Source organism: Centroberyx affinis, unplaced genomic scaffold (genome assembly GCF_046629955.1).
Source record: "Centroberyx affinis isolate AG114_WGS23_722 - 3 ecotype Tasmania unplaced genomic scaffold, CSIRO-AGI_Caff_v1 ptg000209l_1, whole genome shotgun sequence".
Classification (NCBI taxonomy): domain Eukaryota; kingdom Metazoa; phylum Chordata; class Actinopteri; order Beryciformes; family Berycidae; genus Centroberyx; species Centroberyx affinis.
The window spans coordinates 311,835-383,923 of record NW_027278901.1 but is presented as its reverse complement, the minus strand read 5'-3'; the positions used below and the strand labels follow the sequence as shown (position 1 = coordinate 383,923).

Genomic DNA, 72,089 nt, shown 5'->3' with positions numbered 1-72,089 from the left:
GTCTCGGGTCTCTTCCTCGACTCCTTGGTCAAAGGTCACGCAGGAAACGAGAAGATGCGAGGAGGCGAGTGCTTGTCAATTGGAACGTCCTCACATGCACCATATTGAACTGACGTGTGAAGCGTTGTGTTGAGGCTCCTCCCGCGCTGGATGACAGCTGTCTAAATTATTCTAAGGCTCATGTTTTATCCACATAAAAATAACGTTTAACAAAGTTCAGATTAATGTTTAATTCATCTAAATTATGCCAGCCTCTAATGAGCCTCGTCTACCTCATGAACACTTAAAAAAAAAAAAATCCTAACACCTAAAAAGCGTCCCATTTCCTGATTTGTTTTTATTCACTTTTTTTTGTTATTCTGATTGCTGTAGGCTACATTTTAATTTTGTGAAGCACTTTGTAGCACTGACAAGAAAGGTGCTATACAAATTGTCCAACTTTTATCCTTTATGCGACTTGGATTAGACAATGATCATGTGGGCTGTTTGACATCTCACTGGCAATGAACCAAAGTGCTTTATTTTTTATTCCTAAATAAATAAATTCCCAAATAACCATAGATCTATCTGTAAGAGCAAAATGTGCGATTTAAAACAATGAAATGCTGTTAATGAGGTTTAGTAAGAATTTATTCTCCCGAAGAGAAATTCCATGGCAACACACAAACACAATTCACAAGCATGATGAATACTGAATGAGAGACACATCAAACAAATGCAGCAAACCAACTGGTGATTCAGAGAAGACAGAAGTGATTCCAGCAAAAGACAAAAACACCGGCCTTTATGATGAAAATATGTCCTGTCATGGCAACGTCATTACGCACCGTGACCAAGGTTATGAATATGGTGAGAATGGAAACAGAGGTAGGCTACGCCTAAAAGGCAGAGAAATTTGCATTTTATTTATATAAAATAAATAAATAAAATTGTCTCTAATATAGTTGAAAATCCGCTGCTCAGCCCGTGCGTCCTCGGTCGCCTCTTCCTGGAGAAACCCCAGCAGCGCTCCCTCTCCTCTTCGCCTCTTGGCTGCCGGGGGACCAGAGGAAGCCGCCGAAGTCACACATGGGAGCGGGCAGCAGCATCTGATGGCCCCGGTTGCTCATCAGGGGGACTGGGATCGGGGCTGGATGGGGAGCGCACAGCGGCTGATTCCGGCTGCTGGTCCTCCACACGAGTCTATTAAAGCGGGAGGGAGCGCTGATGGCCTCCCGCCTCATGCATAGTCTCATGCATGAGGGAGAACCGGGGCCAGGCCACAGCCGTTTGCTTCCCATCCTCAGTCCCAGTGCCCTGCGCTGGTGACTTGAGGTCCTATTAGAAAGAGGCACATGGTAAAAGAGTCACATGTGTGCATTTATAGGCTATTTCTATGTCCTAATGAACAGATTTCATTCAGGCTTATTAGATCATGGAATGCCATTCATATTAATGATAAATCCTATAAAATAACTCCATATAGCCTAACATTCACGTTACTTGACCCCCCACTCACCCCACTATGCGCTGGAGGATCAACTGGCCGTCTCCTCTGTCCCTATAATCACATTCAAGCCTTAAGATCATTCACTGATGCCTATTTGGGAAAAGTTTGACATCCTACAACTACAACAGATCTGTCTGTCAGTATATGAATATTTATACGTATAGGCCTAACCCTTCATTAACAAATGTTCGGTTAACATTTAAAACCTATGCTATTTCTGTTTGAAGAATATATATAATAAGTTGGGGCTACTTACACCTGTGGAGGAGACGAGGTCACGAGGACGGAGGAGACACAAGACAATGCACCCGAGGAGACATGAGGGATGCTTCATGCGTTTTTTGACCAATTGGAACGTCCTTCATGACGGCGGCTCATTTTTGGATGCCGAGTCAGCGGGGAGACGAGGCCGCAAGGACGGAGGAGAGGACGCATTTTGGCCAAATGGAATGCACCCATGGACAACAAATTCAACTTTTAGCCATGACGCTGTCTGAAGTTCACTATAACACTCTGCAGAGCAGCTCACTCATGTGTGACGTGATTACTATGTGCTTGTTGTTACTTTCTAATAGGGTAATCACCTGTCTTCATATGGAAATGAGACAGGTTTTTGGAAGGGAGGAAAAAGGAAAGAAGAGTCAACTATTGTGAGTATTACATGGCAGACAAAAAAAAAAAATCATGCCACCAGGTGCCGGGTCCACGCAAATAGGTACCTGAATGCAGGTAGTCCAAAACTGCGAGGTGCTGGATTCTGTTCCAGCAGGATCCGGCACAAATTAAGCCCTGCTTACGTGTGTGAATTTGCGTTCACACCCGATGCAACTTCACACACACACACTCATACCTGTAGGCGTGAAGACAAGTTTTATTTGGTCTGAACTGTAGTGGAAAAGTTTACTTTGTTGCATTTTTGTGTTTGGTTCGTTCAGGTTTGCACTGCACAAGTGAACCGGGGCTTAAACAGAAGTCACACGACCTCACTAGTTTATTGGACAGAGTTTTGGTAACCTGTCATCCCATGAGGCAAAACAAATTGGATTGAAGTTCCTGAAACTTTAGCTAAGCGTGATGGACTGGTCTGTGCTCTTTGCCATAATTTACCTTCTCTGCTCTGGTGTTCATACTAGTAAATAACACATTGAAATACCAGAATATGAGCATTAGTCATGACTACATGTTTTGGGGTTGGTTTGGATTATGTTCTCACTTCTAATAAACCATTTGTTTGGAGGAGGACTGAGAGCCAAATTTCCATGTGTTTCAGTGAAGTTATTTTGTGTTGCCTAAGTTCAAATGGTGTTGATCTCGCCTGCCCTTGAACTGAGTAAACACTCCAGAGTTTGATTAAGCTGCTCCAAACACTTGGTAGCCTACTGCTAGGAGCACTGGTGTAAACTGGGGGCAAGAATTGGTATGGGACCACCCTATGCCCCCTGTACCCAACCTACCCACATCACAAAATGGACCGAATGCCATTCACTTTGGTGAATAATGAGTACCAATTTTACACTATTACACCTTCCGGTACATTACTACTAAAACAAAACAGATATGGGAGTGGAAACAGAAGTTCTAGCAGGGAGACTCACCTGGCACACGGTTGTCAATCGCCGTTCAGCTGCATCCAATTAGTCCACACAGCTACCATACAGGTCTCCGGCCCTCCGTCGCGAAACGTCCATCCCAGTTCAGTCACGGTCCAGCATCCGTCCCGCCAAATCTCTTGAAATAAATCATTTTACATTCTCATTTTGTGTTTCCAGCCCCTCCTTGATTGAACTACTTGCTACACACACACGCCTTCATAAAATGGCCACCATCCATTCATTCAGATCTCCTCTGTTAAGGAGTCAGTAATGATATGGAGTGAAAGATTTATAGGATGAATTAACTGTAAGAGAGCATGTACGGATGGAAAAAACTCAGCTAGCTAACATTAGTTAGAACTAGACAGCAAATTGGCCAGCATTAGCCCTAACATTACCTTGACTGTAATTCGTTGCTTGGTTGTTGAAACAGTGTCTGTATAACAGCATAAATAATTATTATCTGGCAGGCAAAGTGGCTATAGCTTCTACCTCATGTCAGGCTGAGGGCTGGCAGTCAGTAAAGCATGGAGAACTGATGCTAGCAGCCACAGCTAGCTAGCATCAACTTCAAAATGTCCCTCTGCTGCTCCTCCCCGGCGACGCAACAGGTGGAGCTGACGAGGAGCTCAGGTTTTGGGTTTTTTTGGACACCGCTTTTGTGATGAGGCATCTTAGCTAATATTTTCTGAAGACTTCCAAGCTAACACACAGACGTTACGTTTTTTTTTTCGTGAGTGAGTGAAATTGGCAATCGAATACTATCTGACCTGTTACCTCTGCCTAATTTCCTATCTTTCTTGCTGCTACATCATGGTGACAACAAAGAATTTCAATTCTGGTCAGTGCATTTATGCCATGTAATTTTGCAATAAAAATGAATAATCAAAATTGTCTTTTTCTTTTTTTAATTTCTACTACCAAACAGTACAGACAACAAGCTACAATACAGAAATAAAGGACAACAAAGAATACAAAAGTATACACCCCCCACATACAAGCTTATATACATACAACACTAAATATACACACGTAGCTACATAAAATTAACTTATATGCTGTTTACCTACAGTACAAAGGCAGGATTTTACAAAGATTCATGAACTTTTGACTGCATTATTTCCCAAGTGCTTCACACCAAGCCAAGAAATCTCTGAAGCAGTAGACTAGCTGTCACTTCCCATAAGAGGTGTTGTGTCACCTCAGGATAAAAGGTGTTTTATTACTATGCACCTCTCGTTTTTTCCCCCTCATTTGACTCCCAGCCTTCAGCCTCAATAAACTTTTCCCATTTTTCAAGATGTCCCTGAGTATTATACTTGTTTGCCGTGTAGACATTTTAAAATCAGCTGATATTCAAAGATTCCAGTGAATGATCAAAATTGGATGTTGATAGCTTGAAATTGGCATGTCTAAAGACACTTTCCATTTATCTAGTGCAGACACTTTAACTATGCTCATCAGTAATTCACATCTGAATGCCAGGAAGCCCTTTTTGTATTTAGGGGACCCGTAATGCAGCCCCCCGCCCGAAATGTATGTATATAGTATAAAATGTCTTTTGTATTTACAGTTAGACAAGTGTAAATATACCTTCAAAAAGATGTTGCAGTGTCAACTATGAAGGTGTATTTACAGTTAGACACGTGTAAATATACCTTCAAAAAGATGTGTTGCAGTGTCAACTATGAAGGTGTATTTACAGTTAGAGTGTGACTGCACGTGTCTGAGTTCCACAGTTCCAGAGTGAAAGACATGGATTTGTGTGAGCTTGCTAATAAACACAACTAACAACCAACAGCATGTGCCAGTTACAATTTTGTGTGGCCAAATATGCAGCACTGCCAGGTGAGGGCAACAGTTCAGTGGGAAAGAAATGCCACAGGCCTCTGTCAGTGTTAAACATGAAAAGCTCTAGATCTTACAGTGGCTCAGACGTAATAGCAATGATGTATTCCTCAGGTGGGTGGGCAGGAATGCTGTGATCCGGTCTACAAAATTGTAGTTTTGAAGTGCAGCTGCTGTATGTATCTTTCCTAAGAGAGACACTTACCAGTCTCCACTTACCATTCTCACCAGGGAATGAAAAAGTCCAAATCAGCTTATGCTGTAAATTTTGTGGTAAAAGCACACTAATGGCAGACTACAGCCAAATCTTGTAAATTCATGGTAGATGTGCTACCTGCTGTACACAACAGACTCAAAGCAAGATATGCCCTATGCAAAAAATAAGTTTATAAAAATAGCAGTAGTGTGTGTGTGTGTGTGTGGCAGATTACCCTACCACTGCAACCATTCATGACAAACAGCTAATTTACAGGTAACTTCCTAACACTAGCACACACTAGGTCTGGTCTGGGTTCAGTCTCTTGCGCCATAAAATCAGGTGAAATGCTTATAGATGAAACGGTTTAAAGGTGAAATGTTTAAAGAAAGATGACGACAACTGTTCTGTCCAACTGTTCTTACCACAATACTTCCTGGTCTGGTTGGAGAAAGGACCGGAGTGCAGCCTCAAGCTGCCTTTTGTAGTGCCTGTGAGGGGGTGTGTCTAAGCGGGTGGTAATACCTGCACTGTACCAACTAATTAAGTCTCATTTGTGACTGTTTGTAAATGTATTTTGTATTGATTTAGTTGCTGAAGAAGAGTAGTTGTTGCCAAAAGCATGATGTTGAATTTATTCTGTTAAAAGGGTTTTTATGTACAGTTCTATTGTCAAAAACGCTTGCGTGTAGTTGTGGAGAGGGGCTTAGTTTTATATTGGATGCATCTAGCCCAAAGCGGTGTGTATTATAAGCATTGTTTGTTTTTTTCATACTTTTTTGTCACATTGGAGGAGGTGAAACGCTATTTTGGTTTTGTTGTGGTCGACCAGAGTAAATGTGAACTCACTTAAGAACCATATCTCCACTTGCCATTGTTGTCTTGAGGTTTTTCCCTGTAGTATTTTTTTGTTATCATCATCTTTTTCCACTCCTCCACTTTTGCCTTTCAGCTTACTACCCTCACTCAGTCAGAGTATGACAGTGTGTGTGTGTGTGTGTGTGTGTGTGTGTGTGTGTGTAAGGGCTTGCACTTAAAGTATAGGAGAGCATGTATTACAGTTGTCATTATTTTCTATCATTATTTTAATACATTGGGATGGAATGGATGGGTCCTCTCTAGCATTTTAGCAGCGATCTCTGTGTGGATGCATCATCTATATTCCTTGATAAAATAAAAAAAAATGATATATCCCTATAATGGCCAACCATTGACAAATAGCCACCAAGACATATGTATGTACTATATGAACAGCATTATGCACAGTGTAAATGAAAGAAAGTTTGTTTTTCACAAGATACTTAAAATAATATCAATATAAATAATATAAAATAAGGCTCTTGGGGTCCTGGAAGGGCTTTCCTTGCAACAACACTATAGATCATTATGTCCTGACCTGCCATCCAGCACTGGTGAGAAATGTGCTGTGAGGGACTGAGGCAGTCACAGGCTGGACATTTTTTAGCTTGTGAAAAGATGGAATAACTTAATCCATGTACAGCTATATTCATATACATACATCTCAACTCCACTTTGTGCCATGGTATAATTGGCCGATGCATTCTATAACAAATAGATTCCCCAGTAATATGTCCGCACAACTTCCTCACGGTGTAATCTTGGGTTGGTTCACTTTTTACCTTCCGTATAATCCCCAGGCTCGAGATCAGGAAGCAGCCACCTAATAACTGCTATTGTACCCCCACCTCCAAAAAAAAAGAAAAAGTGCAGGCCATCAAGTTGTCATATTGTTAACAATGCTTTTCCACATTCCTTATACGAGTAGAAAAGCCACTAACAGGTCAATGCTACAATGTGACATGGACTTAAAAAGTAGACTGCCTGGGAGATTCGCCCCAGGTGACAGGGCCGGATTCCTCCCAGCAGCAGGGGGCTGAAATCCATGATGGAGGACTTGTCAGAACTGAAAAGGGGCTTCATAATGATGTCCCTGACAATAGACCGCCTGACAGCCAATGAGCCACCGCCTGTCAGTGGAGCACATCCAAGAGCGATGCCATGCAGGTGTTATGCACACCCTGCGTTCCTACTGTAGGGGGAAGAAATCTGAGGATGTTAAGCATTGTAAGATCAGGGTCCATATGCCCAGAAACCTCTGCCAATACCCAAATTCCAAGAGTTGACTAATTCACTCCTACTAATATAGCAAATTCATCATAATTTTCTACCATTCCTTAAATGGGGAAAAGTAGTCACTGGGTTTTTGCATATGGGCTCAAACTGACTAAAGTAAGTCACTTAATGTCTTTGGCTTTCCCTCACTTTCTTTTGTCACCCCTGAGATGGATAATAACCCCGCACTGCCGTTCCTGTGATAACACACCCCAAGTTCATGGCTCTTCCCTGACATTATTATTGCGCAGTGCCAAATTGGAAGTGTCTCAGGAGGTAGGGATGACATTCAAATATCCTGTCCAGTCGTATTCATTACAGCCAGTCTAAGTGTTCCCACACCTGGCGAGCAACTCTTCTGTCAACTCTCACCTAATCAGGTCCTTGGAGAGATCGGGTCTCTGAAGGGAGGATGCTGTTGTACGGACGACGCTCGGGTTCCGTTTCATTTTCATTTACTAAGGTCGAACCGGTTAAACCGAGTCCAACTAAGTTATTTGTCTAATTGCTACCACAACTCAGCCACAAGTAACAACCAGTCAGTTTTGGACAGAGAGGTATCCTCTGGCCAGTATTTTGCTATGCTCTTTCCGTTATACTTTCTATAGAAATAGGAGCTAGTGACAGCAATTCAATAAATATCCACTTATGTTTTTTTTCAAGTGGTGTGATATTACCCCAAGGTGCCGTGGCAGTTGTGCAAGTTATTGACTGTGTTTTAACAAAAGTGCTTTCTTCCTCTACTTATGTCCCCCAGAACTATATTCTATAACTTGCAAACATGGATGAAATTTCATTTTTGTTGAAAGAGTATACTTTTTATGCCTCTGTATTGTGTCAATCACATAAATGACCTAAGGTTTTGGATCCATTTTTAGGCTTTCAATTGCCTTGATGCAAAATCCCAAGCGGATGCGCTCAGCTCATATTTCCAAATTAGCGTGTCCTTTTTTTAACACAGAAAGGCACACTAAGAAACTAAGCGGAGGTGGTTAGAATGCAGAAGAATCGCCCGTTTCCTACTGAGGAATTATTGGAGCGTATCCCGTGGCTGGCAGTGTAATAAGTGGGCTGGGACACTATGTACTAATCAGTTGACAGTCAGCCTGAAAGAAAAAAGGGACACAGGAAATTTGCAAAGAGGACTACTTCGACCTCTGGAGTCCCCGGGAAAGGGCCGGCATGTGTGAATGAGTCAGACTGTGTGCGTCTTCAGCAGAGAGGGAATGGCTATGGCCATTACTGTATCTCCAGGGGTTTTAACTTATATGTTGAACTTCTCTGTACTGGCCAGATTTCTAAACCTCATTCCCACTCAGTGTGCTGAAAAAAACACAAAGAACTGATGTATAAAGTTTGAGATTTAAAGAAAAAAAAAAACTCAACGTGAGAATGTGGACATCTCTTCTACACAATGTACGCGCCATGTGTTTTGAAGGTGATTTCAGTGTTCAATGAAGGATCTACATATTATGTTTTCACTGCACTGTAGATCTATTCATAATTGGCCTTATTTAGAAGGGTCTTTAGAAATGTGCTCAAATAAAGTTTGACGATGGTGATGTTTAAGGATGGAAATATATGTTGCTGTTAGTATCGTGTGTCTTGATGCAGTAATTTTTTACATTAAAAATAGAAGGTACAAAATTGTCTTAGAGAATGATTCATTACACGCCTGGCCTGTTGCTTCTACTTTCATATACTTTCACTTCATGGGTGTAGTGCTGATTTTTAGGCATCTCATTTGCCAAAACTTGCATTGAGAAGAGTTGAAAATGTAAAAGTTACAACTAACACACAATAAATCAAGCACTAACATATGTGGCAATATTGAAATCACTGCCATTACGGTGTGCTTTGTTAATACAAATGCTGTTAGAAGACTGTTAGAAGACAGTGACAGATTTTGTATTTAGGTATTATTATGATTTGACCTTGATGATGTGCACACTTCCTTTATTACTTCCTTGCCATTTAAAGGATTTCCGATGATTCATAAAGCCAATGCCCAAATAACACACTCTTCTTTCTGGACTCAGAGCAAACTTTACCAACAATGATAAACTTTGCGGAAATTCATCTGGCATTTGAACAACCATTTATTGCCAGTCGTGGGAGTTTTAGAGGGTATATAGCTTGTTCATGTGCTCCCAATACTGCAGTGTTTGTGATTTATAAGGAGAACACTGTCATTGTCATGCAGATGTCACAGCAGGGCAGAAAAAGCCGCGTTCAAGTTCAAAATAAAGGCTTAACTCTTAATGTTTTGGACTTATTGCAGCCAAGAGCAGAGAAATCTGACGTGATCCCTACACAGAGTAAACAGGCGACTCGAGGCATTGTTGTTGAAAAGAGGCAGCCGTGTCTGTCCTCTAAACATAGTTCCTGCGTTGAAATGTGCACCAGCAGCAGATTCACTCTACATTTAATGAAACACACACAAACATTTCATATGGGGTCTCAAGGTGATAACAGAATTTGATAAGTATTGATTTACCCAAGTAATTTTCACCCGTCCTACTGTACATCAAAAGTCTTTGACATCACCGTTATTTGTCTGAGATAAGGTTATCCATCAAGAGACACCCCGAAACTGAAAGCCGAAAAAAGATTTGGCAGAGATTTTTTAAATAAATAAGTGAATCCTATTATTTTCTCCTCCGGCTTGGTTTTGTGACTCATCACGCTTTGATTCCGGCATAATTCCCCGCTTTTTCAGCCTCAGCAGTCGTGCGAGTTTCCCTCCGCGTCGCCATTGTCTCCTTTTTGTGGCGCGTTTCTGCTGAAGTTGAGTTCTGGCTTGAGGGAGCAAAATTAACTCCAAAATTCAGCACGTCTCCAACAATTGTGCCTGCATGCGCCTGCCCTCCTCCTCCCCCGCCTGCCGCCACCCCCCCCCCCCCCCCCCCCTTCCCGCCGCACACCTTTGACACAAACTACAACAACATCATGTAATTCCACAGAGTGCCCCTCCAAAGGGACTACCCTATTTCATATTTATACCTAGTGAGGAGATGGTGTACTTGGCTGCGCTTTTGAGCTCCAGATTTCCCTGGCCTCTCACAAAAAATGCTGCCACCCTTTAAACATTCAAGTCATGGTTCAGTAAGGTGCCTGCTGTCAATTTTATTTATAAACCTCCCTGGCCTAGTCTTTCATTCAGACAGGCGCACCACCACCACCACCACCCCCACCCACATCCGCCTCCCCGTATACAGCCATAAGAGATGCAGACACCACCTACTAGGCATCCTCAAAGGCAAAGGGTAAACATGGCTCACAGCAGCACTTAATGCAATCACTAGGCAAAGAAACACATGGCTCAGCAACATCGCTGGTGCGACACAATGCGGGGTGTTAAGGTGAATAAAAAATGCCTCAGTACATCCCATGGCATAAGAAGTGTATATTTCTTCTGAGAGCCACATCCCAGAAATTACCCTCCGTTTCCTTCTGGCCGTTCCATCGCCACTCGGGCAGCAGACAGTGGGGCTGTGAGGCCGTGATCACTCCCTGGCTGGAAGTCAGGGCGCTCTGACAGTAGGCTGTGATACTCACAAGCCCAAATGATAGTTCCCTGCGTGGGGATGCAAAGAGAGAAAGCCCTGATAAAACAGATGCCCTGGAGAACGCCAGAGGAACACTCAAACTGTGGGATTCCAGTGACATAATGAGGACAGTCGCATGCATTTGCTATTAATTTGCAGATTCGCTTTATGCAAGAAGACGGGAAATTTAGCATGTGCGTCCGTGATGCTCATACCGAAAGCAAGGCATTGTCTGCTGCACAGAGGTAGCATCACAGAGGATGTTGTTCAGGTCTCATTTACATTTATTGGATTTTTTTTTCCACACAAAGTTTCCAGCTGCACGGTTCCCAGTTGTACCTTGTTTTTACCGATACAACCGCAGTTGTTTTGCTCTCATTCCTTGCGTGTCACAAGGCTCACCTCTGCAAAATGTTACACCATGCCCTGGGTGAATACTTAGCTTTGATTGGCTGGCGGCGCTCTATAATTTTTGTCTAACCTTTATGCCGCCGTAATGATTTGAATAAATGGGCTTCCAGTTGCTGTTTAAAAACAACCTTAGCTGTGTGAAGACAGTATTCCTTGGAAATGTTCGGTTGAGATGTTACAGTGGAACCAGTCTGATCGATCGTAATTATGTAAGATGATACATTAACATAACGGTGCAGTCTACAGGAAGAGCTTTCTTAGGTTTTTTAGGTAATCAGGTGTGATGGTAACAGTTCTGGTTCCCTCTGCTAGCAGTGGAATGTGTCATCACAACTAATTTCAAAGCAGTGTATAGGAAATTCTGTCTTATTTAGTTAGGCTCCTCACTAGTTAGCAAACAGGTGAGGTCTCCATGCTGTTTGACTGATTAGCATGGCACTTGGTACATATCTATATCTCCTCAAGGTGAACAACTTTGCCAATAGGACCCATAAGCTCTGCATATATATATATATATATTTTGGAAATAGCTTCGAAAAACGTATTTTCATGAACCATAAGTCAGATTGATAAAAAAAAAAAAGCTTAGCGATCAGTCAAAAAATACCCCAACATTAATTTGTAAACAGTGTGAGAAAGATGCTGTTTGTTTGCAGTCAATCCCTCAGTCTGTCTTTCTGTCCTTTGTTGACTGTTTGAATTTTTGAAAGTTTGAAGGACTTCATTACCCAGAATATAGAAGTCTTTAGAGTCTGGTGGAGAAGAAGTTCAGCCGTTGTTGACGAGTCCTGCTTCCTCTGGTCGGAGCGCTGTTGTTTCTCGCTGTTGTTTAGGAGGCAGCTGTGTATTTTGATTCGTCTTTTCCTGTGCGGCGAGAACTTTTCCCGCCAGTGTCCAGACATCGGAATTTCATTCGGAGCAAACAGGGTGAATCTACAGGGTGTTAATTAGCGGGGATGAGATGCTTTCCTCTGTTGCAGCCCCAGTTTGTGATTTAGACTGATAACTACTACTTCTACATAAACATGCTGCCTGGTGCAGCTTTAACAAGACGAGAACCGGGCGCACCTATGTTTGGATGGAAATGCGCTCCCTCCCATCTGTTAAAAATGCCTAAAAACGCTGATCAGTCCGTGAGGGAGTTTGACATAGCGTCTCCTGAATGCGAAGCCCCTCTGGCGAGTGAGACTAATCCCCGGTTTCCTGCAAATTCAAAAGGAGGCGTAGCAGCAAACTGGGCACAAATTATCATGGCTTATGCGTCAGGACAGACCGCCCTGACTTGAATGAACCGTGTTGCTTACTCGGAGATGGGCACAGTCGGATTCTGAGATTGTGGAACGGGTCTTACTTGGCAAGCCCCTGGATTTGGAGTGTTGAATCACCATAATACGGGGCGTAATTAGAAATGTGCTTCTCTTTGCATGATAAAATCCACAGAAATGCATTTAGTAAAAAAACTGACACTTTTCTGCCACCGGTCTGACACACTCATTTCCTTATATCTGAGGAAACAGCCAGAACCACATACACAGAGCACACTTCAATGTCATTTGTATGCTTTTCACATCTGCTATGTAAAAGTATTGGGGAAAAAAAACATCTGTTATTATTGAATTGTCCGATCGTCAGTCACACACTGAAATGATAACATGTTCCCAGTTTCAGATCTTGTTTGGAAATTTCATTCATTGCTAAAGCAGGAGAATCTTCTTCTGCATCAAGACCCATGCAGAATGAATGCCGACGGCTTCTTGTGTAACGGTTAAAGAGTGCAGTCTGACAGGCTGACAGGCTCGCCCACATTTTGAACGATTACTCACGGAATACACTGAGATGGGACAACAGTAAGGGTCTGCCTCGCTCACGTTTGTTTCAAGTCTTTCTTACAAAAATACACGGGTCTCCGCTTCTATTACGAGAGAATGGAAGTATCACAAATCCAATTTTATCCGACCATTCCTCTGGATTTTCGCTGGAGCATAGACTGTATTTCCTTGAGTAAAATAGCTGTGACTTGGTTGGATGTATTTGCTCAGTGATGCTTCAATAGCATTTACTGCCCTTGCAGATGGCTGCTCTCCCGTAGCCTGGAGGAACACGGGCAAGTCCGAGCCGCTTCTAATTGTAACCCAATAAGTTGGATTCAGTTGTGTTAGTATTACAAATGTCTCGGTGAACGGCCTCGCAATATTCTTTTTTATTTTTATTTTTTTTTTTTTTCAAATTTGAAAGAGGGAGCGCTCTGAAAGCTTGAAAAATCAAAGTCCGCGGCAAAAGAGACAACGCATTCAAGGCACTGCATAATAACGGCCTATTAATGTTCTTCCCCAGTTAATAAGACGTGAAAGATTATTTTCAGCGTTTCCCATCTCAGATCTGTGCTCTCCTGTTTCAAGCCGGGAAGCTCAGTCCTGTAGCTTCTCTCAGCTTCTCCGCGAGCGAGATGATGACACTAATCCAGAACTATTCAATCAAATGAAACTTTTCGGCCGAGCTATTTTTCAGTGTCACATTCCTTTATGTTTGATCCGCGAGGTGAGCTCGTCCCACTGGCATCATCTATCATCATCACGTCACGCTAGCGGGGCTCTCCTGACCACTGAGCGGTCGCTCTCTGGAGGATGGATGCCTCCGAGGAACATCTGTCAATCAAAGCTTTCGCTGCATTTCCATCTTCAATCAACCACAATGAAACTCATGAATCTTCCAAAGTGAAACATGCCAGTCGCGGCACTTGTGCGCACGCATTCGTGGAAGCGCGCTGGTGTTTAAGTGCATACGTGTGAGGCGAACACACACACACATCCCCCGCCCTCACACAGTATGCACTAATGGCTCGAGGCTGTATTGGAACTGCAGGTAGTTTCTTCTTACTCACCCTCTCCTTGTCATTCTAGTTAGCCATAGAACAGATTCCACATGCTAGTCACAGATGTGATGTCTTTGCCAGCTTTGCTAAACTACGGCTCCGAGCCAAGCTTGAAAATTGAGCCCCTTGGAAGAGACTGTCTTAAAGCCAGGAGTGTAAACATTAATTCTACTTAGTGTTGGCACCTGTGTGCATGCCTGTGTGTGTGTGTGTGTGTGTCGGGTGAGAGGCGTGCTATAAAATATAACAGCATTTTCCATAAATCTACATTCAAAAGGTTTGGAAGCTAATGGTTCACAAACCAACACAAAATCAAACTACTTCAGTCTGTTGTAGGTGTGGGACTGGCAGTTCATGCTACGATACAAGAAGCATTTTTGAGTGGCTTTGAAGGATAATCAATCTAAATACAAAGAGCACTCTATTTTAAGCAGTCTAATTAGCAGAAAATATCAAAAAATGTCTGAGCTGCTTACCTGCACAGACTGGCTGAGTCCTTGAAATATCAACACACTGAACAGCTGATTGTGAAGCGCTGGTGGAAAATCACAGAGAGAGAGAGTCCCCTAAAGAAAGGCAGACGAGACACACAACAGATTTCGGGATGTTTGGGGTCACCAAAGGCTGAGCACTTTTCAGACACCGAAGATGACAACGTTAATTGGGGTCCCACCTCTGGGACGTACTCTCCTTTCAACGCAATTTTCTTCAGAAGATGATTTGCCCACAGGATCGGCGGAGAAATTGGAACAAATGAGCCCATTTTTCTTTAGAGAGTTAACAGAGAATTGGGAAAACTGGGATCATTTCATCAAATCAGATCGGTGTTTACACACAGTATCCTCTCTTGCCAACAATAATAAGGACTAGTTGCCAAGTCGCAAAAACCATGTCATTAATCTGTTGTGTGCTACACTCAATTACTCCATTTTCTCCGAGGAGCAAAGAACAGACTGGGGCCTTAAATGTGGTTTCACATCCATAATTAGAAAAACAATTATTCAATTCCACGATAATCATGGTTGCAGCGCTCTATACACATGAATCACACCCTTTGTCGCTGCAATGTCAAACTGCTGTTAGTGCACTCTATCGCACTGTTCCCTCTCACCTTCAAAGTTCACTTGGGGCTAATGAACACAGCTCATATAAGAGCTACATGCTCCCCGAGGTTTAAGAAGATATTTCACTTGTTTATGCTCACCATATGGTTGGTGCATCTTTTCAGCAGGGACCTGTGAATGGGGTTACCTTCACATAAGACCTCTACACACAAACTGCATGTTTAGAGGCGGCCTATCTCTTTGCAAATAGAACAAAGTATTTCAAATGGTATTGTTGAGGCTATCACTGCTCTTTTCACTGATAAAAATGATCCTAAGCAGCCTACTGTAGTTGTGCAATGCATCAAAATTGCCAGAGACCACATAGAGAAGGTAATCACATAAAATGCTCACAAACACTGTAAAAGTGACAATAAATGGTAACATGAATATCGTAAGACAGAGCAGAGCCAAGGCTTAGTGAATTCAAAGCATAAAGAGGAATCTCCACGTCAGTTCATCCTAAACTGTGTCAATCATATTGTTTTCATCAGCTTTCACAATCTGCATGCTTTTAAAGCTCCTTGCACGGTAGATGCAGACTTAAAAAATGCAGGCAATGAATGATGGAATATAAACTCATGTTTCCCTGATCAATAATTTACAATGGAGTGAATGTTCCTGATCGACAAGGCAGCATCCTGACCCCAGGGGATTCTAAGGTTAATGGCATACATGCATTAATGGGCTGAAATGCTAGAGGTCGCTTGACAGGGTATAACAGATAAGAAGGTATTATTGTTCTGTACTAAATGACTGAGAGCACCCAATGCGCCCCAGCATAGTAAATTGATGAAGGTCAACTAAAAAGACAACGTTCAAAGTGCAAAACATGTAACACTATCACTAAAGGGGAGAGCGGGGCTAGTTGTCACATGGGTAAGATGTCTCAGTGGCTTTATTTCTGAAACTAAATATTTTACAGCCAAAAGTCCAATTACACAAATGTTAACTTTCTTGATAAGAGGTTTGTTTGTTCAAGATTGTATATTTTTCATGTTATTATAGTATATAAATATATATACTTAAGAGGAAATTAATTGTACGAACACAGTCTATGACACTTGTCTATGTGACAACATGCCCCGGTCTCCCCTACTATACTTTACTTACATAAACCAACATAAAGTACTTTTTTAAGGTGGATTTGTTGACAAATCCAGCCATGTTACAGCCATGCCGGTACAATGCAAGATTGACACACTAGGCACAGGATAAAATGTATCAGGACCTGATGCTCAGTGCAGTCAAGACATACTGCACTATATGACAGTAGACTAAACATAAATGCACTAGCAGAATACATTTAAAACCTAAGAATTGTATCGCTGTTGCAGCATTGCCATCCTTGGTGGCAGCATTGGCACAGTTACAGATGTGCAAAACAGGCTACATTCACTCCACAGGCCTTCATGCTCAATTCTGAATTGCTGCTGATATCTGATTTTGTGGATGACTGTTCATATCTATTCTAGGATGTCACCCATATCCAATACCAATGTGAACTGACAGCGATGTCAAAAAGACACGTGTGTGCAGAGTAACAAAAGATGTCACACTTCTCCTGCTTGTTTTGAATAGATTCTGGTTTCGGTATGTGCCTTCTAGTTTTGACTGAATTGAGGCGTCTCCGCAAAAAATACCAGTCAAGATGGCAATTTCACTTTCTTTCCGTGAAAAGACATGGCACCAGGATTATGACAATTGTCTCAGGTGAATGATGTAAGATTTGCTTATTGGGTCACACTTTATTTGGACGCTGTAAAGTTTCTGAAAATCTAGAGTTTCAGGTGATAGCACAGTGTGAAAGGTACAGTAGTTGATAGATATTCAATGTGTGGGTTTGGGTTAATCTTAAGGTTGGGGTTAAGAATAGGAATGGGGTCAAGTGATAGTTGAGTATCAACACTGGACTGGCCCAATAAAGTGTTACCACTTATTGTCATGGCAACACTGACAAAATGTGATTTGAGCGTTCAAATACAAGTTGCATGTAGGTCGCATGCCTCAGGATCCGATTTTGTAGCACATATCCCAAGAGGTCGAGATCAGATTTGAAAAAATATTAAATTAATTTCATGCAGCTTTTAGAAAATATCAGATCTGTGTCATGTATGAGGGAAAAAAATATCAGAATTGGCATACTTTCAGCTGCAGTGTGAACATAGCCATGCTTCTGTCAGTGAGAACGAGCAGGCGTGGCACTCTCTCCTTTAAAAAGACTTTTTATTTTGGCAGGACATTAATGCAGCATTGATGCACCGCTGTCTTCAACAGGGCAGGATGTCAAACAGTTGGATCCACAACAATCTTCTCTGTCCTTTTCCTTTCTCTGGCATCATGCAGAGAGATGGAGCCGGGCTGAGTGTGTATCACAGGAGGAGACGTCCCTTTCCAGCTTGTCCTTGTGTTTGGATCCGGTGAGTCTTATTACCTTGTTGAGGTGGCGAGACAGAGCTAGCAACAAAGCAACAAAGCAAAGTCATTTTGAGATACTGTGTAAACTACAATGTTACTAATCTTATTCCTATTATTTATCTGCACCAATGCAGGCAGATAATTCTACTTGTTTCCAAAGCAAATCACTTTTTCCCAGGTATTTCCTTTGTGACATTATCTTGAACTGCCTTATTCCAAGATATTCCGAAAAAAGAAACGAAAAATCAAAAATCTAATGAAAAATATATTATTTACACTTTGTAATGACATTTTTAAATTGTTGTTTACATTCTAGCAAGCCAATACCATTGCAAGAAAGATTTGTGGCTCAGAAATAAACAGAATTCTGCACAGTCAGACTTTGTTGTCATTGAACTTATTATATCGTATCGTGGTTATATCGAATCCTGAACCCCATATCATGATATAAATATATCGGCCAATCCCTAATAATAATGCTGCCTTTGTAACAGTTACAATCTCCTACATCTTTAGAAATTAGCTTTTTTCTCCTTGTATCCATCTGATTTAGGATTTATTCACATTTTATGCGGCACTAATCAACTAGGTGTACATTAAAAAAAACGCTGTCATCCTCAAGACGTTATCGCGTGATTTCTTGATAATTACTTGGAAAAGGTTTTATGAGAGCTGATAACACCCCAGCCGGCGGAGTTGGAAGGCTCCTCCACACACCTCCTTTCAGAGCGGGAGCGGTGGCGGCGCGGCTGTGTCGGTCCACGCCTCCAGCAGTGGTCTTCCACAGTGAACCTGGGAGGAAGAGCTCTGCAGGCTGCCTGTCAGCTGTCCCGTGGTGCTTGGAGAGGGCTCATGGTCTTTTTAATTCCCAGCCAATCTTCTGTCCATCACACCACTTTATCCCTACTTTGGAGCTCAGCTCAGGTCCACACACTGTCACTTTCTGACATATCTCGCAGCCTACACCTCCACAATACCAGAAAATATTGTCAGCCACCCCCCCGCACCACCCTCCCCCGCCCCCTCAACTCAGCTTCAATATGAACAACAAATCATATTTTCAAGCTGAATGTAGGAACATACCCCCCCCCCCTTCCCCCCCTCCATTCCCCTCTATATTTAACTTTGCTCAGCAGCGTGCGTGCGTGCGCAATGTGGATTAAACAATAATGGGTCGAGGAAGAAAAGATCTCCGGGTTTAGTTCATGATAGATCACCATGTGCTTATCAGGTGACCCGAGCAGTTTCTTAGGATGGCGCCGCATGAGGTGTCATGTGATGATAATGAGCCGAGGTGGATTCAGAGCGGCGCGGCGTGCGCGCGCGAGCCCGGCGAAGGTAAAGGAGCCGTTCCTTGAATGATACCGTTCTCAAGAGATTTCCATGAATAAAGGATTAGCTGCAAGCCGTGAGTCAAGCTCTGGTTCTTCCAATTGCTTTACATATTTAAGTCTGAGTTTTGCACTACCAGAACAGCCAGCTTAAAGTCAAAGGAGATTGTGCAGCAGTTTTGCAAAGTGGGAATGACTCTTGCAAGACTTTATTGATGTTCGTTGCTGAAACTCCCAACAGTCATTGGCTTTATCGAGTCCTCATTTGAAATGACATGACAAACAAGGTGGGCTGTGGTATGGATGGCGTGCAAATGTGCTGATATAGTGCAATACATGTATATTTGCAAAACTAACTCATTTCATGAAATTAGAGGCTAGATATAACACCGCAGTGCTATAATTTGCTTTGAAATGTGTCATAAACAATGTTTGCACATCGCCCAATTTAGCATATTTCTTATTACTCCAAAATGTCAACCCAGGGTCTAGATTTGCTTCAACACACCAAGCCAATTCCCCGAGGCTATTAATAGCAAGAATACTTGGAACACATCTTTGAGTTTCTCCTTGTAAATTCATAACCGGCAATGTTTGTTTGCAGTTTTCAAAAGCCTTAGTTGTATATACCGCAGTGTTGAACATATTTACAGTAAGTCAATTTATTTTTGACATAGTGATTATGAGCCAAGATCAGAAAGGTTCCAGTGCACTCTGAGGAAAGTCATATCTCGCCTGATAATATCTCGCAAGACTAATGCTGGGGATAAAGTGCCTAATCCATCATACATTTAATTGGCTCAGCATAGGATCCTCTCTTCTGATATTAACTTTCTGAGAGTATACATAACTTTCATTAAAGGTCCCAACTCTCGAAATGCTGGCTGATATTGTGAGACTGAAAGTCACACTGACAACAGTCTCTTCAAATACCTGCACTGCATTCACCAAGATGATGGTTTACTTATGAATAATAATCCTGTTTACTTGAAAGATTATGCGTCTGACACAGCTCAGTCCGGAGACCGGCTTTATCAGTACAGAACCATGACTATTTATGCAATTTTACAGGCCAAGTAGCTCAAGGTGCTTCTTTGCAGATTAAGAGTGCTCCAACCTCTGTATCTGTAAGGTCTGCCTTAAAAACAAAAAAGAAAAAAATAATAAATAAAAATCACATCTTGAGGTCAGCCAGTCTAACCAGTGGTTGTTCAAGATAGTCTGTACATTTGTGAAGAATCTGGGCCAAATGTTGTCATGCATAAGATCTATAACACAGCCTCAGGAGGGACAGTTTAATCCACTTCATTCTGAAATACCTTATCTTCATCTAAAAGCTATTGAAGTGTTGTGAAAAAATGAAGCCACAGTACACACTGCTTTATTTTACAGTTGGACCATCAGTGTGAGGGCTGTTAATTGCTTTTAACAGTTTTTGTGTGTCTCTCTGTATGTGTGTGTGTGTGTGTGTGTGTGTGGTGGATCTTTAAAGTCACAGTGAAATGAAAAATCACTTTTTCACCTTTTTAGCTCATTCTATCAAACCATATACCCATTTGACAATTTATGCCAAAAAAAATGTCAAAAAGTTTACTTTTTGACATTAGTAAACTGCTTTAGTGGTGACTTCATCGTGTACCAGGAGGCGGACATAAAAATTCCAACCAATAAAAACATCACAGATTTTTAAACAGTCCCTTCCCATCAAACTGCCTTTCTCTCCCTAACTGATATCTCATTGGTTTACACTTTTGACTGATCCTGCTTGCGTTATGTCCCGCCCCAATATCCTGTTTCAACAGGAAATACATCACATTAAGGAAGCAAGATGCTCTGAAAACGCTGGTTCACTGTGACTTTAAATTCTTCACAATTCCATACCAGTCGCAACCAATTGTGATTTACCTGCTAGAGGTAAGATATTTCTTCTCAAAAGGAAAAATCACAAGGCTTTGCTGAATTTAAGGAACATCTGAGATCCTTTATGTTTTGCCATCTGGTGTTTGTTTACTGTTCTGGTGATATTCTTTTGATCCTGGGGGGGAATTCATCTTCTTGGCTGCTCCTCTCCACAGGGGGGTCAGAGGTCAGGGTCAGCCTCAGAACAGGAGCTGGTAGGGATTCAGTGTCTTACTCAAGGACGCTCCAGCAGCCTGGGACCCTTCAGTTAACAGGATGGTCTCTCTAACCACTAGTCCAGTCTGCAGTCCCACATCCTAGTGGATCAGTGAGCTAAGGAGCGCTTGATGTACTTACCAGCTCATATCCTAACCATATTTACTGTCATTCTTCTTCACACACTACTTAGTAAAGCAGAAATGTCATAAAAACAACCTTGAAAAGCAGAAATCTGTTCAAAGCAACACAGCCTTGAGTCAAACAAGCCAAATGTTGCTCGATTGAAGGGTTTCAATGTGAAATTTTATTGAGTCTTATTTTCATCTCACAGAGATATTTTGTATATTAATACAATGGTATTAAGATACTAAAGCAACAAAACAAGTAGTTAAGGAAGGTACATTTATGATAAATAAAAGAGGAAGGACTTTCATTAATACAAATATACATTTTTTTGACAAATTCTAATCACAAAACAGAAAACGAAAGAGTTTGGTGGACATATTTAAGGTGATTAAGGTTTAAGGTGATGGATTAATACAGACAAAACTTCCATGAGCAAGTATTGAGGTTGGATTGAGGTGGGTTCCATGTTAGCTGTAACATTCATAAAATGAATATAGGAACAGAAGAATGTCTCAATCAAAATCATAAAGAACAAATATGAAACAGGCATGAGGAAGAAACAATTCTATATAAAACTTGTAAAAAGGCATCGCTTTATCTTAAATAAGCTCTATGGCAAAGAAATAGGGAACTTAAAATACTAGCACTTCATAACGTGTCCTAACTCTTTACTTTCATGTATCAGACATATCATCAGTATAACTTTTCTTCTATACCTTAAATCCATTGGTACCATTTGTGCTGCATACCAAGTTGACAACAATAACTGCAAACAGAGCAAGAAATATTGCAACTTTCATCGATGCACAATATACGTATTTTGAGAGAAAAACTTCAAATGAGGTACTCTTACTGTATTTACTATTATGTACACGCTTCACAATGTCACACTTGCAAATTCAATTAACTAAACAAAAATCTAGACAAAAAGGATTCAGATTCCTGGCCAGATGCATAGGATCGGTTTGGCTGCTGTGGTCAGTCTGTCTGCATCTTCCCAAAATTTGAAGCCCGTCAGCAAGCTTGAAACGAAGGCTTTCATTTCAAAATGTTATCTATGCAAATTAATCCGCTGGCTTTTATTTTGGCAAATGTTGCTTCTTTGATCAACTCACCGCTGTGTGACAAGATTAGTCGCCGTTTCACTTTTCCGTCTGTGTTTATTTAGCTGGTTATGATGCAGATTTTTTTGGGACGTTTTGTGGATGGTACAAGCCAGTTTAGCATCAGCTCAAAAGCACACTGACTTAACTCACTCGTCAAGAGAAAGGAAGGAAGAATTCTGAGATTAAAATCAGAGTTCTGAGATTAAAGTAATTCTGACTTTATTCTCAGAATAAAGTCAGACTTAACTTCTTCCACATTTAAGAGAGCTGCTTTTCTCACTTATTTTTCAGATTTGGGGGGGGGGGGTGGTGTTATAATTTTTCAGTATGAGCCTCCTTTGCACCCACAAAACACACACACACACACACACACACAGTGACACGCACACATTCCCAACTCCACCTATCCTTGGTTGTTAACATATATTTGCAGAGAATTTTTCACATATAACTACATAAAATACAATTTCACAAATGAAATAAATACAGATGTGTGAATGACATTCTATGTGTGATAAGCCTGCCCTTTTGCAAAACAAATGTGTTTGTTTTACAGACTGGATGACAAATGAATAGAAGAATATGGACTTGGTAAGGCAAAGCAGCTTTGTTTCACACTCTTGAACAGTTCCTCTCAACTGCTTTTGCATCTGTTTCTAATTTGCAAACCATTTAATTAAGCAGCATAATATTATCCAAGTGTTTCTTCACAAAAGTGTTTAAAACGCAGCATAATAAAGTGTTTGTTTTTTTTTGCATAAAATCAACAAGGAAAATGTGTAGGCCTAGGTCAAATCATGCTACATCTGTGGATGATTTGAGGCTGGTGCTGAGTCAAAATGAGGCGGAAAAAGAAAATTGAAGATTAGTGAAAGTGTACTTTCCGATTTCAAGTTCCCAAAGCACCTGATATGAAATGTTGGGGTTCTGAGAGTATTCGACAGTTGGAAGTTTTGGTCTGTAACATTCGTAGAGGTCACAGCAAGTCCAGAAAGAAAATGTAGTCGAGGCAAAACAGGTGAAAAAAGACATGGGAATGGGGACGCTGGGGACATGATCCTGCGCTCAGGTTCATTTCACACAGATGTAAATAAATCAATTTCAAATGAAAGATGAGGAATTCATCTTTCCAAGTACATCAAATGCATGCATCCTGGTGGATTGCAATGGTCCTGAAAATACAGATGTTTTGCAACAGTGCTGGTGGCGATTAGTAACAGTCCAGCCACTGTTTTTGTGGGCATTTGACTGAATATCATTATGGTCCTGTCGCTCATTTTGGGTTGCAAACCAGTGGTTGAGAAACACTGCTCTAAATAGCTGTCTATTCCACAATCTGTGACACATAGAAGCGACTCATAAAATATATTGCTCTAACATCCAGAGCTGAATATAAAGGCATTGTATGCTACAAAATCAACATGGAAAATATAAAAAACATAAAACAGCAAATCTTGCTTGGATCTGGACTGACATATCCTTTTGAGTTAAGACCTGTGGAGGGAAAAAAAAAGTTAATATGAATATGAATTGCACTAATAAATATACCTGAACTAATATGTTTTGTCTCTTTCTTCTAGCTGCATGGTGCAGTGTTATTGTGATTTATGTATTTGGAAGCCCTTGTTAAAGTTGCGGTACGTTAATAAACAATATCAGTCACACAGAGGATTAGTGACACGTACCAATCCTTATGCTTCTCTGATCTAGTCCAGTTGTAATCATTTGCATGGTGTACAGTATTGAAAACTTACTGGACATCTTTGGTATCCGGATGGGGCCGCTGCTGCTGCCGTCGCCCCCGTCGGTCAGAGCTTTGATCTCAATGAGGTAGTCCTCTCCAGAAGGGATTTGCAGCTCCACGCTGGTCTTATTGGTCTCCAGCACGCTGGTCCTGCCGTGCCAGTTCTGACGATACACCACCTGGAGGGGGAGCGGAGACACAGCCAGGATCTGAGAGGGAACATCTCATTCTCCGATCCCGACAGTCATAAATGAACAAAGCTTCAGAAAAATGAACTCCTAGCCGACAGCTGTGACTGCAGAAAACTACCTGAGAGTGGTGTGTGCAACCAAATACAAACAATATCCATCTTAACAAGTCATTTAGTCTATTATTGAGTCCTATGATCGTAATTTTCTTAAAGTAAGTGAAAAAATCTGCCAATGAGCTTAGGTAATGTCACTTGTTCAATGCAAATCAACTTGTTTTAAGAATTTTGTAGAATCAAGTGTCATTTTTCTTGATAGTAGTGCAGTGAAACAAGTGAAACTGCATTGGAAACAAGTGGAGCTATCTCACCTCAAGGCTGAATATGAGACTAAATGACTTGTTAAGATGGACGTTTTTTGCAGTGTACGGTCGGTATACAGTCCCTCTCCAGAGGAGGTTATGAGTTCTAAATGCCATGCCAGGTGCCGGTTTGGTCCCGATGACTCAGCATGCAGATGCAGGCCGGAAAGCACTTCAGCACAGGACTTCAGACATCCTTTTCACACGTTAATTTCAGCTCAATCAAAACACAAGATCAAGGGCTTCTCTTTGATAACAGCTCAAAAGACACATACACAGCAAAAAAGCAGTAAATGTAGTTTTAAAAAGCAGAAAAATATATAAGGACATATTTGTTTAATTCACACTAATACCTTTGCTGAATTTTAAAACCTTTCTCGTCCACATGCACTGCACGCCTCCTTAGAGCGGCGCTTTACAAAAGACTGTTCATTAAACGTGTCCACAAAAAATGAGCGAGCTTACACATCTCCGGAGAATATAAAAAACGCATAATAAGGAAAACAATACGTGAATAGCATGATCAAAAACAGTGTTTTTCTCTTCAGGAGTATGCAAAGTGGTTGAAAATATGATTCATTGTTGTACTGGTTGGTGGTAAGCTAAATTCCCTTTGTGGCACTTTTCATTTTATCACCTCGAACAGATCTTTTAATTTTGAAAGGCCAGACAGGGCCAATCCATAATGTGACACTGGAGTGCTGAGGTCTATCTTTCCACTGCAATGAGAAAGCCATTTATTGAGATGACAGCTGCTGAGGCTCTATTTGTTTCCCTACTTCTAGATTTTCTGCTATTACTCTGACAAACTCACCTTGTATCCTGTCACCTCAGACTCATTTTCCATTGCCTTGACATGTTCCCAATTTAGAAAGATCTTGGAGTTGGTCAAGTTCCACTCAATATTCCCCGGAGGCTGACTTGGAGCTGCAAGACATGTAATTATATAGACCCAAGTTGCACAAATGAACACACAAATGAATGTCATCAGTACTTGAAATTCTATAAGCCGACTCCGCAATCAGTCTTGATTTAATCATCCGGTGTTGTAGGTGAATGCGTTTCATAGCACATGCTCCTCAACCATCAAGAACACACGGTAGAGGTCAACAAAAATGGAAACGGTCTGTAATTTAAATCACCTTTTTCATTTATGTGTGTGTAAATATAGCTAATGAGAATGAAATAAAAAAGTTTGCCCTCAAGCAGATCAAAAGAAGCATATGAAGCAGATATCTGATTTGGTCTCCGTTTTGGAATTGCTTCATATTGGATTTATTGTAAATACAAACTGCCGACTGGGAAAAGCCGTTCACATCAGTGGTAATTACAAGTAGGACATGTGGGCTCCAATATCTCCCACCTGACATCACAAATTGCAGAAATGTGTAGCGGTAAACAGCGGGGAATCCATCGACACCGGCAGTCCAAGGTAATAAAAATCAAAATTATCAAAAAGTGAGCAACATCTGCTGCAGTTTGTTTATAGTTGATTTTAAATTCATAAGTAAAAAGGATTTTGGATGTGGGCGTTCAGTTAAACACATGAATACATTCAAGTTGTAGCAGGGAGACGTATCCCGGTCTTCCGATACGAGTTAAGTGTCTACTCACGTGGTTTCTTGGTGGTGACGTTCAAAGCCGGGCTGGAGGGTCCGAGTCCAGCGCTGTTTTGGGCTCTGACTGAGATCAGATAGACTGTGCTGCCCTTCAGGCCAGAGAGCAGAGCTGCTGTGTCCACAACCTTCACTCTCTCTGCTTCGCTCTCCTGAGAGCCCTCCTCCCAAAAGACGACCTAGACCAAAGGCATGAGGGTTACCGTAGACCTCCAGCCATATCCCCACACATCTCTTGTACTGCTTTTGTTGGTTGAAGTCTGAACCTGCATTTTTACATTAAGTGTTCTGCCTGTGGTGTGGCAGCAACCAAGGTGCAACCAACTAAAAGGAGTCAAAACTCTGACATTGCCTGTGTTTACAGACCACACAGACTGTCCTTTAAAGTATTCATTTGTGGCATTTTCACATAAAACATTTCCATTTTACTACTCTCTATCGCTGATTGTTATAAAACAATAGTGACTCAACCTATATCCAGTTCATCAAAGCTTTTACATTTGCTTTGGAATAAATAGAAGAACTGGTTAGTTAGCAGTGATAGCCTCCAATGGCTGAACAAAGAGTGCCACCTACAGAAACTCAAACTGTATCAACACAAAATCCAAAGGAAAAATTTTGGAAAAAAGTTTGATTGACAGCTGATCTCTGGGAAGAGTAGTGCAGAGACACCACAGCAATGAGCGCTGAGCACCAAAGATGGAGAGAGATTTGAATACATGAGTTTCTTGTACTCCGATATGAATTTTCTGCATGAATGATTTGAGATATGAATTATCTGAAATTTCTTCATAGCTGGCTACCTACATTATAGATGTGTCTCAATTATCCACATAGAATCAGATTGCAGATTTTCTTTCCCTTGCAAAATGCCAACTTTCTCCCGCAGTTGTTTCAAGACTAATCTCACAGACTCTAGGGAAGCTGTGAAGCTGTATGCACTATCTATTTTATTTCAAAACTTGCCTTTGCAAATTTGTATACTGCCTGGATCAGCTGGTCCTGTGCATTTCAGTGCAAGCCAGTATTATTTTTACATTACACTATGTTGCTGTCCTTTAGTTAAATTACATATACCTCCCGGTCCATATACATATTTCCACAAGAGGACAATAGTGTGGTAGCTTGCATTTGAAATTTTGAAAATGTTTAATACAGAGACAACAAATCGTTTCCAACGTGTTACAGCTATGCTTGGCACGCAAAGCAAATATTTTTAAGGTTCTATTCTGGCTGAAGAAACAGTTGCAGCTCCGCTTCCAGCACTCTGTGTTTTCTATACGGCTCATTATGGAAAACTGATCAAAGTGTCACTGACTGAGATAGAAAATGCACTGTCATCTGTAAGGCTTATTCTTTACTCAGGCTCCTGCTTTCTAACACTCCAAACCCTCTGAAATGTTCCACTTCAAACTCCATCCCTACTTCAGATACACTGGCGGTGAAACTGTTTTCAGCATTCCAACATACATGTATAGTATTTTCCACATATGTTTCATGTTTTCTCATTCTCTTTCATCTCCCCACCTACATTTTACGCTATCAACATATTTAATAATGCAACATCATTTCAGCTTGGGATGCATCAGCAGAGTACATACAGAGCACTGACCTGATCCGTTGCTTTAACTAAACCATTAGTTTAGATTAGAAAAAAATGATTGCGATATGATGTATTTTTCTCTATAAGAGTAAGTCCATTTGCTTTGATATCTGACATATTAAACATGGCTCTTGGTATTGGCTTTCAGCATTAATGAAACTCTGAAACCAAATACTGATATTTAATTTAGTCCGGTATCACCTGATATCTAAGGGCAGTATCGGTATCCATCCATCTCAAATAAAAACTAAAATCTTCACACTTGACAGTTAATCTCGGATTTCAATGTCCTCATGGGTTGGGGCCAAGGTTATTTTCTATTTTCCAGCGGTGAATTGCTCCCATCAAATAAAACTGCCTTTCTCTCCCTAACTAATATCCCATTGGTTAACACTTGATCCCTCCCCACATTATGTTCTGCCCCAACATCCTATAAAATGAAATACATTAAAATAAGGAAGCAAGATGCTCTCAAATTTTTTTTTAACTAAATCCCAAATTTTAAAATGGCAAAATGTGGTTATATCACTATAGTCTTCTTATCAAGAATCTCATATTTAAGTGGAAATTACTTTTGTGGTCAATAGATGCTTTAGGCTGTAAAACCAGTGGGTCTAGTGGGTTAGCAAGATTGTTTGGTGTTTCAAAGCACTTAACTGCTTTGCCTGGCTGCAAAACACATGATCATGCTGTTTCAAACCCCTGTGTTGTAGCAGTGTGTGGACCAAATACTGGGAATGGCCTCGATGCTCCTCCGCACAGGTCAAGCCACCAGGGCCTTCCATACCTTGTAAAAAACCATGGCTTCTGTAAAATAATGTTATTTTCCTCTACATTTTCCACATCCAAATCCCAGGAGAGTGTTTGTTGTGGAGGATAGTGAAGTATGATGTTCACACTTCTTTTTTTTTTTTTTTTTGTAGAGCAGCACTCCGGCAGCCCAGGGTATTGGGTTCTCTTGGAGACTGGAACAGCTGTGAACAGACCTCTTCATCCCTTAGATTAGCCTGTGAAAAATCTGCCGCTCTAACACAAGCCGTTTTTTTTTTTTTTTTTTTTTTTTTTTTTTTTAGCATCGAAATATTTCCACATCGTCGCCGGCGGCAGTGATATTCAAACGAACGACGGCTTATTGTACTGTCAATCATTCTGGGATTAATGTCTATTCCATTGTTTGAATTTAGCTTCCAGCGTTATTATTTTATTCTTTTTTTTGAAGTTTCGCTTCTTCGTACCTCATATGCAATGATCCTCCCACCGCTGGACCCGGGGGGAACGGGCTCCCAGTACACCTCGATCTCAGAGGCCGACACAGCGCGGGCCCACACTCTTGACGGAGCCTCGGAGGGCTCTGAACAGCAGATCGTGAATTAGGAATACAGTGTCGCAATTAACGGTGAAACGCATAGATTAGCTTGAATTAACGTTACTGACACACCCACCTTCCTCTGCAGAAAGCACTCTGACCACGCGGCTGAACAGCCCTTCTCCGGCGCCGTTATAGACTCCCACTTTCACTTCGAACTGGGACAGGGGCGCGACGCTGTCATTTCTGTAAACGTATCTGGACGCATCGGGCGACGCCAGCACCGTCTGGATCCAGGTGCCGCTGCCGAGCAGGCGGAAAGCCACAACGTAGCCGAAGTCCTCCCCGTTCTGCTGCTCCTCCGGAATCGGCTGGGAAAGTGACGAGTTTACAGTTGTTAGTGCAAACTTAAGAGATGTAGAAATAGTGTTTTATGCCTAGCAAAATATTGAGTGGGTGCACTGATGCGGCGTCTTTCTGCACATCGAACCGCATCCCCCCCAAAAAAAAAAACGTTGTAAAGTCGTCGCATAACTCTCGATTTATGCGCGGGAAATCTGCACCGGCTCTGTATTATCGTTTTGATTTACACAACAGGGGGGGGGGGGGGGGGAAGAGAAGAGCAGGCAGCAAATCAGGACGGCAACGCGTTTAATTAAAACCCATTTCACAGAAGCCACACCACTGCAGATAATTCTGCCAAAAAGCCCGTTCTCGTCAAAAAAAGAATCGGGAGAGAACGGCCCGTCACAATGAATGCCCGCTTCGAAATACGTCCGCGATCCTCTCACCTCCCATGTGATGACGAGCTCTCCCCGGCTCCCTCCGCCGCCGCTCACGTTGACCGGCGCGACCTCCGGAGCTGCATGGACAAGAGAGGGGAAACGTGAGGAACCGCAGCGTCTGAGGTGCGACGGGTTCTGTTAAGGCAGACGGCTTCGAATAAGGTAACCACAGCCACTCCAGCCAGAGCTACTTATTTACACGGAACAGTTTAATCGCTGAGGAATGGCGTTCGGGCTGGCAGTGGCATGAACCACCCATGTACGCCGCTGATGTTAACAGCTGAGTACATTATGTCACCTCCATGCGCGAGGCACAACAGGGAACTTGTTCTCTCGTGATTCAACCAGCGGGATGGAATCAGTTCTGCTAACCTGCTTAAAAAAAGAGACAGACACTTTCATGCCGTTGCTCGTGGCAAGCACTGATGTTTCACATGTTTTCTGTTGATGCAACCATTAATTAATCATGGCAAAAAGTTCCACAGCGCTGACACGCACATCCTCGGTGTGAATACTTAAATGATTAAAAGTATAATTCCACATGCACTCTGTCAAGTAAAGAGTAGAATGTAAAAAGACCTTGTCATCTCAATAGATGAATAAATTACAGTAGGTCACCTATCTTGTCTCCTGAAATCATTAACATTTGAGACATGAGAAATGCACAATAACTAATAGATTGGCGTGAAAACTGACAACAGATTTCAAATAGCGGGCGGCCTCACAGGACGCACCGGAGGAAAGTGAAATTAATCAGACAGTTTAATTACATTTTCCTAAGTGGGACTGATTGATTTGTCAAGAAGGGAAACAAAGCGTCGGGAGGGTACCTGCTGCTTCGGTTCGAATCTGTTTTGATGGCGTGCTGGGTTCTCCTACGCCAACACTGTTGATTGCCACCACCCTGAATTCATAATCCACCCAGGGGTTCAAATCTTTCACCGTTGCATGCAACATCTGTCCAGGCACAGAATCAGGAACTAGGATTAAAGAATTTAGAATTGAGATGCGTTATGTCTTTTTGAGGTACATTTCAACAACAAAAATAGAAACGTTTCACAAGAGACGAAAACAGTGACATCTGTAAAAATACATAAATGAATAAATAAAATCTTATCTTAACACTATTCCAAATATTTTTCTGGTGCAACAGCAGGAACTCTACAGGACCTCTTTATTCTACTATGTTTATTCCATTAGACCTGCAATTATTGCACAGCAACATCTGCATGTCACCATGCTATTTTGCACATAAATAGAATTAATAAGCTGTCAAACAAGGTTGCTTGAGTTAATGTGATTGACATTATTGGGCTGAACATCTTTCTGTGGCCTGCTTGTCATGTTTTAAATCAACATCCCAAATAAAACTGTCCTCTCAGACAAACCAGGGGTCAGGTCAGAGGGAGGTGCAACTGCTTTAGGCCTACAGGAAAAATAGGCTTTTCACTGAATCGATATTTAAGCAATATTTCTGGTAAATATTTAATAGAATACAAGGTATGGTAATGGAAGGCTGATATCGTGGATATCTTGGCACTACATTACTGTCTCTATAATAAGTGAGTGTCATAATAAGTTAATAAGTACGTGTTTGACGGTGGTGTTGGTGCGCTACCTGTTCTGACAGTCTGCCAGCCTATGGAGAAGGGGGTCCTGGCCTGCAGTGTGTATGTGGTGACGGGGCTGTGGTGGTCGGGTCCAGAGCCCCAGGACAGCTGGACGGTGGTGTCAGTAATCTCACTCACTACCAGGCCCTCCGGGGCACCAGGAGGCCCTGCCACGCCCGCAAACAAGGACAGACACCTTCATCAGCTTTATTGTGCCACAGCAGCCAAAACGAATGCAATCCATCAGAGTTAGCTTCATGCGTGGCAGACTCAAACTACACAAAACATGTTTTGTGCTTCATAACTCAGCTAATGATACCTCAAATGAGGGCTGGTGGAGATATAATGGGTTCTATTGGGAATAAGAGTCAAATTAATGCACTGATTAGTAGAGTTGGGTAGTAATGTGTTGGGTTAGATGATATCAGTTTTCTGATTTATCAGGCTGATATTGGTCTTTTATTAAAAATCAGGTAACGACCATGTGGTTCGCTGCTGATATGATTAAGGTTTTTTTCTGACCACATCTACATAAAAAGAGTCTGTAAAGCCTGCAATGAAATTTAATTTTCTATACATGGTTCATTTAATCAGTTAATTCTTCAGTTATGTGTTGTATAAATTACAACAGTATTAATGTATCCCAGAGTTTCCCCTACCATGGAATAGGTGGGCAGCCTTAAAGAGCTGCTAAATCTAAAACAATTGTTCTGGGGTTTCAGTGGAGACTTTTAGTGACATGGTCTAAATGCTGTTTCAGAGGCTTTTCCACCCTGATAAAGAAAATTCTGGGCGAATCACTGAATACTTGCAATGTTTTAGCATGAAAATGGTCAAATTTAAAGCTTTGAGTATCAGCACAAAAGTGGAAGCTTTACTACAACATTGGCATCAGCCTTTAAAAACCCTTATCCATCGAACCCTAGTAACGTACACTCTACCCCAGTATCAGGTAATGTAACAGAGCACTATTTTAATTTCAGTGATGTTAACAGTTACCAACCAAAACAACAACAAAACGATAACAAAAACTTTTGTTATCGTCCCCTCTAAATATCAGATTGAGTTGAATTATCCAAAACCTACACCCCACCCCCATCCCCTGATTAACTGTCCTCATAATTAGTCATGATTAGTTGCTAATGTGGGAACACAATGAGCTAGACTACAGTAGATGAGAAATGTCAGAAAAGTTGACTTTCTCATGGTGGAAGTATTCCCACTACTTTGATTTTATCAAGCAAAAGGACAAGATCAGTGGATATGAACACTGTTTGGTTACTGATCATTCAGACAGTCAGCATACGGTCAAGTTTGATTAATTTGTCACAATTTTTGAAGCTAAGAGAGGATGCAATAAATTTGGAGGTGTAGCAGAAAAATAATAGAACAACTACTATAATGAATTACTGCTCCCAGGGAGTAATAAGTAATATTACTTTTGAATTCGTGATCAGTCATTTATTACCTTTTTCTGAATAATGAGCCCAACACTGCTGATTAGTAGCTGTCAAACTATAGTGGATGCTGCTAGTCTAAGATGCCATATTGCAAGTAAATCACTTGCGATCCAAGAAACCAGTGATGCTGAGCGCACCAACTTCATGTATGCATATGAAATGACTTAAAAGGCTGAAGTTTCAATATCAAGGATGTCTTCCTCAGTGTCTATGACGTTCAAACGTCAGTTATGTTCAAGTACGTTTTTTTATCCATGCAAGTTGGTGTCTGATGTCTTGAATAGTCTCTGAAGCTTTCAGGGTGACTTACCTGTAACTCCAAAAGTACATTTAATAATCATGGAGCCTTAAAAAATAATTCTATAATTTCAAACGTTCATGGTCGTCAATCTGAAAATACATCAAAGCTGTTTTTCCCAATCCCTGAAAACGGACTTTTTGGAGATACAGTTTTTATCTGACAGCAGTGAGGTGTGTGTGTGTGCGTGTGTCATAATCTTCTGAAACACACCCGGAAAAATAAGCAGAAATGGAAAAGCTCCATAGAGGAGTGCTACAAAATGATAGCAACAGAAAGTAAGGAGTAAGAGCATACCTCTGACGATAAGGTCTGCTGCTGCCGAAACAGTGTCAACTGCAGTGTGCACCATACACACATACTTCCCAGAGTGCTTCAGCTGAATGTTCCTCACCATCAGGTCACCTGCAGATCCCTGATGATAAAGGCACATTTCATCAGCAATTTGCAGTGATTGACCACTTTGAAGCACCGGCACAACATAGCAGGCATCTGACAATATTTATGATTTTCAGCCTGTTAGCAAAACGCCGGGAGAGTAACTGTGATTTCTTTAGTGCCTTTGTGTAAAAAGAATGGTTTTCTCAAGCTTAACAGCTGTTGTGATGATGCTCACTGTGAAAATGTCAGTGTTATACAAGCTACTTCAGTGGGCCTCATGTGTTCAACCACAGGGAGCATAAATCCTGTAATCAGACAGATTTGTGCTCCTTTGTTCAGGTGGCCGTCGATTGAGTTACTCGTACAGTAAGATCACTTCCAGGCTGGGGAAATTTCATCTCGGTTTTCCCCCAAGACACGCAACATGGTAACAAATGATGACATGTTTGCGTGACGCGCACACACGGGCTTAAAGACAAATACCATCCTGAAGCGGAATCCCCATGGTGCTCTTATGATCTACGGCAGTTCAATCCATATTTATGATTATTTACAACTCTCTTCCAGGGAGGAAATATTAGCAATGCCATCAAGAGACCATTTCTGGAGCTGAACTTCAACACCTAAACGAGCTTGTAATTTCATGCTCGTTAAAATGGATTTGAATGAAAAAAAAAGAGTAATATTTTTCAGGGTTAGACTGATATATCAGGCCAATATTGGCCTTATATTAAATATGGGATATCAGCCAGTCAATGTCCACCTCTGATATGATGGAAGTTCCTTTCTGACCACAGCTACATGAAAAAAAGGCTGTAAAGCCTGCAGTGAAATTTGATTTTCTTTGCACATTTATTTCAGTTCAATAATGTTTTTTTTGTAAATTCACTCTCTCTATTTAAAGGCAGTAATTTATCCCAGTGCTTCCTCTACCACTGAATGTGGGGTCATCCTGCCTTAAGGGGTTGCAAATCCTAAAGGAATTCCATTAGTCTGAGTTTCAGTGGAGAGTTTTGTGCTTCAGTGGCTTTGGGGGGGGATTCTGGGGGAAACACTGAATCCTTGTAATTTTCTGCATGAAAATGGTCAAATTTAAAGATATGGAAGTATCCGTATCGGCCTACAAAAACCCATATTGATCAAACCCTAATATTTTCTTCTTCTCATTTTCTTTCTGAAATCTCAAAGCACAAGTGAGTTCACTGTCCTTTTACTATACATACCCCTCCAATCATCTCAAAATGGTCCTGCCTGTGGAAATCAATGGGTTTTCCATTAAAAAACCACTTGAAGATAGGATTCAGGGAGGAATCACTGGACACTTCGCATGGCAGCACAATGCTCTGTCCCACTGTGGCGTCCAAACTCAGTGGTGGAACTACGATCTTAGTTGGCTCTGTTAGATAATGGGGGAAAAAAACAAAACAGACATAATCATTTGTTACTGCATGCAGCACTGTGCCATATAAAAAAAACTAGTTAAATGAAGAAAGTAATAAAGCTTAATTTGCCCAGAATAGTGAGACAGATTCTGCTCTATCAGTGTAATGAATTGACCTTAAATAACTTCATTTGGGAAGCGAATGCCTCCCACAACTCTGTAATGAATAATTAAACATACTGCAATCACAATGTCAACTTAAAAGAAGAAATAAAAAAATGAACTCTCTCGGTATAATCACCAGTTATTTAAACATCCAAATCCAAAAATGCTACAGCAGCTCTTTTTAAATTAAATGTTGGTGACAAAATATTCTTCACCCGCTACTATAGACGCCAGCGGTTTGCCCCACTCTGCTATGTGAACAATAACTCACAGCTGACAAAACCATGGATGACTTATACTTCTGTCAAACCGGCAGGAACATAAAACGGCTATATATTTCATTATCAATTTCATGCTTGAGCTGGTATTTTTTTTTCCCTTTAACAAAGGTTTAAACCCTCTGCTTAAAAGCTAGTAAAAACCTGTGGACAGAAAAAGTACCTTTCACCACCAGCGTCCCCGTGCTGCTCGCTGTCCCAAAAGGGTTTCTGGCCACACAAGTGTATCTGCCTCCATCGGACTTGCTGACATTGGCGATACGCAGAGTCCCGTCCTCCATGATAGTCTGTCTGAGGAGAGGGAGAAAACTGACCCAACCCGTCATGATTTCAAATCTTCGGTTATCTATCAATCGGACATTCTCAATCGGAGAAATGAAGGATCAAATGAACTACTTCCCCCGGATACAGTCTCATTTTTCAAGCCGTTTGAACTTTTTTTTTCCAATTTTTTCATTTCGAACGAAGGCCGCAGAATCTATTCTAAAAGCCCATTTGCACGCCTCAGAAGATAACAATTATCTTAGTTGAAGCAGAACAGATTTGTTGTAGGATCAACATGGTATTGACAGCACAATAGCTGAAATGCACATGTTAATTGGATACACAACAGGCCAGTAGGGCCAGGCAGGACAGCGATAGGCAGGAGGAGAGCGACACTGGAGAGAGGCAATTTGAATGGAATCTTTACCTGCAGCCTTATCACTCTACAACATGTGGAGATTCTATCAACACACTAGAAGCCATTTCTGAAAAGTAATAAACAGCAGATATGCATATAGAACCCGCTCGCTTGGAAAACGGCGGTCTGGTCTCGAGGGAGAAAAAACTGGGAATCTCATGAGAAAGTGCTAAAACACCGAATATGGCGAGGAACACCAACCTCATTGTGGTACCCATGTTACAAATTGTATGACTTTGTAACTTTCATGTATTTCCCTATGTCAAGCGATTCCTCCGGTAGAAATGTGGACAGCTAGATGAGATTTATTGAAGTGATTTCTATTCATAGTGCTCCACATTCGGCAAATGGCGTGCTTACTTTGGCGTGTTGATTCCAAACAGACAAGTTGGAAAGCATGTAAACATATGCATAAATGAGGTAGATAATGCGTTGCTGTTGTGACCTTTAGTTTCAGTAAATCAAACAGGAACGCTGTGAGCAGCCAGCTCAGAAATCAAACAATTTCATTTTGGCTCCTAAGAATAAATATGTATTCACTCGGCCTGAGCTGAGACCCAGAGAGCATGTCTGACACGGGGTGCTTTGCGCTGATTTATTGACAAAAATATCAAACGCTGAGTGATGGAGGCGCGCTGAGAACATGACCTGAGGGGCAATGAGCTGCAAAACAAATAGAAACGTAAAGAACTATCTGCTTTGTAGACAAACTCCGTTCCATGCTGTGAATTTCTATTCTTGTCCCGACGCACAGCCTGGGTAATCACTTTTTTTCTCCTTTTCCCCATGACCAACCCGTGGAAAATATGATAACTAATCAATCCCACCGGTCCCATGTTGAGGCGGGTCCAGTGAGTTACGGAAAGCCTATGGAGATGTGGCAGTACATATTGATTGGAGAAAGAGCCCCAAAACAGGAGACTGGGGAGAAGCAGCGAGGCAGCAGCTATGTGGTCTCAGTTCACACTTCACTTCACACAAAAAATCAGAACTACAAAATTAGAGTCAGCATATGCCAAGGTGTTAAATGAGCATAATAAATCGCGCCCAGGTCAAAGTGAGCAACATGACTCTCTCCCTCTCTTCGTCTCTTCTATTTGTGCTGTTCGTGCTTAATAAAGGGAATTTTGATTAAGGTCAATAATGGCTTGTGGAACTCAAACCACAGATCCTCTCTTATACATGAATATACAAGTGATTTTATTTGCGGGTCATTTTCCGTCAGAAGATGTATCGATAGAATCAATTTCCTGTGTGTATTTCCCCCTGCATGACGTTTTTTTTTTTTTTGTTGTTGTGATCTGAAGCCAGACCTTTAATTGAGAGCAGACAAAAACAAGGCAGACATGCAAAATCAAAAGGGGTCAAAGTTTCACAAAGAGAATGGACAGCTATTATAAAGCTTAGGAGCGTTTTAATGCAGCAAGTTGATCCAAGTATTGTGTCCGAAGGCATGTAAACTCACAAACGATGATTATTACAAGTTTTTGGCTGATATTCATAATATCTGAGCCTGCACCTGCCCTGTTCTGCCCTATTCTACATCAGTGCTGAGGTTAAGGTTAATAAGAAAGCTATTATACAGCATTATTTATACCAGTAGTACTACTTACTTAAGGTTGTGTCCAAAAACTGTTCATTACATATGACCAATTTTGCTGCATACTCTAGCATGTCTATGTGCCTAAACATGTATCAAGTGCCACCTTGTTGTTTTCCATAATTGCTTAATTTCACCATGAGTCATGTCAGACAGCAATATGGATACTAGTGTTAGTATTTCTGAGATGTCTTCCCCAGCCTTTTCCCAGTTTTAAAGCTGTAGTCCAGGGTGGTGAGTGACAGTGGATGGAGTAACCATCCACTCAGAAAAAGCCACAGGTTCAATCCACCAACAGCCAAGTGTTGAAGATGCTGCACCCCTGTTCTCTCACTGTAATGCACTCTTGATAAGAGTTTCAGCTCAATATCATAAACAAATGCCGTCCCTTATTGTGTTGTATGGCTCGAGGCAATGATTATTTTTTAATCACTACAGCTATAATGCAGGCAGTTTTGGACTTTGGACAGTTTTAATAATCAAACTTTGAAATGAATGTATCCAATCTAGGGATGGTGCAGCTAAATAAAACACAGTATGAAACATAACCATTTTAAAATAAAAAAAAAAATATTAGAGCCAACAGTGTTTGAGGGGAAGAAAAATCAATGCAAGATATGCAAATACACTTCGAATTCCAATGTTGTCAAATATTGTCACTCTATTTGTGTATTTAGTGATTAAGCATTCCATTTACATCCATAATTTGATTTTGGCTGAAGTCCAACAGTTTCCATTGATATTATTTTATCAATAAGAGTCAATAAAATACAGCTCTACGTTTGAGGTGCGCTGTCTCTTTTAGAATCACTGCCAAAATATTGGATAGGCTTATTGCAAATTAAAGTGAAGACTGGATAATGAGAATCACTTCAGTTATAATTTGGCATGTAATTACAAAAAAAGTGGGTTATATTAGACAAGTCAGATGCATGTACGTTTAGCCTTAAAATCACATTTTGAAGCTAAAGTTGATCATTGCTTTTCGATGCAGCATGGCACTCACATGAATTTGGAAGTGATAGATGTTTGATAAGAGAAGAAGACAAATGTATGACAAAATCTATGGATTTTCTGAAGACAGAGGCTGGAGGCAGCCCTGTGCTCTTGGACCATTTTAAATAAGCTATTGTGAAACAGCCAACAGGTACAGTACTTCAGTTTTTAGACACACTAGAGAGGTATATGTGAAATAACAGTTATCGGCTATCACTCCCAGTGCAGACTATTGTTCCTGCTGCCCACTTTATTTAATGCTACTTCTCAGGGAAGTCGATGGAAGTTATCAAAGTTACTTCCTTAAGAGAACAAAGAAACTATGTTCTTGCAGAAAATTGATGCTATTAAGTTAATTCAGCTTAAGATTGACAAGGACTTCTATGAGAAGGATAATTGATGGTGTTTTATATAAAAAAGTAGCTTCAATTACATGTCGGAACAGTGGTTTAAGTGAGCAGATGTATAATTTATTTTTGTACTAGTCTTATAGTTCATGGGATTTTATGACAAAGTATGATTAAGTTTAGCTAGAAACATGCCCTGTACCTGTATTTCATTGGTGGATGTCTGTGAATATGTAGCCAGTGAGTGGTCGGTCCAGAAGGAAAGGGGTGACAGAAGAGGAGAGAGTGAGGGCCCGGTACGGAGAAGTTTTGTTTCACATTTTGAGCATTTATATAGGTTTTGTGCACACAAGTTTTTGTAATTTTGTATCTTTGATGGATAAGCTAGATAGCGCTTTGAGCTACCAGGCCTACGCTCAAAGTTCCTCTGGCACTGCTGGATGAAAGAGAGAGACACTGCCGGGAAGCACCATGCTGTATCGTTCGGGGACAGATGCTGATGATCGCAGGTGTGAGTGATTGACAGCCCATGCAACACTGAACTATCAGTTACCACACTTCTTTTCTTTTGTTGCTTTTTTTGCAGCGAACCAGGCCTGCAACGTTTGGGTTTCTGTTAGATTATTTTTTTGCCGGCTGTAAGAAAGTGCATAGTGCATTAGGTTTGTGCGTGGGCCCACAAATAATATGGTAATTGAGTCTTGAGGTATAGACATTGTGTCTGGTAAAACATTTTTTTGTTTGTTTTATGTATGGAGAATATTGTGAAACAGATTTTTGTGAAACTTAAAGGTGAAATAGAACTGAAATATTTTATTTTACAATTAATTTACGTAAGTAATTGAGAATAATTTTTCCTGAGTGTGGTTTCTGTCGATCACTTACATGCTATTTCTATTGTAGGAATTAAGCCTAGTTTAGGTGTATTCATTATTTTGCTAAAGGTAAAACTACATCAGTGGTGGTAAATTATTTTGGTTTGTCTGTCACTGCTTAAGTCTTATGGTTAAAATATACTATGGAGGCCCAAGATAACAAACACTGAGTCTATCAGAGTTAATGAGAATAATATATTAAAAGAACTCACGGCCCTGCCCATACTAAATACCATAGGGCTACACTTTCAGCATGGATGCCCTAATATGCCATGAGGCCAAGGGAGCACCTTCAGCAGCACGGACAGCACTCTTTCTCCCAGCGTAGGCCACTGGGTCATTGGAGAGGGTAACTGGCAGGTTTTACCCCGATGCTCTGCTCTTCCTGCCTCCTAGCCTTCCTCTAGCTCTGTAAGCAGAAGGCACCGGCGGAACAGGTCACATCTGCCTTCAGCTCCATTGTGCAGTAAGTGGCTTCATGCTGGACAGTGAGCATTTTCTTTGATTGTTGACAACTGGCATACTGCTGTGGATTTTCTGGGAACTGTTGGACTCCAGTCTGCTCCGGACATTGGATTTTGTTAACGTTTTTTTTTCTTTTTGAGAGCACCCACCTGGATCCATCTCAGCCCAGATTCACCTCCCCTGTTTTTTTCTGAACCTACACAAATTTTTCTGAACCTACACAAACATACCTTAGTTTCAGTTACCTCCCATACTCTTTCCCTGGACATTTAATGAAAGGAGCTTTCATACTGAGATTGAAGTCTCTTGGTTCTCATCGTATCTATTAGGCTCTCCTAAGGCCGGGAAAACACAACACACTCAAACACGGGTTCTTTGAGTTCATAGCTGCTGCCTCAGACCTTAAATCATGACATGGTGTGGCCCGTCATGTAGCCTGAGGTAGAGTGCTCCACTGAAGGATATAGTCAGATTGTTTTTCTCTGTGGTTTCCACACAGAGAAAGTCCCTGCAGGATCTCTGTGCTACATCCAGCTCTTTGACCCACCTTGAAGAGCTGTGAAGCTTCAAACCACAGTATCTTTATCTTATGCCATACAAGACTGACAGACTTGCGGTCATGGTCTGAACCTTATATCCAGCTATAAAGGCATTAGACCAAACTATGTCAACAGAAAACCTACATTTGCAGCCATGTGAAAAGCAACGTTTCTATCTAAGAAAATCTCTTTAACTTGGACCAAGCGAGGCAGTTTATGCAACAGTGACTTCTAAAGTCCCCTTGAGCGGAGACATAAATAACAATGAGCCCTAGAGATGAACATGACCACAAGAGGAAGACCCTTTAACAGATGCCATCAATGGCTTGAGCAGCGATGCATACAATACCCTACCTCTTGCTGTCCTTCAGGAGTTCGCCCCCTCTCCGCCAGGAGATGGTGGCCCTGGGGGAAGCATGGGGACGACACTCCATGACCACCTCGCCCCCTCTCTGGATAAGTGTGGACTTCTTCACGGGACGCCGGGTGAAGTCAGGTGCGGAGGCTGAGGGAGAGACCCTTGTTAAGCCCATTTGTCTCGCTTGGCGGAGGGGCAACAGCTGCGCATCAGCCGAAATGTCAAGCGCATCACCGGCAATTAGAAAAATTGCATTTCATCACAAAGGCCTGCCTGGCTTATTTTATGAAATAATTATGGAAATGAAAGCAAGGCCAAGGCTCAGTGAGGAGCTAGTTCAGCTTTTTTTTTTTTTTTTTTTTTTTTTTTTTTCGGTTTGTTTGTTATTACTGATGGGAAGTGCTTTCATTCCACTGACAGCACGATGTACATATATCTCAGCCTTGCCTCTGGCTCGATTCTTTGTAAACGGTACAGAGCAAACAAATTGCTTACCCACAACCTTGAGCTCAGCGCTGGCATAGATGGCTCCATGTTCATTCTCCGCCACGCACTGATACATCCCAGAGTCCAGCAGACTAATCCTGGATATGGACAGTCTACCGCCTTCCACATGCACCCTCTCCTGCAAATCAGTCCAGTTTTGATTACTGTTTGATAACATCTTGATTGATTTAATTTGTTTGCAGGAAATTGCTTTGAATACAGGTAAGTGGATTATCTTTTCTTTTATAGTTTGATCATCTATTTAACCAGAGCTTAAGTCAATCAGTATTAGCTAAGCCCCCATAAAGTGAATATTACCGCTGATGGAGTCTGTGTGGAATAGATTTGAATAAAAACTGTAAAATTTGAGCTGGTGTCTTTGGGATGAAAAAGTGGGTTGAGACGGGCACATTGTGGCAAATTACAATGATTGCCTGTAATTTTCAAAATATTCTCAGTGTTATTTGGTGAGTCTTACCTCTGCTGTTAGTGGCTGCCCATTCTTCAGCCATCTGTATGTAGGCTTAGGCTTACCGCTGGCTCTACATTCCCACTGCAGATTAGCCTCAATAGCCATATGAGCATCTTTCAGTGTCTGGACCCAGTGCAGATGTTCAACATCTGGGGGAAAAAAAAATGGCAATGAATATCTGAATATTTATTGACAGAAATGTCAAAACGTGTTGCACTTCATTTAAGGATTCACCAGTTGTTCTGGTGGCCTTCGAGATGAATTATGGATTTGAACAGGTCTCTCCAGAAGTTAAAAACCAGGGAACCAATACTCTGAATCGTGATTTAATACACCCACAAGCTGTTGCACTGACAATGAATGGCTTTGTGGACTCATACAATTTTGTCTGAATTTTCTCATCCAAAAGAGAATCCTGACATAGCAGTGGCATTAGCTCCAAACCAGAAAATATACTGTTATTTCTGTCACTGACATGATATCCATCGTTTTCAGTTCCTTTTCAACAGAGCTGTATATCGGACAGGGTCAGGTAAGCTTCTCACTCCTGTTTCTCACTATGGAAGACAGTTGTGGCTATCCAGTGATAAAGGCAGTGCTTTCCTAGGACACAAAAATAGCTTATTTCAAAGCTGAGTTTGATTGCTTGTTCCTTTGGAGGTGTTGGACCTATCCTATTTTCCAAACGACCTTCTTATTTTCTACTTCACTCCACTGGTTAACAGCACTATTCAAAATGCCAAGGGAGCGCTTAGAAACTTCACGATCACAAAACAGAGAGAGTAATTGGCACAAATTAATGCCAGATTATCCTGGCATAATAAGGCTGTTTCACGCTGTGGGGAGAAGGTTTTTACATTTTAACTTACTGTATAATGATGAGGTTCTGTGTAGCTCAGTGGTTAGAGCCTGGCGCTAACATTGCCAGATTTAGGGCTTGGATTCCCACTGAGGCCACCCATACTAAAAATGTATGCATTTATGGTATTATCAAGCACTTTCCACATTTCCCTCCAAATGCAAATACCAAATGAGCAAAGCTATTATTCTATTCTATTCTGAAAAAAACTACTTTCATATACAGTATATTGTAGAAAGCATTGGATATGGATGGGAACTTGTTAGGCTGAAAAAGAATAGCAGACATCAACATGGGAAAGGCAGCAAAAGAATTCATGGTTCTTACTGTGGAATACGAGTTGACCTCTGGCAACGTTTCTCCCTCTGTTGTTTTCGGCTACACACTCGTACACACCCGTGTCCTCTGGACGGAAATATGGAATTTCCAAAACCCCGTTGGCGTGGTTGATTTTGATCTTGCCAGGGAGTGGATTTCCGTCGGCTCTTCTCCATGAGATGGAAGGCACTGGGCTGCAGAGGTCAGACACAAAAGGTCACCGCGGCCCACATGCTCCCGCTCACGCTGACCAAGTAGTTGGCTGCCATGTGTGTCCGTCTGCTCAGCGTAATAGAAGACGCCTGGCCCCTTTACAAATGTGACCAGTGTGAAGGGAACCACGCCGTACCAAGCTAATGTTGTTGACACTTACTTCCCTAAGGCAAAGCATTCCAGCTTCACTGATGATCCTTTAGAGACGTGAAGGGTGTCAGGAAACTGAACCTCAATCTTTGGCTCGTATTCGCCCATCACCGCTGCGTGCGGGATAAAAGCAAATCACATCATTCAAAACACAAAACATGAACATGCCGCTTCCCCGTAATTCATGTTAGGTGTAAGAGCTGTGGCGCGACTGACACGGGCGGAGAGGGAACCTGCGTGTTGACGCCGTTTACAACAGCATTTGGCTTAGCGGATGGATGAGTTTGGATTACATATCTGCCTCAGCTCAAATCTTAAGTGGTACACATAACCGGTTGTGATGGGGTTTATGTGTGGCAAGCCCCGTGCTGTGTGTGTGTGTGTGTGTGCACGTGTGTACGTGTGTGCGAGTGTGCGAGCGTGTGCGCGTGCATATTTATAAGAGGGGACTGCATTTCTGGATATGCAAATGTGTGTGTTCATGCAGATAGAGAGGGTTTTTCGCATACATAACCCTGTATAGTGCAGAGGCTCTGAATAGTGCAGAACCGTGCTCGTAAGCAAAAGCAAAAAACAAACAGTGTCACGCTCAAGACAAGCGATTTATCTCCTGAGCGTGCCCTCCCTCCTACAGTATGTGTCAGTTCAGTGCCTAGCATAACCGGGAGGCAGCAGAGGGCCAGGGGAGGATGCTTACCGTCCCTCCGCAGCACCACGGGGGTCGGAGAGCTGAACACGGTGGCGTTGGTCATCATGTTTCTCACCGCACATGTGTAGTTCCCCACATCTGAGGCCTCAACTTTGGCTATGTACAAGTTCCCCGTCCTCTGGGAGATGAAGCGACGCGTGTCCTGTTGCAGGAAACTGCGTTGTCCATTGAAAACCCATGAATATTTGATCTCTGCAAAAAAAAAAAAAAAAAAAAAAAAAAAAATCAAAAATAAACAGGATAGGAAACCATGCCCACAGAGTATTGTGGCTATTGAGAAATACAAATAAAAGATGCTGCTGCGTCCAATGACATTCCCAAATCCACTAGCGCGACGAGTCTAGGAATAGATATATGGGAAGAGATACTAATCGAAAGAAAGGACTACATATTCTATTTCTCTGCCAATAAATATACATATAAGGAGACTTCACAGCAGGAGCCAAGTCTGGCATCAGAGTAAAATCAAACAAAGGGGAGGAGATTTGCAACGGACACCATATACAAGGTTGCACATGCGGCTATTAGTCCTTCACTAGCCAACGTTACTGTGGTCAATGTGAGATATAGTTGTATATATATTTTAAAGGAAATATGTATTTAGTTGATCTATGTCCCTGGGCACACAGATTAACAAGGGGGAATAGTGTCAGATGAGAGAGGGAGAGAGAGAGAGAGAGAGAAAGAGAAAGAGAAAGAGAAAGAGAAAGAGAGAGAGAGATGCTTGTTAAGGGAGTGCAGAAGGAACTTGGCTATTAGAGCAACCCTCCCATATCAGACATATGACATCCTGCAGTCAGCCCTTTTGACTGGGCAGACAGTAAAAAGTCCCAACTTGCTTCCTTGAGGGAAAACAGTGAATTAAAATCATTACAGGGAAAGTCAGGGCAGAAACTGACAGACCTTTCATGATTAGGGACTATCAGAGACCGGGTCTGTTTAAGAGCCGCAGTCTCACAGCAACAGAGGACTTGCAGGCACATAATCTTATGTCCTCTGACAGAGTTTAACTCTCAGCACGGCTCCTTTTAGACCACTTACCTATTGATTGCTCAAAGAAGCTTCAGACGATTCCTCTTTTAATGCGGTGCGTCACTGCATTTCTCAAGTGGTGCATCAACAAGCACCAAAGAGGTTTTGACATAATTTAACCTTATGGTGTTAAAAAAAAAAAAAATGGTTTGCTGTTTTTCAATTTTTGAAATACACCTCAAGCCAGCATTATCGTGTACTGAAAAATCCCATCAAATGTGTAGCAATGGTCTGTTTAAGAGGGGGAAAAAATCTCCTGGATTGCAAAATAAAGAGATGGAGGGTTTTGGGGTGGTGGGAGGGGTGGAGGAGTGGGGGAGGGGGGGTGGGGGGGGGCAAATTGCTAAAGTGTGGAATCCCTTGTGGCCGTAGGATTCAGTTGCAAACAGAGAGCGGAGAAAGGCTGGTACACTGGCGTGAAATTGTGCTGGTGGGCACCGAATGGCTGCAGGAGTGCAGACCACTTTGAGGGTCTGCTAATCAGCAGCACACAGACACATGAGCCGACTCACAGCTGTGCCACGGGATAAACGCTCCCCCGGCCGCCGCAGCCACCAGCAGCCTTTATTACCCGCAGATAACCTGCCCACACCGAGAAAAATGACAGTCGGGAAGTGGAAGCACTGGAGACTTTATAGATGACAGCGTGGTCACAGATCATATGGGCGAGAAAAGTGAGCTCAAGGTTAAGAAGCGCCGGGCCGTGAACTATAGACGCGCGGGCATGGGGTTTGGACAGGTTTCAGCTATAAGAGCAGCGGCTGATCATAAAAGTTTCCCCCCTGTCTGACAGATAAGGAGAAGTGAGTGCAAAACAGGCGTATGAGAGTTTGAAACAAGAGCGAGCGAAGAAAAGAAAAAAAAAAAAAAGGGTCGGTATAAAAACAAAAGCGGCACAGCGGTGTTACAGGGAGATAGTGAGCAGCAGAGTGAGGAACAATAAAGATTGCTGAGGCAAGCAGGAGTGTGAAGCTACAGGAGACAATGCGGAAGAGTTAGGGCAGAGCGGCGTACCTCCGTAATGGGGCGGAGGGCCGCAGAGCAGAACCACGGCCTGACCCTCTCTCACCGACACCGTGTTCCTCGGCTTGCTGCTGAAGTTCTGCAGAACTGTTGAATATAACATCAGAAACGACAACTTTCAGGGGTTCGGCAGCTGAAATAACTCGACGCTAAGGTGACATCCTGGGGAGGGCATTTCATTCCGCAGAATATTTCCCCGTCTGTTCGCTCTGCTTGCACCTCAAACCCTAGAGTTCCCTGTTAATATTGCAAGGTGAGCGAGAGATGTGGGAGAAGGTGGACCGAAAATGCCCCCTCTCCAATCTAGCTTGAGAGATTACTTTCCCCTTTCATTAAATGCCGCTGCGTTGCAAGGTGAAAATAAACAGCGCTGAGAAATATCAACCCCAAACGCTTGGAAATACCAACCGAATCCCAAGAGGGATGGAGCAAATATCAGCAGCGATCAAATCAGAATTCAGTTGATTAAAACAATCTTAATCAAGACATAAGTAGAGCTTATCCGTTAGGGCTGGGCGATATGGTTGAAATCAATATCATGATAATCATAAGGATTTTTCTCGATATCAATATATATCACGATATGGTTCATGTATGCAAAATCACGTTAAATAATCAAATTAATGTTCATCTCATTGAACCAAATGGTAATGTTAGATGTGATGTCAAACAAAACTGAAATATTCAAATAATATTCCTACCATACCTCATTTTATGAGAGTTTTTAAGTAAAATTTGCTTGTCATCATCAATTCAGACAGCAGAAATGTGTGTCACGATATTAAAATATCTTCATATCATCACGATATGATTCCACTGAAAGACGATAAACGATAATATTGAATTATCGCCCAGCCCTATTATCCGTTCATGTACTCTAATTGCGCTACAAACTAGTATGAATTGGTAACACTTAACATGAACTCCAGTTTCAGTTTATGACACAGAATAACACCTGAACAAGTTTCATGACAGCTGGATGACACATTGGTGGATACGGATTCAATCCATGTGTCAGTTTTGATAGTATCCATGTAATAGTTATGCCATCTCTGGCATAGCAACGGAACAGTGTAAGTTTAACGAGTGGAAATTTCAAAATAAAAGACCTGGCATTGGAAAAAAAAAAACATGCAGTGAGGTTAGCCGTGACAATCTGTGCTGTGAAGCTGTTTCTCTGGCACTCTGCATGTGTTTGTAAGCATTAAAAGGTGAGAAATAAACAGGTTGTGAAAATAACAAGAAAGAGTGTGATTTTGTCACATTCCAAAATTAAGCTGTAGGCAAAATAATGCTAAAATTCAGACTTATTCATACTTAATTGCTTATAGGGCTGCAGGCTTACTTCCTGACAGAATGACACTAAGCCCACTACTACCTGCTGACATCCGTTTTGTTCTTTTGTTGCTTTTAATTTAAGATGGGTTCTGGGTTCATAACCTGAATTATTTGCTTGTCTTCTAATCGATTGTGCATGAAATCACAGCAAGAGTCTCTACATTCCGTACCCTTTCAAGGACAAACACAAAGATCCATGTCTCCAACAAAGCTCATATTCAAAAATCAGTATAAAAATCCACTCACATGCAAATTGGACTTTGGCCTCCCTGCTGACAATGGTCCCAAATGTGTTGGTGGTGATGCACTGGTAAACTCCTCCATGGTTGATGGCATGCGGGTTATTGATCAACAGGTTCCCTTCTACAAGGCTGTAGTTTAGATCCAACTTTGTACTAATTTCTCTCCCATCCACTTTCCACCTGGAAACAGTTCAGATAACAATAACAATTGTCATCATCATCATCATCATCGTCATCACCACTGTTTCCACCCAGCTCTGTCAATCCAGCTGCTGTAATGGAATCATCAGGGAACAAACATTTGAGAAGGGTGAACTCTTCTTTTTCTTCCGATGAATGACTTAAAATCAAATCCAGCCTATACGTTCCCACAATCAGTTATCATAATCAGCTCAACAGAGCACTTCACAGCACACACACCCTGATGCCACACACACTCCCACCTTATAGACAGTCAGAAGTGAGAACAAATACTTACCTGTAATGCGGAGGCGGGTTTCCCTTCGCTTTGCAATTGATGAACACCTGGTTATCATCGGCGTGCAATGGGAATACACTGTCACTGGGCTCCTGGGTGAAGACAGGACCATGGCCTGGGTTCTCTGTGTGAAAGACCACATTGGTTGTACCGTGGCACCAAGCCAATGCCACAGAATTAACACAAAAACAAATCACTCACTGCTCAGAAAACTGCACCTAAACCCTATACCCATATAATTAGCTGCCAGCAAGCCTCTTTGAGTGGATTCTGGACTTATTAAACCTTGTTGTGCACATGTCACAGAGCAGATAATGCACTGACACAAGAGAGCAATTAACTGATTATAACCCCGTCGCTTTCCTCACAAGTAACTGTGGCGCATTCTATATAATTTACGATAAATACACAAGTCATGAGCTCGTCTTTTATTTTTCCGCCCTTGTTTGCACTTTCATCTACACCCAGGTTGTTTTGGCTTGCGTGACTGACCAGTCAAGCCTGTTGTTTTGGTTAGCTCCAGCCAAAATATCAATACGCGAGAGTAATTAACCAATGTTGCACTAATTACTCTTGTGAAATCGTAACGTTTCTTCAATAGATGCCCCCCCACACACACACACACACGCACACACGCACTTACGCACCCACGCTTCCTTTCCTCGAACATCGTGGGTCTGATGCAAAGCGGAGCACACTGCACACTAGCAGCTCTCGCTCTTATGCTGCTCTTGGAAAACTGGCCATTTTTCTTTTTTTCTTTTTCTTTTTCCACTTTGAGGATGAGATGCTTTTTTACACGTCTCTAACCTTGACTAGGACAAAGAGCGCTCCCTCCCTCCCTCATCATCATCATCATCATCATCCTAATGAGAGTGGGAGAGATCTTCGCCTCAGGTAAGGGCCTTCTTTCCCCAGCCTCGGAGGGAGGTGCTTCATTTTTACCCCGGTTGCTATGTCCTTTAAATTAAACAAATTAATGAACCTTTTATAGCCGGGGATATTCCACCTGGGAAATGCTCGGGCGCTGGGTGTGAGCGTGTGCTTGAGAAGAGTCCTGCCCTGTAAACCTAAACATACCGACTGGACTGCCCGCTAACACACACACACACACACGCACGCACACACGCGCACAAATTACTCTTAATTAGGTTTCATGTGGATGCATACAAATGTGAGCTCAATAATGGGTGTATGTATCTACAGACACTGCCAGAGTGTTTGACATGTGCGCAACCCTTCATTCTCCACTGTTGTGTTTGCAGTTACCGGCTGCATAGATATACCCCCGTGAAACTGCTGACTTGAGATGAGATGCTAAATCAATGGAAATGGAAGCATAAATAACAATACAATAGACCCCCACTCCATATACTGTATAAATTTAAATGCATTTGTCTGATGACTTGTAAACTGTTGGCTTGACTTCAGTATATATCTGTCAACCGGGCCTGTTAAATCTCACTCCATAGGCTAGGCTGCACTGGTAAGAGCACTTTGTGAGATTTCAGCTCCTCGGCTGTAGCTCATACAGATATTTGGGGACCGAAGCCTAATGTTATTCTGGTTAGTCACCAGTGGGGAGGAGCAGCTTGCTGTTCCATGGCTTTACGCTGGTGAGAATAGAGTGGAGAATAAAGCAGTGTTGAAAATAGAGTTGGGTGTGAATTTTTATAGTGGTTGCCACATTTCTTGTAAGTGACGATGGCCGGACATAAAGCAAGAAAATTGCATAATAAAATGAGAAGGCATAAAAAGACCGGAGAGAGTGATTACTCTCCTGTACTGGCACAACTTTATTCTCACTTCAGATGTAAATCTAATAGTGAGACGCTGACATTAAAACTATTCAGATCAAAATGTCACATTTAAGTGTAAGAGGGTGGGTGGGGGGGTAAAGTGGTCACTTTTTATTTAGAATGACAAGATGCAGTTTTACTTCACCCTGTTAAATAACAGAAATTTGTTCAAATATCTGGCTCAATGATGCTGCTTTGCCCTGACATACCCAGCTAAGAAGTCTTTAAAAGGAATGTGACATGTAAATCTACTGTTAGACGCCTTAATAGATTTTCCAGAGATTATGGAAGGTTTTGCCCATGATCTTCAGTTAAGATACTGAAGTCACTAGAATTATGATTCCTTTGGAGACTGGCGTCATTCCTTTTAAGCAGATGAGGAAATGATATCTCACACATGCACGGGGAAGAGGCAAACACTCCCTGAGAGAGATGTATGCAGATCAGGTGTGTCATCAAAGGCGACTTGAGGGACGTCTTACCAGCCAGGCACTCCTTGAGTGACAGAAGGATTAACAGTTCCCATGGCAACAACATCTTCATTTTCCAAGGTCAAAGATTCTCCTTCTTCCCATCCAGTTGCCAGTGGAGTGGAGAATATTTCCTGGGCAAACTCCCCTTCCTTTGGCTCTGGAAGAAAGGGAAGGCAAATGAGCAATGTGGAGATGCTCGGTCTACGCTGAGGCTTTTGGAAAACCGAGCTGGAACTTGAAGGAAAATCGGAGAGCCATTAATAATGCATTTATCCAAATAAGCGGAGCCAAGATCCCATGCCTGAGGGCCAGCTAGCAGCTGATCCTCCGGAGCTGATATTTAGTGTATACATTCTGCTGCTACACTATCTCCCAGGAGCAAGTCGAGGGAAGAGAGGAGCAAAAAAAACAGATTTGAGGCTTACAGCAGCAACAGATGAACACGGCCTCCCGCCAAAGGCAATGTTAAGCTTTCCCTAAAACTGTTGGTTCAACATATTTACTCTGGGAAATGTGTGATGTACTTTACTGCATGTTATTTATCACAGGGAATGCTAATGAATGAAGACAAAATGTGATTTGAAATGGACCTTTTAAAGAGCAGAGGGTATAACAGCATGACAAGACATATTAATTTAACTTGGCCTTTTTTAAATGAAGATGAGAGTGTAATCCATCTGTGGGCAAATCATTCAATCCACTTCAAAACATGCCAGACAGACAGTGAAATCTTTCATGGATAATGAAAGGAGAGAGCTGCTGGATGGATTTAGAAATAAAAACGTAAGCTTTTTAAAAATATTCAAGCAAGGTTATGGGTTAAATAATACATTTTGGTGCTCTATTGGTACTTTAAACAAAGACGTGTCAAGTTCAGCACATCTGTGTGTTGGGAAATGACTTTTCAACCCAACAAATGTTTAATGCATGTTAGCAGCAACACATGTTGACACAGTACATATTGCTGTTAGCTCGTGTGTAGTAAACGGTTGCCTAATATTTCAATTATTGAAATGTACTGAGTCAGAAAGCTCTTGTAAATAGATGAATTTCTGTTGAATTAATTGTACAAACAATCTTGATCATACAGAGTTAATCTGCTATAAGCTTTAATATAAATAGAAAATGCTGACAAATATAAACTTTACATGATCGACATACTTTAAATGTATTTCTTCTTTGTCCTTTGCTGTCTCAATTCCTGAAGCGAATTGTTGAGAACAGATGGATGTAACGAAACAGTGCAAATCACTATTCATGAAGGGAAGATAGGAGACCATCGGATGTGAGTAGGGAGTGAAGTAGATTTATTCTACTCTCTATTATCTACTCTGAGAGGCTGAGAATTGTGAGCGTCCACACTTCATCTTCTCAGTCATCATTATTGATTTGGTTTCCTTTTTTTAAAAACCTTCTGCCTCTTTGTTTGTCATCCTGCCCGAAGTCTTGTCATAAGTCTCAATCAAATATGGAAGGATTGGTCAATAATAGGAGATGTGGTTGATATCCTCCCTTATGAGACTCACTGGGTTGATATATTTGCCTCTTATAGAGAAAACCGATGAAGAAACTATATCCATCTAACAAAAGAAGCAGTTTTCTTTTGACCTACTTGGGGCTCTGAGATATGAATGTTTTCTTCTTTCAATGAACTGCTTTCCTCTCAAGCTTTTCTCAGTCTACAGTCACCAGCAATCATATCTTGGTAACGGTGCTTGATAACTGGTTGCTAAATGAATGATACAAACTTGCATAAGATAATTCGATGCAAAGCCATATTTTGTTGTTCTAAGAAACTTTTAATCGATATTAAATGTTGTCCAGACATTTCATCACAATACCGATCTGTAATCAATACTGTTATAGGCCAGCACCTGTAAGTAATTCCGAATCAATATGTTTTAAAATTCAGACAAGCTTGGCAAGCACCATGCGAGCAAAGGAACTCAGAACAAGTAAAATTAGCCTCAGACGAAACTACTTATTGCAAGTTATGTCTTGCAAATAGTCTCATGATTTTGACTGACAACTAAGCTACCTTTTAAATGTAAATAACTGTAGCTGCAGGCTACAGTAAATATCTCAAAAGGGTGGCATTCTTCATACTAACCGAGCAGATTCGATCTTAATAATCATACCATGTGAGGCCTAAATTCCAGTTTCAATAATTTGCCAGCTTCTAATGAGAACCCATTACTCTTCACAACGGAAAGTGGTATAGAGGTTGATCTAATTGCACTACTTGAAGTATAACTTCTAGGTAGAACTGCAATATCTACATTAATGCCCACACATTTCATTCATGCATTAGTGAACTGAACAGAGAACATTTGCCAATACATGCAAGGATGCTCAATGACGAATGAAAGCTGTGGGTATTTAGTGGATTGTGAGGATATGGGAACCATTACAGTCCATTGCAGAGGTTGTCTAACAAGCCCCTGAAGCCTTGAGTCATTAGCGTCCTCGCTCTGCCCAATGATCGATGCTAATTTATGTTCGCTGTAGTCAGCTGTCCAGCTTCACTTTCAAGCTGATCAACTTTATTTTGTCCGCGCACGCTGGCAAAGAAGTGTCCTTTTCCCCTGGCATTCAAAGTCAAACTCATGGACCCTGATTGCATTCGCCCATAGATAGTGGCTATTATGCATAGTGCGGAAATGCAGAGACCAGAATCCCATAAGGTATAAGTGAGGGAGCTGGCACCGTTCCTCTGTCAGATAGCACAACTCTGTTTTAATGATGCATAGGTCCCCGGCATCCTTGGGGAGGATGTGTTTCTTGGTCACAGTCCAGAAATTTAAAGTAGTTGCTTGTGATCCCCATGATTAATTTATATACCCTAGAAAAAATACAATGGTAATAATTCTTGTGCCCAGCGGATGGTGGTCGCAGGTGTTGGAAATACCAAATGGGATGAAGCCAAGCTAATGGTGCCTGCAAGGGAAACTATCTGTCAGGGATAATCCCTAATAACACCGTGGCATAGATAATGCCCCCCCCCCCCCCCCCCCCCCGCCTCTCTCTCTCTCTCTCACTAGCTCATGATATTGAGATAGTTGTAGAGGAATGATTAAATGAGGTATGGATATTGACACAGCTGAATGTATGGATCAGGACTGAAGTATTGCCTGGTTTGATGTTTGGCAATGATTAGCTTCCCACTGTGGGATCGCCAAACTAAGCTGAGGAGCAGGAGGGGGGGGGGGGGGGGGGGGTTTCTATGAACTCTGGTGAGCCACGTTCCACTTCATTAGGTCCTGAGTAATTGGCTGAACACGTGACTACAGAAATTAACATTAGCCGCCTTGTGATAGGTAATTAAGGCATGTTTTTTTGGAGCGTACCATGGTAAGCAAGACATTCAGCACCGCACAGGCCCTCGAAGGCTATAACTTGTCCTCTATCATGGCACAGAGCATCAACAGCCCGACACCATATATCCTCTAAAGTTTAAATACTAGATGTAACCATGCTGGAAGATTATTGCATCAAACATTTTAGCAATTGTTCAAATTACCAGTCTTATGTAGGCTTCCATTTATGGCTTAATTGCATCATAGCAGGTGCCCGCTCTAAACATTCAGATAAGCCTCCTGATCTCAGATTACTGTCCATCCAAATCCAGTCTGCCACAAGGGAACATGAGCAGTGCTGCAGACTCTGGCGGCAGAATGTCACTCATTGTGCGAGCGCATATTACACATTGATGGAGAGAAGGAGGAGAGTATTGATAGCTAACATCTTGTCATTTCCATTCAAACTCAGCATAGCATGCATAAAAGTGGGAGTCGATGGAGTGGGGAGGACCTCAAATGAGAGATGGATACAGATAAATGCACAAAGAAATGAGATGCAACAAAACTAAGCTGTCCTTTGTAAGGTTTTGCCTTTAATGGGAGTGAATTAGGTCTTCCATTCAGAGCATTTAATTAGGTCTTGCTGATTTGAGTTCATGCAGAATTTGAGATTAGAAAAAAAGATGATTATATGGCAAGATTGAATGGGCCAAAGGGCCCATTTCTGCAGCATGCATAAACACACTATCTATTACAGCTAAGTCCACCGTTTGTAAACTATATTTTCACTATAGGCTTAGTTCATTAAATTATTATGATCAGGTTCTGAGTTCATAATGTTTGATAGAATTGTAAATTGTTATTTTTCAATTTTCAGAAACAAATACATGCTGACAAGCAAGGGCTTATCACAGCAAGCTTTTAGTTGCTGCCCCCCTCACCTGAAACTGCTTCCTATTTAGGGCCCGTTTCTGCACATCGCAGTACTGCAGTACACCTTATCTGTTTGGAGGTGGCCTGAATGTAGATACAGTCCTGATGGTACGGATGCTACTGTTACAGTTACTGTTATCATTTTATGAAAAGGTGGCAAAATATGATCAGTAATAGCATTTTCAAAAATATCCTTATGCACTGATGCAGATCATAAAGGAGGCCAGCCCATACTGTGACCCCCCATAACCAACAATCAACTGTAAAAGCAGTGAATTAATAGTATTTTCGAATTGTGTACACACACACACACACACACACACACACACACACAGATCTGAAGAAATGGGGGATTACTGTATGCTACCACAGCTCTTCTACCTGGAGAAACAGCCATGGTCGCACTCATTTATAGCATGTAATAAATCACGCAGCCCAACAGACAAGCATGTTTCCCACTGATTGAGTACTCACAGAGTAAGTGGAGTCAGCTCGCTCTTTCCTCAGCAGCCAAGACACAATCAGCCCCTTGGCCTGCTCAGAGAGAGGGAGAGAAGATAGAAAGAGAGAGAAAGGGAGAAGAGAAGGTATTGAGAGGCCTTGTAAACCTAATCTGAAAACAGGAAGGGACTGAAATGGTGAGAGTTTAGTTAGCGTGGTGTGTCGCTATCAGTCTGTAGCAGGGAGGATGCAGTTTGCAGCCAAACTGGTTTACGGGCTGCTCCTTCAACCCTTCATACAATTATGGCATGAGGTGGTACTGAATTAACAAACATCGTCCCTAGTAGGTTGGAGTTTTTAGTAATGTAATATTTATGGAGGCAGAAATAATCATCTTTACAGAGTTAAACCTTGATGGGCAGAGCCAAAGAACCATTTTTTGGAACACAAGTTTGCATAGTGGCAAACTCGAATGCCGAAGAAGGAACTCTGGTCAATATAAAAATAAAAACTAGAAGACAGGTAGAGTGAAAACCTCCGCCAATATGAAACAGTTCTCCAACTTACAAAGCTGCAGCCTCTGAAACGGTTTATGTTTGTTTATGGTTTGTCTTCTGGGTTTGACTTTATATAGGCTAGCACATGCTGTTTATCAGTCGTCTTGAAAGCTCCAGATATCATGCTTTCCCACCAGTACATGAGCACAGCATAATAGTTAGGCTAAAAAAACTATTTAATCAAGTGATACCACATCCATTTGTTCCATTTGTTTTTTAAGATATTTTGCTACGTAGACAAACAGCCGGGGAGGAAAAACCTCTGTTTCAACTTAGTTAGTGGAGGCAATGACTTATTTTTTCTTTCACTAATGACCATGGCATTGATGATTTTGAAAAGTCAGCAGGCAAGCTACATAGGCTAGTAAGGCTAGTAAGGTTTGAACTTGAAAGGTCAGCTAGGCTAACTAGCTAACCTACATAACAGTATGGCTAGAGTTTTGTTTTTTTGTTTTTTTCAGTTAGCAGCAAGAGCACTAGGTTTCATAATATTAGCTACCTACTTTCTTACCTTTTGCTTTTTCCACTGGGCTTCATTTTGTCAGTGCCTGTAAATGGTACCATGTCCTCATAGGGCATATGCAATAACGTTTCTTTTTTTAAGCATGAAGCTGCACTTACAAGAGATGACATATTTTAGGACACAAAAGTCAGATATCATAAACACGTACTTGCAGACACACAAAAACCAATCATAATGACCTGAATGTCTGCACTGGCACCACAGAGGCCATTTACTCAGTGTAATTTGGTTTCCAGCAAGACAGACTCCAGCAGAGCTATCAAAAAAAGATTGATTGTTTCTGCAGGTGGATAGAGCCCTGCTTCCACTGGCCTTAATAAAAAGCACTCTGCATAGTTTGCACTGTAAACATCACAGAAAAAAAGAGCCTCTTTCCTTGAGTAAAGCAAATGACAAACATTTTTACAGGATTTTTGAAAAAGTGGCTAACAGCTATAATGCATTATGCTATTACCAGAGAGTTGTTCTTGAGGGGAAAAAAAAGATTGAATAAAAAGAGTATAATATAACCTTGTTTGAAAGACTAAGACTATTCAAAATATGAGGCATGCATGGACACACATTCTGAAATGCTCTATACAAGCTAGTGTGATGTTGAAATGCTGTTAGTTGCATTACGCAATAAAATTCCCAAAATGACACACAATCCACAGACTATATTGTCACATTATGCATGTTTTAGCTTATTACACCCTGGCAGACCAGTTGGTTAAGGTGTGCAAGATTCAACTGAATTGGCTTCTAAGTGGGAGAGAGGGAGGAAGATGTACAGTATGGAGGAGGGGAGTGAATGAAATGAATGTGATTGGTTACAACCTTAGAGTTAAAGTAATAATCATTGACATTTCCATATAAATAAATGTTAATTTTGCTACTTTCTATCGCTCATTGATAGAGCACAATACTGATTCAACTCATATCCAGTTCATGAAAGCTTTTACATTTGCTGTTCTTAACACCCAGTGTCTGGTAGCTCTTTCCATGTAGAGAAAAATCCTCTGACGCACAGGAAGTGATGTATTTTATGTTTCCAGTTTGTAATAAACAGAAGAAGAACTGGATAGTTAGCATGAGCAGTGATAGGCACCACGGCTGAACAGACACAGAAAAGAGCGCCACCTACAGAAACTCAAACTGCATTAACAGACAATCCAAAGCAAAAAGCACCAGATGTTGCCACATAAAAAAAAAAAAAATCAAGGAACTCACAGATTTCCACTTTAATGTCTAAAATGAAAATGCATAATACATATCGGTGTGTGTTTGTGTGTCTGTGGGGAGGGGGTTGCCATTCTTTATTGAATTACTACGATTTAGCACAAATTCAGATCGCTGATCATGATGCATTATTCTGCTTCCACCACCATACATCAATGTCCTACCTAGCCTCCAGCAGGGAATGTATATGTTAAGCTGCACCTAGCAGTACCTGCAAATCTATGATTCCCTGTTCCTGAGCTCCAAGGTAGTGTTGAAGAATGCTGTTTCTCCACAGGCTACTGATATATTACTCATATTTTGGGGAGCAGGACGGCAAACCAGATGATTGTCTTAATGTCGGACAAATTTTTTTTGCAGATATACAGCAGACTTGACAGTGTGTCTGTGGATATTTGCTTTAGAAGTTATTGCCCGCAGCTTAGGCTTCTTTGAACTCGTCCTGGAATTGTATTAGATATGTTGCTCGTCTTCCAGGTCTCTCTCTCTCTCAGCGTACAGTGAACATTTCTGTTTCAAGCCCTTCCTTATATGCTCAGGTATCACATGGCCAGTTGGAAACCCCACTAAGTGCCTACAGCAAGAGAGTCACATTACTGCAGCTGTAGAGATTATGAATGATAGGGAAACTCTTTTCACATTCATTAAAGTGCCACAAATTAATAATTCATGGGATCAAATTACAGGCCTCAAAATATTCAACTGTGTTGTATCAGGCCTTTCCTCTCCAATTGATCACTTCGAATGCAAGTGATGTATTTGCCAGTCAGGGCTCTGTAGCCCATTCACTATACCATGACAGGGAAAAGCTGTGTCCCTCTGAAGGAAAGAAGTCTGAAATGAAGAAAACTATTTTATTTCTAGTCTTCAGATGAATATATCAGATGATAATATAACAAATTAGGTGAAACGCATTCAGGATTTGAAAGATGTGATGTGTATGGCTTTTCCTCATACCAGAGTTAAGTTATTTGTGCTGGCGGTGTTCTAATTATATGTCTACTGTCAAACTTGTACTCACTGGACGGATTGCTTAGAGAAATATACCACCCACATGAAAATATAGTACTTAGTGTCTCACATCTTGAGGCAGCTGTAACACAATAGTATTGTGATCCTCCTGACTATTCACCCTTGGTCTGCGTCTATGTGACATGCAAAATTTTCCTGCATTATCTGAAAAAATAAAAATAATAATAATTCCCCTGTGGACCTGTGTATTGATGTTTTGTTTTTATTTATGATATAAATAAATCATATTCAGATCATATAATCTTATTCAATTTCTCAGTTATGTGAAGTGTAATGAATTAGCATTTCAACTGAAGTAATAATATTCAGTTATGGGCTAAAAATGAGTCACCTCTTCTGCCAAAATATCAGAGTTTATATGATCCAAAAACTGTAATTTGCTCTCCCGGCCTGTTGTACAGACTGTGTTGAATAAACATTGTATGTATCTGCCAAAGAGACGCACTTATACGATTTGGCAGTTTTGAAAGGAAAAATAGCAATTATTATTGCTCAGCAACAGAGTCTTGTAATAAGACAGCCTAGGTGTTTGAAGAGAAGGAGAAAGTGTGGATTTGGTTAAGTTTTTCTGTGCTCGTGTACTACATTTCTACCTACATTTCCTTACCAGATAGTTGCACTTGAGAATGTGTGTCTGCCATTAAAGGAAAATCCCCCCCTCCGATACTCTTACACTGTTTTATATGATCAATCTCTGATGATCAATGCATTTCAGGAGTTGTTTTGTAATGAAGCGTTTTTTGCTGTATCCACTTTCCCTCAACCTGACTCAAATGCTTTCACTTCAGTCAGTGATTTCCTACATTTCCCAGAATGCCTTTCAACAACCCCCAGAGAATGGGTGTGAACCTGTTCCATCCAGATGTCGGTGTTATGTACAGGGAGGAGAGACCAATAATGATAGCAGAGTAAAAGAGCAGTTTGCAGTCGAGAAAAAGTGAGAGTCACGCCCCCTACTCAAAAAATGTCAGCTGTGTTGCATTCTGGTCTACTGAGGTGGAGAAATTGGTATCTCTTCCTTTTCCATGATGGATTTCTCCCTGTATGATTTTTGAATGTCGCAGCAAAATGAAAGAAAGAAGCCCACTCGCTCTTTGATTCTGAGGGACTGACACCAAAACCTGATGTTTACTGTTGATGTTTTAGATCACTGAAACATTTTCTCCTCTCAAACTCTGTATCAGTTAACACGTTAGTATTGTTGATTTAGGCCATTGGTTCCCAAACTTCCTGGGATTCTCTTTTTGGTAAAACACTTTGTCTACCTGATTTAGCCAATCCCCTTACCCAAAAAACAGGATTCCTACAGCAAATCAGACTAAAGAAAGTTTTGAATTCATATGCCAAGTCCAACATAGGTTAACTTAATGTTAGTGTTATGTCATCTTACTTTCATCTGAAGACTTCACTTATAACTATACTATACTATCAAACCAGCTTATTTAGGTAAAAACCTTCCACGTAGCACCTTTTGACGAGCTGATATGGAAATATATCAATACAATAATCCAAGGATGTCTATATTAATATTTCAACTGTTTTGATGACTGAAACTTTGGGAAGTTGAATTACTTTTACTGTTTTGAAATGTCACCCAATCAAAGGAAGAGAGTGATATGAGATTGCAATATCACCAAAACAAATCAACCAATATTTATTTTTTCAGCGAAGCACACTAGAATGCAAAGGGCGGTTTGGCGGCATATTTTAACTGAGGAAAAAAAAAGCAGAGGTAGCCTTGGAAAGAGAAACAGATGACCGAAAATTATAGTTTTCACTGCAATGCAATGACAGCTCTGTGTGGGACATAAAAAAAAAAAAATAAATACCACCAAAATATATTTTGCTGAAGAAAAAAGACTCAATCATAAATTGCTGATGCTGTAACACGCGCATCATCACACCATACAATATCATCACAGCTACTCAGGCTTCTGTCGACGCAGCCCGGCCGTCTTGCTGGCTGGGCAATTGTAGCTGTCACTCACCTGAATAATGTGGGGGACAGCGGTGGTATTTCAGACGAGGGAGAAAGATTTTTATCATCTTTTCTCCAGTAGGTCACAGAGCAAATGACTAATTTTAGTAAAGGTGGGGTATAAATGGCGACTGCTCTTCTTGACAAGGCTTTGACTGAGCATCGCCGTCCGAAAAAACAGGTCAACGCCTGTCCGATTATTCCCCCGACGTCGCGGGGGAGAGAGAGAGAGAGAGAGAGAGAGAGAGAGAGCCTACAAGGGGGCTGGGAGGCTCGCAGTGGAAGGACTTCAATGGGAAATGCAGCAGAACATAAGAAGGAGCCCCACAATGCAGTTACTACATAAAAAATTCATGTCATTTTGTTGCTTCCACGGTTGAACCTCTTCAGAGGTTCCGGTGGCAGCTTCTGGGAAGAGGCTTGATGAAGAGAGAGGACTGTTCCCAGCTCTCAGGAGATTTCACATGTCAGTCTCAGTGAAAGAGGGAGGGCGCTGCGCCACATCTCCCCGCGACCGTGTCAATTTCAGCTTACATATACATTAGCATTACTGTTGTGGAGTCTTTAACAATGGCTCATTCCTGTTTTTCTTTACAGCATTCTAATTGGCCTGTATCAAAATATTAACTTCTTAGGTGAGAGATTATAGCCCCTCTAACTGTGCAAAATGCTGAGGTCTACAGGTAATTTGTAAGGATTGAGAGGGAAGCTTCTTAAGACTAGAAAGGCCAATGGATTTTGGGGTCAACATCAATTGATGACAATCGTCTGCCCTGCTGCAGTGCAAACACAAGCCTGTCTAGTACCTGAGGACAGTTGGCACCACCCACACTAAAATCTATGGTTCGCATACATAAACTCATCTGTAGACTGTGTGTGTTTTATTTGATGGTGCCAAAAATGCGCTTATGATCATATTTCCATTGTTTACCTTGTTTACTTTCTAAAGAAAAGGTGATGAATTACACCATGGCCAAAGTGTCTTTAATGAGGCTAAATGAAAAATACATGGAAATAACAATAGGGCTGAGTTTATTTGATATAACGTTAAAACTATAAGGAAATTAAATACTACATGCAAGCCGAGTAAGGGCTGAAATAGTCTGTTTTCCAATGCAAGTAAATAAACAACTGGAGTTTCGATGCTGTAAGTCAAATTCAGAGGGGTTTCTCAGCGCGATGTGAATGGTGATGTGCATGAGTCTCGGTGTCTCTGCTGTGTTTGGATGCGAGAGAGAGAGAGAGAGAGAGAGAGAGAGAGAGAAAGCTTCCCGGGTTCGCAGCTTCCCTGACTGCCATGTAGTTTTTGTGCACATCTCCTCAGCCATCTGCAGGAGGACGTCATACGAGCCGATCGTATGCTTATTCATGCAGCGTTGGTAGAAAACGTGCGCATTGGAAGACCACAACGCCCAGAATGCTGAACGCAGAACGCAGCTCTCTCCGAGTTCTTGCACATCATCAGATCCATGATGATTAGTTAAGAAAGATAAGACGGTACTTTGTTTAATAGACTGATCTCTGCGGGGAAGTTAGGTAACGGTAATGGCGTGCGTTATTCTCCGTTTTCATTACTGCGGTGCTGAATCGTGCAGCAGAATTCTGTTTGTGCTGTGCACACTGGGGGGCCAATTCGTTCCGCTGCTTGTTCATCGTTCACAATATATTTGAATTCTCAGCTTCACTCTTATCAATACTGGAAGGCTAGTTGGCGTAACGATAGCCCATTGACAGTGCTCAATGGGCCAGTACGCAAGGCTGAGTATAAAATATATACTTTGACAAAAACCAAGCCAGAAAAGTTTGGTATCAACATTAGAATGAGTGTGATGCAAGGTGCTTCGGAGTCCATTTCCATGTGAACAATCTGTCACATCCTGCCATAAATAGACAGCTGCTCTGGCAAAAGGGGGTAAATATAACTACTATTGCCTCGTGTGATTCTGGAGAGATGGCATTGCACTTTTTTTGAAAGCTGAGACATTTCAATTTTAGATTTCAAAACAGCTGTCAGTTGACAAGGAACGTACACTGAAAATCAAAAATCACCACCCACAGTGGAAAAATATCCATGCAGGCAATGCCGATTCAAATTGAGAGGATTCCAAAAAGCCTTCACGCCAATAATCTCAGTTGAGCATTTACCCGAACCGGTGCCGAACCAATGGGAATGTCAAATGTCTGGGAAGCACTGATTGTGTGTTTGAGGTAAAAGGAAAGGGATGTGAATGCAGGGATGTGATTGGGGTTATTAAAAGAACATTTCCTATTTCAGATGTTTCCATTAGGTGCACAACATCTCAAGAAGGCTCCACAGTAACATCAACCATCCCAGAACCTCCTTCTGCAATTGCTCTCTCTGCACTATCCCATCATCAGCCTCCATATGAGCAACGATAACCAAAAATCTCTTGAAAGGTTTATAAAAACAAGTACTGAAAACGCTAATTAGCTATTTGCAATTTTCCCCCTAAAGTATTCCTTTCCCCATGACTCTTACCTTCGCCCCTGAAACTCACATGCCCCCAGTCTCAGCGGTTTCAATTAATTTGTCTCTCAGCGAGCCTCAGCAGGAGAATATCGAGGAACATGGAACCCAAGAGACAAGACGCCCATTACTGCCAGGTCTCCAGCTCCATTAAGACTACGGCTGAAGAAGGAGCGGATGACAATACAAGGATAATAAAGCCATTCTCTACATGTGGAATGAGTTGTGTTCATTATTAAACATGTACATAGTTGAGGAATTGGATCTAGTGAGCACAGCGGGGGAAAACAGGTCACTGGAATTTGTGCATCATGTGTTTTTCCAGCACAGATGCATGAGCACACCATGAGCATGGAGCTGTGCTGAAGGTTGTATGAGCATGTCCTTGCACTTCTGGTTGATTGGTCTATATTTGGTCAGCGAGCCACCTGGATTCTTCCTCAGAATCTAACAAGCTAACTACCTGTCATTTAAAAAAAAGGGTCACGCTACGAATCTGCCAAGCTGTGGGAATGAAGGTGAAAGTGAAAGTGTGGTTTCCACTGGAAAATACAGTTGATGCAAACAATGCAACAGCAAAGACAATGGCAAATATGGAATTTAAAAAAGGTTTCATGAGGTAACTGTGAGGCTCCGATTGCATCAATGTTGTGCTCTGCAACTACAAAGTTCTGAGCATGCAAATTATGTGTTTTTGCTGCTCTGATATTGCCTGTCAAGGTGTTGCATAAGTTAACATAGCCTGCTGGCAGGCACTAATTATGTAGCATTGATGATGAACATAAAATAATATTTTTAGATTTTCATTCCTGTAGTCTTGCAGATAAAAGTTGCAGAGAACTGAGAAGCTTTGACAGGCTCAAATCAACTCCTCGACACACTACTCAAGCTCTAATGACGCCACGCAATTCTCCAATTTGGTGAAAACACAAGTTCGTACTACTACAGTACAACACGCAACCAAAGCAAACATCGAGGTGGAGCATTTTTTTCTCTATAACCTGATTTGGCCACATTAGCTAGCTAGTAGCTAGTAGCATAGAACATTAGCAACTTTACATTTCAAATGTATGTTTAACCATTTACCACACATCCCTGGAATGCAACATTAGCCACTGAGCAGCTCCACTGGCACAGAGCTCAGTGTGCACTTGAACAATATATAGGCCTATGGGAGCCACAGGGGCCAGCAAGAAGTTTTACATTTTGGACAAAACCTCCTCATTAGACATAAATCAGTCTTGTTGCTGCTGATGAAATTTTACTATGATCACTGTTTTGAATAATGCATTCAAGTTTCACCTGGTTGTTGGACGACTTTCAGACGAAACCGTCTAATTATCACATGAAAAAAACAGGACTAATCCTATAATGGTTGGTTACGTCAAATGAATTGTGTGCAAGAATAAGATGAAAAATAACCTTGCGCTTCTTGATGTTGTCCTTGAATACTGAAAATGAAATTGGGAAAACCAGGCTGTGATTGTCATGCCGCAATCATAAGAGCGAAGACTACTGAACTCATGCAACACATTTCATCATACATCATACATAATTTGAAACCACGGCGAAGTAAAACAGTGCAGCTTCTCGCCCTGTGCTGTTGTTGATTGAGAGTCTGTGTTAGAAATGGATTGTTTCTATGGCAAACGGCCATGAACTGAAAGCCCAATGTTTGACACTCCTCTAGGCTTCTCCCCTGAATGGCTGTGCTCTTTATCCATGCTAAAGTCCTGTGACTTTGATCTGCAAGCCATCACTTAAGACAAGGTTTACTCTGAATAAGTGTATTTGAAGCCTGAAGCAGCCCACAAGCCTTCACAGCTTAGAGTGTCGAGCCCTTCACACTGGTGGCCTCCACATATTCTTCATGTTGCTGCCCCATTAGACAAGCCCCTCTCTTAATTGCAGCGGCACTATCTGGCATGTACAGGGGGATGGTGTTGCTGCAGTCAGCAGTCCACAAGGCTCATTTTCACTTCCCTGTCGCTGCTTTCACCACCTCTGGAGACACCTTTAACATCCTCTTGTCACTTTAATTGATGGCAAAATTGCCAGTGGTGATCATTAACAACGTGGAGCACTTCTGACTGCAGGTGGCTCTGTGTTGAGAGGACTCAACTCATTTGTCATCCAGTGAGCTTTTCCTTTTGGGTTAATCTTCTTACCTCAATTAATGGTAATGCATGCAAGATTTTCTCTAAATATATCATTAATTGTGATATTGGTCACTGGTTCAAGAATACTCTCCTACTACTACTATTACTACTGATACTGCTACAACTACTACTACTGCTACTACTACTACTAATACTACTGCTACTACTTCTACCACTGCTACTACTAGTACTGCTACTACTATTACTACTACTGCTACTAGCTCTACTACTAGTAGTACTGCTACTACTACTATTACTACTGCTACTACTACTACTGTTACTGCTACTACTACTACTACTGCTACTACTACTGCTACTGCTACTACTATTACTGCTACTACTGCTACTACTGTTACTGTTACTACTTCTACTACTGCTACTATTACTACTGCTACTACTGTTACTGTTACTACTACTACTACTGCTACTACTACTACTGCTACTGCTACGACTTTACTGTTACTACTACTGCTACTGCTACTGCTGCTACTACTAATACTAATAATATATCAATGTTATTATCACCATCATCTTCATCATAATCTATACATCATATCTAACAAGCAAAACAACCAATATAAATATAAGATAAGATTTAAAAGATGACATTGATATTGCACTGAAGACACAGGCCCTGCCCTGCACTCCAGCTCATAGAGGGTCAACAGATCTGAGATGTAGCCAGGAGCAAGGCCTGGCCAAGTCTTAAAACATAAAATCAGTTCTAATGCAAACAGTCAACCAGTGTAGAGAAGCTAAAATAAGGGTAATATGATCCTGTGGCATGCATTGTCTTTGTCAATAACCTGGCTACAGAAATATTCACAATCCAGAGCAAAGCCACTGCTTGTTGATTGAGGTATAATTGTCAAGGTGAGGTGATGTAGAATGTAGAATTTTCTCAGGATCATTAAAAACTGATCTAATATTTGCAATGTTTCTAACCAGATAGTCAGAAAGATATCTGCAGCAGCTTTTGTATGTTGATCAGGGTTCATATGCACCCTCTGGAAAGAGATATTCTACCTCTTTGAGGAATTCAGTGGGGATAATATCAAGGGAACTGGAGGATAGTCTCATATGTGATACATCATGCATAAGGTCTGGCAGTGAAACTGGCGCAAAGTGGCCTAACGATTTCAGACAGGGGCATGGCTTTCCAGCGAATGAAACGGGAGGAACGATCCTGGACCTGATACCATCAGTCTTCTCAACAAATAAGTTAAAAACATCTCACACAGCAGTAAAAGACACAGGAACACCAGGAAAGGCATATAAAGGCTATAAGGCAGATGCTAGCATTTTTCCATGGGGGCGATCTAGTTGTAGATTTGTACTTGGTTTTGCAATCCAATGATGAGCATAGCTGGTTAAAACATTTTAAAAATCAAAAAAGAAGAAAGGTCCAAGGCACTCTTCTGGCAAAAAGTTTAAAAGCCTTTATTCAGATGGCTATTTCATGGTGAAATTCTTAAAAACATAGACAAAGCTTGTGCATGTTAAAATAGAATTGGGTTACAACCCACACATAGCGGCACAAACAGCCTTCTTCAGGGTGACCCTGAAGAAGGCTGTTTGTGCCGCTACTATTTCACCATGAAACAGCCATGTGAATAAAGGCTTTTAAACTTTTTGTCAGAAGAGTGCCTTGGACCTTTCTTCTTTTTTGAACTTTTGTGTTCCCTACCAAAGAGCACCTTCATCACACCTGTTTGAACTTCTGAGCACTCCGGACCTTTTCTTTATGAATTTTAAAAATCAATTTGTTTTGGAAAACAGAGATGTTTACAGTTAAATTGTTGTAAAAGGAGGAGAATTTTGAACCTAATTATTCACTGAAGAGGCAACAGCACATATGTGTTTCTGTTAACAGCTGCCTTTAAAATAGTATCATAAACAAAGCAAAAAATGTCCTCCATATAGAGAGCGGTGAGACTCAAACCAAGGGGGGAAACTAAAGCAAGTGTGTGGCCAAGGCTGTGAGTTGAACCAGCCAGAAGACTCTTACAGCACCACACATGGACACACTTCAGCTGCGGGACACGGGCACCGGTCCCCGCCTCTGCAGCCAGGTCGACACGTAGGCTGGTGGCAGGTCACACAGGCCCCGAGTCTCTCCAAGGCATCAAGCAGCTTCAAAGCAGCCGCAAATCAGCCAACTGCACATCAGCCTTGACCAGAGGTGTCAGAAATCGGTCTTTCTCTGCGACAGAGCAAAACTGGAAGCAAGGAGAGCCAACTAGCCAAAAAAAGCGCTGTATCCCCACATGGGCAAAATATTGAGTTTGCAGTTTAAAGTTCATTCTACATTCTGATACACTGACTCCAGTCGATGTAGCATATAGCAAATGCTACAGTGGTTACACAACAGCATTAGAGTACATTTTTACAACATCTCTGTAAATGAGTTTGTTTGAAAAAACTAGATCCATAACAGAGGCTGAAAATACTGAAATTTTGATTAAACTCACTTAGATGACTAGATTTATTATTTTCTCTTCTTACTGCTTGTGATGCATAACTTACCAGCCTGTTAGAAACAACTTCAAAGATTTCATGAAAAATTGAGTACTAGAATGGATCCTACTAATTACCACAAAGGACTCCGATATGGACCACAAAACACCTGTGCTATAAAGTGTACTCCAAATGCTCCAAAGTACCTTAAAGCATGCCAAAGTGTACTAGAAAGCACCAAAACGTACCCCAAAGCACTCAAAGAGGACACAAAAGTAACCCAAAGTATCCCAAAGTATACCAGAAAATATCTCACATAAAAATGACCATAAAGTCCTCAAAAGCATAGCAAAAGGTACTTCAAAGTGTACCACAGACTACTCCAAAATAGCACAAAGCGTGTTTGGCATTTCAGCGCCATTTCAGTTTTATGAGAGGCAAAGGACTGACGAAACCCGTAGGAAAAGGCATGATCATATGCACAGGGTTTCCAGCAAAGCAGCAGAGCAGCAAAGCACATAAGGAGAAACTCCAGCTGTGGGAACAAAAATGCAGCTTGCAAGCAGACAAACATACTTGAGCAGGCATAACCTGAACCAGAGCAAAGTCTATTGTGCGAGCCACTTTAATCTTTTTTGAGCGGATATACCGGATGTTTTCCCCCCTACATTGATGTAGCCGGTGTGCTCTCAAAGCGTTTGTGCTCTTCATAGTCATGGGCCATAGTCTCCATGCCTTTTGGATCAAGTGAATTGTTGCTTGAAGGGTGCGATCAGTTCGTTTTCTTTGGTCCGAAATATGGTGGAAAAGGTTAGGGAGTCAAAATAAATCTGATTCCTGTCTCCTGTAACTTTAGCTTAAGCATTTAACTTAAGCATGATGGACTTATCTAATTCACCTTCTCTGGTCTTCATACCAGTTAAGAACACCTGACGAAATAGCTGAATGTGAGCATCAGTCCAGACTGCGGTTTGCTCTCTGTTCATTTTGTACCAGGAAAATACCAGGACTGTTTGCTCAGTAAATTTAAAGCACTGTTCCACTGCTATGTCACAAATGACATGTATAGTATTACACAAACACCTTATGAAATCTGACACGAGGACTGCATCAGTATTCATGAATGTGCCACCATGCTGCTGTGAAGCTCTTGTTCAGGTATTCTGAATTTGTCCATGTAAAGTGTTGAGCTACTTTTTGTGTTGCCATTCAAAAATAGCCATTGCTCTTTTTTTCCCTCTTTCTCTTTCTGTCGCTAAACGAGTCTCTAATGAGTTTTTATTTGATATACCGATTTCACTTTCACTCAACGTGCCCCTCTGGCTCCTCGTTTTGATCCCGACGGGAACAGATCAGAAGCGCGCTGCCACCCCCCGCTCATGTGCGCTTTAATTCAAGCTGTCCCGTTTGATCGTAACAACCAATTAAACGGCGTGTTTCACTTCCATGCGGGGAGGAACACTTAACGGTAATGAGGGAGTTGGGGTGTGATATGTACCTGGGAAAATGAAGCTGTGGTTATAGTGGAGTAGTTTAACTACAGGACAGCGGCGGATGCTTTTGGTGAGACTCTCTTGAAGGGCTCCGGGACTTGACCACACCTGGCTGCCGCTGCCTGGAAATTTACTGGCGCCGAAATTAGTATGCAAAGCTTTTGTCCATTGAACATGGTGTTTGCAGCCTGTGACAAACTGTAATGAACTGAGCAGTGCCTTATCAACCCCGCAGAAACTGGGAGTGATCACAGCAGAACAGTCTGCCGGGGACCGAAATTGAAGTGAAATTATAGCGAAGGGGAAAAGAGGCTTAGAGCAGCGAAATCATGGTTGTTTTGTTTGTGTAATCGTAACAATACGACAACAAAACAATGTATGCGCACGTAGTCAGAAGTGTCCACCTGTCAATCTTTTCCCAATGCATTGCCACAGTCGAAGCTGTTTGTTTTGTCCTCCCCGTGAAATACTATTTCAACTCGACGAAGCACCGCCAAACTAAGCTCAGTTAAACACAAAGTCTACAGAAATCAAACAAAACTGTGTGCGAGGATGTTACTTCAAGTGGGAAGTAAAATGTAAAAAAAAAATAAATAAATACAAATAGTAATCACAGACAGAGCATGCCCTGCCACTTTGGAATCAGTCTCCCTTTGATATTCTGTTGAACCTGGTTGCTCTTTTAGAAAGAGACCATAATACCGGGGAACATATAGGATGCACACCTCTGATGCATACCTTCAATAAAAGACAATTGAAATGACAATAAGATTTACTTCATTCATTCTAATAGGTACAGAGATTGATGCGGGGCCGCGAAGAGAGAAGCAATCTTTCGCAATCCAATTATGTAAAGCTGGCAGGTTTCCTTTTCACAGTCTAAGATCAATTGCGCGGCAGAGAAAACGAGATATGATCCACAATATAAAGGTCTTCGGTACAAAGACACAGGAAACAGGATAAAGGGGTCTATAGTGGTTCTGGGCGGTTTGTTGTATAAAACCAAGTGCTGCACTATCAGGGAGGGGAGATATCAAACAGATATGATATCAACTAGATGCAAGTGCAACAATCATCCCAATACATCCTTTTAGTGTAAATGTCAAGAGAGTAATTGCAAATCCTGGCCTTTATGGCCCCATAGAGTTGGAATATTACATTATTTTGTGTTATTTACAGTAAGAAACTCAGCTGTATGCATTGCAGTATCTAATATCTGATAGAAGACAGAATGTTTACAAGATGCAGTCGGTGAACTTGTTTCGATAAAGATGTTGAAGCAGCAGTCGAATCTGCTTCTCAAAATAATGTGTTTGCTTCAAATTAATTATGAGGAAATCCACACTGCAACTTAACAGTCATTTTCTACTTGTCAGAAAAGAGGAGGAGGGTTTTTTTTCAGGGCACCTCTGACAGAGCCTGTGCTGGCAAACTCCATACACATTTTTATTAAAGCACATGCAACTGTACCAATCAGTGTTTTCTCTTGCCTGTCAGAGCCTGTTGAACAATTTGAGGTTTCACACCAAGGCCAATTAGTTTGGTGGCAGAACTTATTGGAATGGAACAGCCGCGATGCAGAACAAGGGCCGGAGCATTTCTGGTAAAAAGGAATGTCAATCAAACACGTGTCGCACAATGTCGAGGAAGAAATGAAACAAGGTTGATTCACACTGCTGCTTCACCATGGTATTACTCACAGCACTTTACTGCTAAATGGTATTCTTCTGTGCAATCTGCTGGTGATGCAATACGCCGGCAATTAGAACATGCCTGTTACTTAGCATAAAGTCTCAGGAAAGATATTCAAACCCAGCAACTCTACCACTGTTTTAAATCAGGTTAGGGTTAGTTAAATATTGTAGAGTTTACAATATTATAGACAGTTTTGCATATGGAAACGTGTCTCAAGTGAAATAATATTGTCCAAGCAGGTATTATAAATGTGAAGAGATGTTGTCAATGTCAGTACTCCATGCTAAGATGACATAAGACTTTATTGGTTTACATGTGAATATATGACTTTATTGCTTCAAATATACAGTATATCATTTATATTGACATTTGAAGCAATAAAGTCTTATTATTATATACGTCATACATATATACTGTATATATATTGTGTATATACTGTATATATTAGTAAGAAATAGATTCATATTTATTTGCCAGCTACAGAAAATAATTGAGTGTGAACTTGGTGCATGCTCTTTATAATAATCTAGACATTTAATATTGTGAAATCACACAAAGACATTGCATATAAATAGATGGAAGGCAGACAGTTATTTAGATAGATAACTTTCTGTATTACATGTTTGGAAATCAAAGCACTAATCTCAAACTCCGGCAATGTTTACATTCCCATGGTAATTATTCTATTCATTTCAAGCAATATTATTTGCTTGCAAGCATTGTTTTTCAAAGCAGGTGCAAGGTTATTTTAAATCCCTGTGCTAGTCCAGGCCTGTAATTGGTTCTGGTAGCACTGAGGTGTCTGTGACCTTTGCTGTGAGGGTGAGGCGTCTTCTTTTAACTGGAGATCTTGTAACCCTTGCCATCTTTAAGCCTCAAACTGTCAGATGACAGG

At 41.4% G+C, this 72,089-nt stretch overlaps 1 protein-coding gene across 1 annotated transcript; it reads right to left on the bottom strand.

The window, feature by feature from the left end:
- Nucleotides 1-23,962: 23,962 nt before the first annotated feature.
- LOC139661498 (contactin-4) lies at nt 23,963-50,985 on the bottom strand. Its single transcript, XM_071539954.1, has 22 exons — nt 50,924-50,985; nt 50,096-50,100; nt 48,650-48,773; nt 48,176-48,351; nt 46,583-46,678; nt 44,525-44,728; nt 43,838-43,940; nt 43,474-43,658; nt 42,294-42,436; nt 41,825-41,954; nt 41,326-41,476; nt 35,631-35,758; nt 34,867-35,039; nt 33,560-33,677; nt 31,513-31,671; nt 30,725-30,874; nt 29,901-29,971; nt 29,246-29,480; nt 29,039-29,154; nt 26,199-26,379; nt 25,399-25,511; nt 23,963-24,214 (listed from the first exon to the last, which is right to left on the bottom strand). The coding sequence occupies exons 1-22, from the start codon at nt 50,983-50,985 to the stop codon at nt 23,963-23,965; spliced, it is 3,075 nt and encodes a 1,024-aa protein (XP_071396055.1).
- Nucleotides 50,986-72,089: the final 21,104 nt, after the last annotated feature.

Bases quoted from the DNA above. Each gene is read 5' to 3' on its own strand.
- LOC139661498 (XM_071539954.1), bottom strand. From the start codon at position 50,985: ATGTTGTTGCCATGGGAACTGTTAATCCTTCTGTCACTCAAGGAGTGC. The intron at 46,679-48,175 runs GTGAGTGGATTT...TATATTCAACAG, and splicing joins GGCCAAAGTCCAATTTGCAT to TTCTGCAGAACTTCAGCAGC. The intron at 42,437-43,473 runs GTAAGAACCATG...TTTTTCCCCCAG, and splicing joins AGGTCAACTCGTATTCCACA to ATGTTGAACATCTGCACTGG.